Source organism: Mirounga leonina, unplaced genomic scaffold, assembly GCF_011800145.1.
Source record: "Mirounga leonina isolate KUSES-001 unplaced genomic scaffold, KU_Mleo_1.0 Mir_413, whole genome shotgun sequence".
NCBI classification, from domain to species: Eukaryota; Metazoa; Chordata; class Mammalia; order Carnivora; family Phocidae; genus Mirounga; species Mirounga leonina.
The window spans coordinates 4,074,453-4,146,541 of record NW_023270734.1 but is presented as its reverse complement, the minus strand read 5'-3'; the positions used below and the strand labels follow the sequence as shown (position 1 = coordinate 4,146,541).

Below are 72,089 nucleotides of genomic sequence, written 5' to 3'. Positions count from 1 at the left end.
AATGGAATTGGATGAATTATAGCTACATACAATATAGATGCAGGTTATAAACAAATTAAGAAAATAAACAGGACAAACCAATCATTCCACCTAAGAAATTTAAAAACAGGCAACACTAAACACATTATTTATGGATGGAGGCTTACATGGTAAAAATATAAAGGAGAATAGGGAATGATTAGCATAAAAGTCAAGTAGGAAGTGATTAGCATAACGGTCAGGATAAGCCAAGCCCTCTTTGGGGGAAGCAAGGTTTTGGGAGTAGCAAGGACTGCTCGATGGGTGGCTGCTATGCTAGGAAATTTCTATTTTGTGACCTACAGGATGGCTGCATTGGCATACGTTTTTTAAGCTATTTGTTCAACTATGCACATACATTTTACATGTGGTAAAAAAATAAAGTGTGTGTGTGTGTGTGTGAGAGAGAGAAAGAGAGAGAGGGAGGGAGAGAGGGAGAGAGAGAGAAGATAGAGGGAGGGACAGATTGATTCTTGGTTTGATTTAATGTGGTCCCAATAAACTTATTGTTCACTGAAGCAGGCATTTGCCAACCATAATAAAATTTTTGCTATCTTAAAAAAATGGATTGAGGATGAGAAAATAACCATGTAGTTACAAGAAGAGAAGTCATTATTGTATAGTTCAAAGATAGGATTGAAATGTTACAGAGTTGGTGAGCTAAAGCAAATTGGTTTCATCCAATGACATTCTTGCCCCTCTTGATCTGTGAAGTTTTGTGCGTTCATGGTGACTCCTAAAATAACTGTCTCCCTGTTTTCTCCTAGAAGTAAATGATACCAGAACAGAATAGTTTTGTCCAGTTGCAGCTCCTCTCATTTGGAGGAAGTGAATGAATCACATCTACTCATTCAGAGTTTTGTTCTGTCTTTGAAGTTATGAATTTTCAAAGTATCATAGCAAAAAGCAGTAACAACATAACTGAATTGTGCTTGTCGAGGTTAAAAGGTGTATCTACTTAATTCAGGTGTATCTACTTAATTATTGCTGTGGGAACACTGCATTCTTGGTTTTGCCCTTCACAGTTAGAAAGACAAGCTATAATTGTGTAGCTCTATATAAAAAATTTCTATCTTTTGATAGTACTGAGAGTTGTGAAACTTCTAGCTTCCCTGAAAACAAACAAACAAAATGAAATCAGAATGACCTCGGTACACAAAAACACACAAAACCCTCATCGAAATGACTTCCTATAACTGGAACAAGTGGGGCTCCACATTCTCAGAAATAAAAAAAAAAAAAAAAAGATCTGTATGTTCTGAATGCAAACAATTACATGCGTATTCAAGTAACAGGAAGTTAAGGGAACTCAAAGATCCTTTCAAGGGAGAACGAATAGTTAAGAGAGTCAATGCAGGGAATTAGTATATGCATTCAGGTCATGACCTTGCTCCTTTGGAACTAGCTGTTTTCATATGTTTTTAAAATAATCATCCCGAAGAAAAGCACATTAAATCGCAATAATATGGTTTAAATTAGAGTGCCGGAGTAAAATTAGGCAAGAACAAAATTGTTTATTATTTTATTTAATGACTAATTTTGAAAAATCCTCCCAGGATGATTGATTATGGTATGGAAATGACTTTTTAGGAAACAAATGGTTTCCCCAAACATTTTTGTAGGGCTGGTCCTTTTTGGTACGGAGAATACCAGCCAGTTCAGATGTTCTTCTGCAGAAAGATTTCTGCCCCTTTTCTGCAGACTGCAGGCCCCGCTACAACCAGGTTGTATCCCCCAGTTTTCCTTTGAGCTCCTGCAACTAAGACAAGCCAAGGCAACTGGAAGGAAAGGACCTTAAGATAGTGTTGATATTTTTGTGTACTTACAGGGTACAGAACTCTAGATTAAGAGCTAGACGATCTGGATCCCAAACATTTAATAGTTGAATGATTTAGAGCAAGGCACTCAAATTTTATTGGTCTGAGTTTTTTTTGTTTTGGGGGGGGGTTGGGGGGGTTTCGTTATTTATTTTTTTCATCTGTAACCTAGGGATAAAATTATGTATCTTGCCTACATCACTGGGTTGTGAAAAGGATCAAATAAATATCATGTTTTGAAAGATACAAGTGAAATCTAGAATCATTTTGACGGCACTCTAGAACAATTCTGTGCTGCTTGTTCCCCGGCCCTGTGCCAGCATCCTTTGCCCTTGCCCTGGCTCTGACCTTGCTCTTGGACCTCCAGAATTTATCATGGAGCCAGTGATGGGATAGCAACAGTAGAGGCACAAACAACGGGAGAGGAGGAACCTGAACAGAGCAGTCCCAACAGCTCAGTTGCTCCAGTTTATTAGCTACACTCTTAGCCCCGAAGAATACCGAGAATAATTTTATGAAAATTATTGCACAATGTCAGCAATGTGTTTCTGAACAATTGTTTTTTTCTAGCTCTGAGTTCTTTCACTCTGATCTCTAAAATTAAGATTTAAGACCCTGTGGAGGAGGGTATCTTACTCTGGGGCAATCACTGGCTCCGCCAGAAGGAGCTCCATCCACATTATGGAATCATGAAATGAGTTGAATATGGTGGAATTTGGTTTACTAAGCATTGCTTGAGACAGGAGGGACTGTACCGGTTTCAAAATGGTTACCCTTGACAGAATGTAATACATGTTTTAATGGGGTATGGTGAAGAATGTGTAGTGACAGTGTTTTCTAGGCTTTTCTGGGGTGGATCACAAGCTTTGCATTGATATTACAAGTGCATGGGTTATATGCCTGAACATATAATCATAAGGGTCACTTTAGAGGGGAATTTTCTTATTCTTTATGAGGGTTCACAGGCTAAGGAAGGACTACTTTAAGGTTAGAGAATGTTAATACGTGCGTAGGCCATCAATAAAGTTGAAACCAAGACTAACCAGAATAACTTGCCTTACCACCATAATGGAGTTTCGCAACAATGGTGCTATTGACATTTTGAGCTGGATTGTTGTTGCAGGAAGCTGCCTTGTGCATTGAAGGGTATTTTGCAGGATCCTTGGCCTCTACTCACTAGATGTTGATAATACTTCTCTAGACATTGCCAAGTGACCTGTGGGGGGCAAAAATCACTCTGGCTGAAAATCTCTGCACTTTAATTTGATTCACTGCACAAAAATATTCTTTTGCTTCTGGAAATTTGCTCTTATGAAGGAACATACTTTTCTTTTCTTTTTTTTTTTTTAAGATTTTATTTATTTATTTGACAGAGAGAGAGAGATAGCAAGAGCAGGAACACAAGCAGGGGGAGCGGGAGAGGGAGAAGCAGGCTTCCTGCCAAGCAGGGAGCCCGATGTGGGACTTGATCCCAGGACCCTGGGATCATGACCTGAGCCCAAGGCAGACGCTTAACGACTGAGCCACTCAGGCGCCCCGGAACATACTTTTCAAACAATCAACAAATTTTAGTTCTCACTAATTTTACAAATAATTTTTATGGATTTATAATTTACAAAATATTTCTATATACAATATTATAAAATTGAAAGAAGGAAAGGAGTCAACATTTATTAGTTACCATATGCCATCCGCTGAAGGACTTACTTCAAATACATTCTTCCATTTAGATCATGGAGTATTTCTACATGAGAGTCATTGCCTCCAGATTATAGATGATCAAACAAGCTTAGAGATGGTAAGTGGCTTTCCCAAGAAATGTAGTCAGTCTCCTGTTTTCAAGTTTTACTACTCTTAATCCCACATCACAGCTGTTAGGGAGGCACTGATCTTTTACACCCCAAGGTGAAATAGCAATTATGATCTGTGTGTCAGAATTAGCTATCTCATAAGGGGCCCCAGTCTTTTTTTACAGGAGTGTTACACTTAGCTATTTTGAGTTTGACGGGCCCCCAATCCACCATGTATCACCATTAAAAGAAAATTCAGTTCCGTGTTTTGCATTGGGCCAGTTAAAATAACCAAATCACTCATGCTTTCTCTGGGCCAGTAAGTTACATTAGCCTTCCATCTGGCTGGTCTGGATTACAGGGCATGTGGGTAGCAGAGTAAGTAGGGTAACAGATATTACTGGGGATTTGGAACAAAGGAGGGCGATTTCCTTGCAGCTGATAAACAATTTGGAATTAAGTATTAGATACCCCTTTTCTTAAAAGTCCTTCAGCCCCTGCATTTCTGGAATGCACCGCATTCTTTCTGGCTATCTTTTTCCCTGGCTTCAGTCTGCCATCACACACAGCTTCATCAGTCTTTTCCCTCAAGTATCCCCTCCTATTCCTGGACTCTCTAGATACCTTCATCTTTAGTTCTCCCCTAAATTAGATTCCCTTCATTTACAGGACAGAGTGATTAGCTCTCCACCCCCTCCTCAGGTTGGGGTCTACCCCCACCTGTTGGAAGATGCATTCATCACTCTGCTAAAAGGCCATCTCCTCAAACGCTCACCCTTGTGCAGCACTGAAGGACTGGCAGGCTTTGCAATTTCTGCCTTCCCTTTGTCCCCACCCCACCCCCATTCTCCTCCTCCCAAGCTCTGTAAGTGGAAGAGATCAATATAACATTTACTTTCCCATTGATAAGAATTGTCTAGCCATCCCCAAACACACCTTGGAAGGAAGCAGTAGTCAGTTTTTTTGTTTTAAAATGCTTTTCATTGAAGTATCAAATACATACTGAAAAGTACACAATTCCTAAGCGTACATCTCTATTAATTTTTATAAACTGAACACACCTATATAACCAGCGTCCAGAACAAGACGCAGAACATTACAAGCATTCCAGAAGCCTCTTTGTTCCCTCTACCAACCAGTGTAGGATTTTCTAATAACAAAGAGTCTGTGCATACCCACATATGCTCTCCAACCAAGAACATTGCGGTGAGTAACTTAGTTTTAATACTGTGTTGGCATACAATCAGAAGTTCACCACATGAGGCATGATTGCTTATATTATTTGTACAGAAGTCATTGAGTTTGTAGTGATTGTGTTAATATTGCGGTTTAGGGGCTCAAGAAGGGGGAGAAACCTCCCATAACCTGGTCCTGGGATATCTCAGAGCTGTGGGCCTTTCCTAGATGGGGTTCTCTCCTAGTCACCCAAGAAACCCCAATCTTCTTTGGGTTCTACAAGTATTACCTATTCTGATAAGTGATTACAGCTCTCCCAGCAGAGTTCACACTACGGCAGGTGAAAATATTGCTTCTAGAATCACCAACACCACCACTTTCTACTGTAATGTGTCAGCACATAGGAGACCCTGAAGTCGTAGAATTCTCTACCTCCAGTGGATCTCATCTCTGGCAGCACATTAGTATTGAAGAATTAAAAAAAAAACCCAAACCCAAAACCAACCCGAAAAACTCCACCAACCAGCCCAAACCACAAACACGCCCCAACTCACTTGCACCAATTACATCAGGATCTCTTGAGGGGTAGGGTCCCGCACTGATACTTTTCAAGGTCCAGATGTTTCTGAAGGGTTGAACTTCTCAACCTCTCCTTGCAGCACCACTCCGTTTGATTTTAGGCCCATCAACAACTGTAATTACATTCTCAAGGTGACTGAAGGTTTACCCCAGACTTGATTCCCTAACTACCTTTCAAACATAGGGTAGGGCATTTTTTCTTTCCCCCCCCCTTTTTTTTTCAACCAATGGACTATCCTTTAGTTATCAGAAACTGGCAAAAAACCTCCACTATCTCCCAGTTTCCTTCCATTGGCCAGAGCCACTGGGTTCCCTGTGATGAAGACCTGACCAGGAGAAGTCCCTGCCCGGGGAAGCCGAGTCTACTCCAGCATGGGAGGTGCCTTCGTCTGGTCGTGTTCAGTTCGGGACACGCGGTCTCCCTTCACAGAGCCACGTGGACGAGTGGCTCCCGTGTCTCCGAAGGCAGGGTTACTGTCAACAGTCACCAGCCAGTCACTCACCAGTGACCTTCTGATGGCTTGTGAGCCGCACTGGTAACGTGAGGGGGTCGGAGAGTGGAGAAGATAGTCCCATCTGGCGGGGAGGGGCGCACCCCAGAAATTCAGTTCAGGAGAGGTGTGTGTGGCAGGGGAGGTGTTGGCCGGGCCGTGGAGGATTTCTCTTACAGGAAAGAAGTCAGTCCCTGTCTCCTTTCACGTCATCATGTGCCTGCTTTTTCTGGCTCTTTCTCTCCCCCTAGGAAGTATTATGTCCACACCATCCTTGGAATTGCATCCGGCTTCCACCACCAGAACGATGCAACAAGTAAAGGATGTGCAGTGACTTGAGAAGACATCCCACAGGCGACCTGTCACCGAGCCTGGGGGACGGGGGTGGGAGTCACACGCAGGTATGGAATTAGCCCCAAACGTCTCTGAGTCCTATTACCCCCTTCTCCATGAGTTTTAAGTAATTGGAAATTCCACCTTTTCTTTCTACCCCCTTCTCTTCATACAGACTTAGAAATTTTTTTAAAAATTTATTCCTCTTTTTCAGTAGTTCTTCATGTTCTTTTCTTGGGGGGGGGGGTGCTAAAAGGTGCTTTAATTAAAGCACGGGGTCGGCACCTGTGGGCAAAAAGAGCTGCCTCCTCGTGTTCCTTCTAACCCAATATTTGAAGGGCAGGAGGATGGATGTTATACTGGAGAGTTTGCTCCAAACTCTAGGCTTCCAAGAGATGTCTTTGCTGGAAAACAAAGTGTACCCCTTGGTACACTTGAAGTCCCAACTTTGAAACTGGGCCCCAGGCAAATAGTCCTCTACTTATCCTTCCACAGTAAAACCTCTGGGCAGTGACCAACTCTGATGGCAGTCCTGACAGATGGGACTGGCTGGATTCATAATAATAATAACAATGGCCATCATTATTGAGGATCTGCTGTTCACTAGTCACTATATATTCGTCATGTTATATGATTAACCCTTAAGGGTGGTGTAACTCATGTCATTTTACAAATGAAGAAATCAGGGCTTAAAAACTTGAACGGCGGGCGTCTGGGTCGCTCAGTCGGTTAAACATCTGCCTTCGGCTCAGGTCATGATCTCAGGGTCCTGGGATCGAGCCCCACATCGGGGTCCCTGCTCAGTGGGGCGTCTCCATCCCCCTCTCCCTCTGCCTGCTTCTCTGCCTACTTGTGCTATCTCCCTGTCAAATAAATAAATAAAAAATAAAAATCTTAAAAAAAAAACAAAACACAACTTGAATGGCTTGCGTCTGGTCACACAGAGAGTGACTGAATGAAGCTTTGAAACCAGGTCTGGCTGATTAGACCCTTGTGGCCTTTCATAGACAACATCAGTCTTCCACATTTCCCCCTCTAAGGCAAAGCTGCTAAACCCTCTCAGGTGCCTGGTGCTCTTAGGCCAAATCTGAATTCAGAATTCCCCCCAGTTATGACCCACTTTAGGCCCGCCCTCTTCAGTCCCACATGAAGAGAGCTATGTACTGTTCTCCACTTAAGGCTCTTTTTTTTTTTTTTTAGAGATAGCTTCCAAAGTAGGAACAGTTCCATGTTCTATGCAAAATGTCATGAGTTCATCTTTGGTTCTTCTTGGAAAATACCTTTAGTTTATGAGAGTTTTCCAAAAGCAATGCCTTAACCAAGATTGATGCTGATAGTTGGGATTTTAGGCACCTTGGAGAGAGAGATGTCTATGGGGTACTTTTAGAGGTTTCTTGAATGGGTCAGTCAGGGCCCTTTGGTTGGCAAGTAAGGGAAATGCATACTCAGCCTAGCTTAAGGGGAAAGAAGGTATACTAGCCAAATACTGGAAACATCAGAGAGAGAATGGTGAATACATAGTTTTATGGAATTTAGAATATTGCACTTTAAATGAACTATAGTGATGTCTCACAACATAGGTAAATATCTAAAACAACACTGAATGAAATGCCAGTTGCATCGAGTACCTGTGTAATTTGATAAAGTATAAAGTTAAAAAATCTGTAAACCAGGTTTAAGGATACATAACTAGGTAGTAAAAATATAATGTCATGTTGGGCATGATAAACACTAAATTTATGACAGTAATTATCTCTGGGTTGGAATTGGGATCTGGTGGGAGCACACAGGTTGTCTCAAATCTGCAATGTTTAATGCTTTACATGGAGAACACCTAAATTATGATGCTTAACATATTTGATAAAACTGATGTTCATTATATTATTCTCTACTCTCATCTGTGCGTTTAAAATAATTCATAATTGGGACACCTGGGTGGCTCAGTCAGTTAAGTGCCTGACTCTTGATTTCTGCTCAGGTCGTGATCTCAGGGTCATGAGATCAACCCCCGTGTCAGGCTCCGTGCTAGGTGTGGAACCTGCTTGAGATTCTCTCTCTCCCTCTCCCTGTGCCCCTCGCCCATGCTCGCTCTCTCTTTCTCTCTCAAAAAAATTAATAAAAAAAATAAAATAATTCATAACTTTCTTTAAAAAGGGAATCTACTGGCTCATATAAGAGAAAGATTTGTGAGCATTTGTGAGTCTGGCTTAATTCAGAGGCTCAAGTGGTGGTGTTAGGAGCTCTCTGTCCCTGTATCATGGCTCTACCTTCTTCCCTCTGGGCTCTGTTCAAGTTCTTATTCATGATAGTTAGAGAGCTCCCAGGAGCTTCAGGCCCATGTCCTAACTTTTCAGCATCTCTTGTAAAATGGACTTCTCTCTCCTGACAGTTTTAGTAAGAGTCCTAGAATTTCATCCCATTGAATCATGTGCCCATCCATGAATTAAATCATTTTGACTAGGGAGTGTAGTCCCTAAAGTGAGCTAGAGAACTAGGCCTCAGTTATGAGCCACCCCCTAAGACTGATGAGACAAGAGATCAGCTTCTCTCAAATGATATTAAAAGATGAGTTTCCCAAGGAAATTAGGAGAATGTCTGACAAGAAGGGGAGTTAGATTTAGGGTAAAAAGAAACATATATACCACAATAAGCCCTTCCACAAAGAATGGTATATCTATGATTATCTTAGAACGATGTCTGCTGTGCTTGCCCATTTCTAAGTAAAAGTGACTTATAGGAAAATATATCTCAGTCTCACTGAGGAATATATTTATATATGCAAACTCATAAATAATATGCCAGAAAATATAACTGAACAGCATATAAAGGAATAATTTGCTAAAATCAATCAAGATTTATCTTAGCATGGAATAATATAATAAAATTCATTAATATAATACATTGCATTGATAAGTTGTGAGAAATAACAAACAATAGGTGAAACTCTATAGGTATTCCCATTAAAATTAGGAACAAGAAAAAATGGTGTTCATTATCACTATTACTTAATTTTTTTATGAAATGCTAGTCAATGCATAAAGGGAGAAAGCAGATATAAAAAGTATCATAGATAGAAGGTGGGGGAAATGTTCTACCCATAAAAAACCAAAACTAACAAAAGTGGACAGATCCAGTCCAGTTCATGAGCAAAGAGAACCTGATCTAAAGGACGAGGGCACGAGCTTGCTCTGGAATGGGGACAATGGGAGTAGTAGATAACAGAGGCGGGTCGTTCTAAGAATTACCTCAGAACTAGAGAAAAAGAACAAGATCCAGCACCCAGGAAATGAGGCTGGCAGGAATGAAGCCGGAAGCAGGTTCCAGCCAGCTGGCTTGACACCCATAGGGTACTGATACTGTAGCACCAAGAATAGGGAAGCCTTGAGTCCTCCAGGTAGTAGAGAGTCAGGTAGGGGCCCAGATTGCCATGTTGTATATCTGTCAACGCTTCTTGGTATTCTGGAGCTATAGACATACTTAACATAAGCATACTTAGATGAGAGCAACAGGGCGAGAGATTTTGAGGTGGTGCAGGGCTGGCTCATCATTGGTGGGTGAGGGCAGGCAGCCTATTCCTAAGTGGATACTCCTTTAACAGACAATATAACTTGGCTGAAAACAGTATGGGACAAGCCCTGACAATGCTTTCTATGTGTATCAAGGATTATGAATGGCATATCCTAAAATAAATCATTATGTTTTAAATATACTAATGAAAGATATCTGTTGAAGTTTGAGCCCTTGACATATCCTTTGTTACTCAATGGATCTAGCCCTCTGAGTAGACTAGAGGGCCAGAAATTCCAAAGCTCAAAAGGCACTGGTCAAAGTGTCTGCTTTCAGGTATATATATATAAAACTGTATGTATATGGTTATATATATATAATTATTCAAAATAATTAATTCTCAGTTAAAATTCTTTTGAAAATCTCTAACCTCAAACAGTTTTACTGGTAAATTCTACCAGATAAGTAAAGAAGAAGTAACACTAATTCTACCCAATATCTAAATAAATTAAGTCAATAATAAATAATCTTCTCAAAAATAAACCACCAGGCCTAGAGGGTTTCACTGGTGAAGTCTACCAAATATTTAAGGAAGACGTAAGTTTAAATTGAATTTAGGTTGGGGTGCCTGGGTGGCTCAGTTAAGTGTCTCCCTTCGGCTCAGGTCATGATGTTGGGGTCCTGGGATTGAGCCCCATGTCGGGCTCCCTGCTCAGTGCTCTCTCTCTCACTCTCTCTTAAATAAATAACTAAAATCTTAAAAAAAAAAATAAATTGAATTTAGGTCAATTCTCCACACTCTTCTAGATATTAAAATATAGGCCATTCTCTAACTCATTTTAGGAAGCCAGCAAACCCAAACTTGACAAAGATAGTACAAAGAAAACTATAGACTTTCAGGTATATCCATACCAGGTTTATCTAGGTTTTAGATCCTCAGACTACATTGATTAATAGCTCACAACTAACTTTATAATAAAACACCATACCTCTAACACTATATTTTCTTTTGAGGTCCGTTGTTAGCTTATCTCTTCCTGGCTTTTGGTAATTTAAGTTGTTGGCTATTGACATCATGGTCCTTTTATCATTCACTCTAAATATTAGCTATTCACTTAATATGGCTTCACGAAAATCTACAGCCCACCTTGAATTGTTGTTTATCCACTCCACCCCATGTTCAAATATCAGAATGCTCACTTGGAGTTTTGAACTGAAAATGTCATCATCAACATGAAATATCTAAAACATTCTAGTCAGTAGTGAAAATGAGCTTCATGCAAATACTTGAATAGCACAGAACTCCTATCCATTTAATCAGTGTTCCCAAAAGTAAATTTCTCTTCTTTTGGCTAAGAGACAAAACTGTAAATAACTGGACGAGTTAGGGCTTCCTTTCCTATACCACTGGGTACTGGTGGTTGAGGAAATAAACCTGTCCAGGTTTAGCTAAACTGTACATGTTTATGGTGATTCTATGATATGGAGTAATGGAAGTATATTAGGAGATGTAATCCTGATTCAATTTTCATCCCCTGACTTATGACCTAGGGCAAATCACTTCAACTCTGTGACTCAATTTCTTTTCTTTCTTTTTAAAAAGATTTTAGTTATTTATTTGAGAGAGAGTGCAGGAGAGAGCGAGAGAGAGCGCGAGCAGGGGGAGGGCAGAGAGAGAGAGGGAGAGAGAGAAGCAGACACCCTGCTGAGCAGGGAGCCCAACACGGGGCTTGATCACAGGACCTGAGATCATGACATGAGCTGAAGGCAGCTGCTTAACCGACTGAGCCACCCAGGTGCCCTTGACTCAATTTCTTTAACTATAAAATGGGAATACCATTAAATGCTTACTTCAGTTAATTGGTGAAGAGAATGGCTACATCGGTCAAGATTCCAGCAAGGAACAGAATCTAACTCAGGTGTCTCAAGAAACTATCATCAAGGGACTATTTACAGTAACATGGTCACGTTAGGACAACCAACAATGGAGGAACTCGGAGATTAATGTAGTGGGAAGTCTTTTCTACTCTAGACCTGAAGGGTAAGAGGCAGGCGATAATGGTATTGGAGTCCAGTGAGAGCTGGGACTATCGCAGGTAATCTAGACCTGGGAAGTCAGATGCTCTCTGTGGATTATGAGTTCTATGAGAAAAACAGCATCCTTTATAGGTTGCAAGTTCCAAGTTTTTACTGTATCCTAAAGGACAGCACTCCAGCCCCACAGGATATTATCCTCATGCTTGCATCTCAACTGAGCCTGCCTTCAGCTATTCCATAGACCAGCTGCTTCTGGGTGGTAGGGTATGATGATAGCACCAGTGAAGTCCAAGGGCCTTCATGAGCCTGCTGCCAATGAATTCCTTGGTAGGAAGTGGTATTGTATAGGTTATAATGGGTCTGGGGTCCAATGGAGAATAACTGCACAATGGTCCTCTTCTCAGTCTCAGCTACCCTGTCTCCTGGGCCCTGAGACAGCCCTGCTTGTGTCTAGCTACAAAGCCTAATATACAACGACATGGATGGAACTACAGGGTGTTATGATAAGCAAAATAAGTCAATCAGAGAAAGCCAATTATCATATGATCTCACTGATATGTGGAATTTAAGAAACAAGGCAGAGGATCATAGGGGAAGAGAGGAAAAAAAATGAAACAAGATAAAACCAGAGAGGGAGACAAACCATAAGAGACTCCTAATCTTAGGAAACAAACTGAGGGTTGCTGGTGGGGATGGGGGTGGGAGGGATAGGGTAGCTGGGTGATGGACATTGGGGAGGGTATGTGTTGTACTGAGCACTGGGTATTATATAAGACTGATGAATCATATAGACCTGTACCCCTGAAACAAATAATACATCATATGTTAATTAACTGAATTTAAATTTAAAAAAATTTAAAAATTTAAAAAAAAAGAATGAGGGGGAAAGAAAGCCTAATATGGTTACTCCAGCTCTTGACCCTGACCCCTCTCATCCTAGGGCTGCAGACCAAAGCTCTGGTGCATATCAATGGAGACAGGAGATACCCAGAAGGTGGGGTTGTTTTCAGAAACTCTGCTCAGCCAGGGGCAAAGGGAACTTGGGGGCTGGGGGTGGGGGGAATGATCTGTGGCTCTGCACCAGTAGCACCTGAACTCCAGCCACAAAGGCCTGTTGTACTTGGATGCAGCAGCCTTGTACAAGCCATGAGTTACAATGCACATGTCGGTGCCTGTTAGAGTGTGCAAGTTCTGCAGGCGGCATTTCTATTCTTTTCACCCTGATGCTGAGAGGCATAGCAAAAAGATGCAGAAAAGTCAATGGCCTGAATGTGGTCTTTTTCCTCTCCCGTTGTCCCTTCCTGGGGCCACTGGTGGGGGCATGTTGTGATCAGCACAGACTCCGGAGGCCTTCCCCATCACACTTCCGAGTGGTTTCTTACTTACAGTCTCTTCCTCCATACTGGGCCTGCTCATAGGTCATCTCAAGCTTCAGGTCTTAAGCATCTTGCCTTTGATTGAACTGATTATATATTTTTTAATATGGCAGAAAGAATTAATACTAATGTATGGAACCAAATAAGGTATGTCTGAAGCCTAAGCAAGAAGGATTCTTTTTTCCAGGGATTTAAGCGTAATAGTGTATGTGTGGAACAGAGCACCCAGCCCAAATCATTGGTTAAGAATGTCATTGACCTGATCATTCTGTTTTGGTGTCTTGGTATCTGCCCTGAATTTCAGAACCACAGTTCTAAAGAGTTTGGAAAAGTTTTGTGTCCAAAGCCCACCTTCATATAAAATTCCACATGGTTGAAACCTAACTCATTTTCCTCCCCCTTTCTTTCAGGAATTTTCCTTCTTATGGGTGGTACTAAGGCTTAAAATATTAGAGAAATGCTTGATATTTTTCTCTTCCTTTTCTTCTCCTTGCCTTTCACCAATTGCCCCGTGCAATTATCCCTTGTGTCTTTTGTAGAGAGCTTTCCATTTCTAGGCCCCTTGCCACCACTATATTCCCACCCTTTCCTGAATACTTCCTATACATAGCCAGATTTATCCACCTAAAATATTATATTTACCTATCATCCCAATGCCTTTGTTTACATTGCATTCATTCTGCCTGAAGTGTTGCTCCCTTCCTTGTACTGGACATACTTTGTCATGTCCTGCTTTCTTTGTGAAGCCTTTTCTGGTTGTTCTAAGCTTCACTGTCCATTTGCTCTGGTCTGACTTTCTGGAGCATGTATTGTCTGTATCGATCATTTAGCACACACACAAAAATGCTACATTGCCTTATCTGTGCACGAATGCCTCCTTCCTTTCTAGCAGTACCTGGTAATGGTTGTGCATTAAGAGTTATTGAGGTTTCGCGGCGCCTGGGTGGCTCAGATGGTTAAGCATCTGCCTTCGGCTCAGGTCAGGATCCCAGAGTCCTGGGATCGAGCCCCACATTGGGCTCCCGGTTCAGTGGGGAGCCTACTTCTCCTTCTCCCTCTGCCTCTCTCCCTACTCATGCTCTCTCTCTCTCTGTATCTCTGTGTCTCAAATGAATAAATGAAGTCTTTAAAAAAAAAAAAAGAAAAGAGTTACTGAGGTTTCCCCCTCATATTCAAGATAGAGATTTAAGAGACATCCCAACTTATATAAAAAAACAAGCAGATTTACATCATTCCAATTTCCTGAGGTTGACTTGGGGTTTTTATATTGATAATTTTTTTTGGGAGCAACTACTCGAGGCCTCTATGCTAGACATTACACTAGATGTTGGAGACGGAACAATGAAGGACAGCAGTCAGTTCCGCTTTCCAGAAGCGCACATTCTGACTGGGGAACAAGTAGTTCAACACAATTATAATACTGTGGAGTACACATCGTGATAAATGCATAGGTACTATCAGAACACGTAAGAAGAACATGTAACGCTGACGTGGGAGGCCATGGAAGTCATCCCAGAGAAAGGGACCCCAAAACAGGAACACGGAGGATGAGTAGGAGTTGCCCACGTGACAGTGCGCGTGAGTGTATGTGCAGGGATGGGGTGGGGAATGGGGGACAGAAGATCACTCCAGGCAGAAGGAACGACATGTGCAGGGTCCTGGAGACAAGCAAAACTTGGTTCATTGAAAATATGGAGAGAGTTTAATTTGGCTGGAACACAGAGTACGAGGCATGGGAAAGCAAGAGATGAAGTTGGAGGGATAATCAGGGCTTATGATAAGATAATAAACACTTGTGAGGACAGTGAGCAGTGGACTGAAGACCGGGTGACTACATTAGATTCACATTTTGGGAATACCACGTTGCGTGCAGTGTAGAGAAGAGCCTGAGGGGACAGGAGAGTGGAGGCAGGCAGGCCAATTGGGCTGCTGAAAATGGTAGGTAATCCAGCAAAAAGTTGATGATGACCTAATCATAGCAGTGGTGGTAGAGATGAAAAAAGTGGATAAATTTCAGGGATGCTTAAGGTAGAACTGCGAGGACTAAGTGGGTGTAGGGAGTGAGAGAGAGAGAGTTAGACGGATGCTAATGCCATGCCATAAGAAGAAAATCAGGAGAAAAAGCTAGTATGGAGGAGAAGATAATGCGGTTGGTGTCAGGCATGTTTAGCTTGGCATTCTGCACCTGGGCATACCCATGTGGAGATGTCTTGGCAGTTATGTACCTTGACCTAAACCTCAGGAGACAAATCTCGGCCAGAGATATAACTTTGGGACTACTCCAAGCAGTGGGATAAGGAAGCCGTATAGGTCCTAGAAGACAGTGTGTGTGTAGAGTAGTGTAGAGTAGAAATGTGTGTAAAGTAAGTAGATAAAATCAGACTAAAACCCAAGGAACAAAAATGTTTAAAAGACGAGCAACAGGATGTTATTAAAAAAAAAAAACCCTGAAAAGTGGCCCAGAGGTAGGAGGATATCTAAGAAAACATGGTGTTGCCTAAGTAGGTCAACAATGTTACATACAATATCAGTAAATCCAGGCCTGTTATTTATGAGAAGGTTTTTTGTTTTTATCTTGGTGTGAATACTACAGGGCAGCAGTTCTCAACCTTTTTGGTTGTATAAATGATTGTATACTCTTACAAATTATTGAGGACTCAAAAGAGCTGGTTTTGTGGCTACATCTATTAACATTTACTCTATTAGAAATTAAAACAAAACTTTAAACAATTAATTAACAAATAATAAACCTATTTGGTACTAGTTAATATGTTTATAAAAGTAACTATTTTAAAACAAAAAACTTACAGAAGAGTGGCATTACTTTACATTTTGGCAAATCTCTTTAATGTCTGGCTTAATAGAAAACAGCTGGATTCTCATATCTGGTTCTACCTTCAATCTGTTTTGCTCTCACACATTATGTGTAGCCTCTGAAAAATTCCACTGTATTATCATGAGAGAACAAGAGTGAAAAAAAGTAAATAACATCTCAAATAATTATGAAAATAGTTTGACTATTTTGCAGACTCCCTGAGAGGGAACTCTAGGGATCTGGGGACTCTATGTGTAGAATCACTGCCCCAGAGCCGGAGAGCTTGACAATACTGTGAGCCTCAGAAATAAACTCTTGATACCATAGTCAAAAGTAGGCAGGATAGAGTCGACTGAGGTTTCAAGGGCTATTTTATGAGAGGTTGAGGTTGCCTGGTTGATACTATCTTCCAAAGTTAGGAATGGGCTCAAGAATGTTCATTCAGTTAATTCATTCAACAAGTATATTTAGGGGCACCTGGGTGGCTCAGTCAGTCGACTGTGGGACTCTTGGTTTTGGCTCATGAGGGTCATGATCTCGTGGTCGTGAGACTGAGCCTTGTGTCGGGCTCGGTGCTCAGCACAGAGTCTGCTTGGGATTCTCTCTCTCCCTCCCCTCCTGTCCCTCTACACCACCCCCACTCACTCATGCATATGCTCTTCTCTCTCAAATAAATAAATAAACCTTTTAAAAAAAAACAAATATTTATTTAGCACATATTCTATGCCAGTAACTGCTTTAGAGGCAGAGGATATAACAATGAACAAAACAGACAAAAATTGCCTTCATGGAGCTTCCCTTCTGTTGGGGAAGATTACACAGTCAACAAAATAGTAAAATATATAGTATACAGGAGCATGGTAAGTACTATGTAGAAGAATAATGCAAAGAGGTATAGGGATTGTTGAAAGGATTTGCAAATTTCAGTAGTAGGGACAGAGAAGGGATCATTTGAGCAAAGGCAACATTCCAGCAAAGACCTGAAGGACATGAGGGAGCCATTTGGTTGTCTGGCAGAAAAGCTTTTCTAGGTATTTGAAAAAATGAGTTTTTAAAATTTATTCTAAATTCTATTAATATATATTCTTTAATCAGATATCTATTGTATCTGGCATTAGCTGCAAGTATAAGAAAATAAGATCTGAGAGCTAATATTCATTTAGTGTCTGCCATGTACCAGGAACTCTGCTAAACATTATATATGAGGTTTGGTACCTTCACTAATATTTGCAGTTTAGTGAAGAAGACAAAGCATGTACATAAAATTCCTGCAGTTACGGTGTAGCAGTTCTTACGAGGAGCAGTAGTCGGTTTGAAGTTGCACCAACAGAGGTTTGCATGCACCTGATCCACCTGACATTTACATCTCTCTTTCACAGTGAACTGGCGTGTGAAGGGTACAACTCTTGAACCTAACAGAAGCTAATCCAGGGAGTTAATAATACCCGATCGCACCTTTTATAGAGCGCTTGAGTTTAGTCGGTATTATTCTAAGAAGTATTATTGCCTTTTACTGTGAGTTGGGAAATAGGCTCAGAAGGCTAGGTAATGTAAAGCAGTTATATGGTATGGTGTGGGGTCCCTGAGCACAACAGTCAAGAGAGAATTCTTGAGGAGTTGTATGGTGCAACTTAATAAGTTTATTTAGGTAGCACGGGGACAGGACCCCTGAGCAGAAAGGGCTGTACTTTTTGTTGTACGATGCTGGTGGTTATATGCTTAGTGCTTAAGGGGGAGGAGAGATGTGCAGAGAGTATTAGATCATAAATCTTTTCTACCTATTTCTACTCCTAAAACTACTTTCACAAGATTTCTCTGGTGTTTATTATTCGGTTCAATATTAACTATCAGTGAGATATACAGGCAGTCATGAGACTACAGCAAGCAGCACATATTTGAACCTTATTAAAACTATGCAGGCTGCAGGTCTGCCTTTTGGGCTAAAGAACATTTTTCTGCTTCTATCCCTCATCAGGTGGGGTTGGGACCTAAATTTAAGATACCTGCCTTCGAGCACAAGCTTTTCCTATTGCAATGCAGCTGTTACGAGCAGCTGCTGAAATAAAAGAGCCTCATGCCCTGCCAACTCAGCCCTTTCCCAAGTACACCACTGAAGGAGGGGTAGGTTAGGGCAGAGGAGGAGCAACAGTCTACAAAAGGGTGAAATCACACGCGGTTCTTCCCATCTGCGCTTGCGCAGAGGATGAATAAGCGCTCCGGAAAGACGCCTGGGATTCTGAGTTTGCGCAGACGCAGTTTCCTCAAGGCGGAACTGGGGCGACCGAGGCTTCTGCAACCTAAACACCCGGGGAGAAAGGAAGGTGGCAGACGCGCAGCGCTGCGCATGCGCGGGCGCCTCCTCCGGGGAAGGGTTGAGAACCGGACTGGGGTGGTCAGTTGGGCTCAGAGCGGAGCGGGGTCAGGATGGACGAGGACGTGCTGACCACCCTGAAGATCCTCATCATCGGCGAGAGTGGCGTGGGCAAGTCCAGGTGAGACGGGTCTGCCGGCGGTGACGACGGCGGCGGGGCCCTTTCTGCCTCCGTGGCCGCTGTCTGCTGGGCCGCGTCGGGAACGGTAAAGGCGGCGGCTGGTGCGGGCCGGGCTGGGGCCGGGCCCCGCTCGTTCTCCCCGGCCTCTCGGCCGCGCGGTCCTGCAGCCCCTGCCTCCCCCCACCCCCGCCGTGTTGTGGGTCCGTGGCAGGCCCGCCTTGTCTGGATACGTTTCCCCTCTGTCCCAAATAAAAACCAATTCTGAGGGCCGCCGCTCGGCGGGCGGGTTTGCTGCCGAGGAGCCTAGGGCGTGGCGGGCGGGTTTGGGCCCGAGTCTGGCCGAGAGCGAAGCCCGGACTCGGCCCCTGGGGTTCAGGCTCACTGTCACCCCGCGAGTTGAGTTGTAACTTCAGCACTTTGGTTTTTCTGTCAGGCTTTCTCTGAATACGTCGCGTTCCACACGGGAAGTTTCGTGACGCCTTGGGTCACATTCCTGGCCTATTTTGGTGCACCCCTTTGCCGCTTCTCTGTTTTCTTCTGAGTCAGCTGTGAAAGAACTCTTTGGTCTTCTGACTACTTGAGTAATTCACTTGAGTCTGAGATGCTGGTGTTTAAGCTGTGGACTTTATTCTTTGAGAATCGAGTGTAATTGTTCCTTCGCATGCTGCCACATCATATAGAGGTGAAAGAACAAATTAGTATTTTGTGTTTTCTTTCTTGACCTTTTTTGAGGGAAAATGATAGTTGACAGTGGTTCGAGTTGAGTTTCGGGTAAGAACAGTGATGCTCAGTGGGTGTTGCAAGCGGGTTGTGATTTCCTCCAAGCCTTAGAACAGAGTTCTCCAGGTCAAGTTATTCTTGCCATCTCATTATTATTATTATTATTATCACTAGGTTATATTCTAGGCTGTCTTGATTTTTAAACAATATTCCAGTTCCAGGAGCTGTAAGTAATTTCATATTTTAGCTATGCCTGCTGATAAACTTATCTCCAGATCACTTCATCAAGTTATACTTTTTTAGATGCTTAAGGATTTGAAATTTTATTCTGTAATACGTTCTGCAGTTTTATATATTTTTAAAGTATGACAATATATTTTCTAGTTTTTCTCACTTAGTGTACTCAGTATATATTGGAGTGAGGGATTTGCACATAACAAGGAATAAATTAATGAAACACTGTGGGCTAGCAAAATAGTATGGGTGGTGTGGATGTGTGTATATGTATGCATTATTTAAAGGACTGAATAGGGCGCCTGGATGGCTTAGTTGGTCAAGCATCTGCCGTCTGCTCAGTCCATGATCCTGGCGTTTCATGATCGCAGAGGCCTGCATTTGGCCCTGCGTTGGGCTCCCTGCTCAGCGGGGAGTCTGCTTCTCTGCCCCTCCCCTGGCTTGAGCTCTCTCTCTCTCAAAGAAATAAATAAAACCTTAAAAAAATAAAGGACTGAATAAAGTACTTTTCATGATCACTATTATATTTGAGGGTTAAAAAGTTAATATATTGAACATTGTCTTAATAGGACTTCTATAGCCTTGTGGTCTTTTTTTCTTGAGATGTGACCCTCACTTAGGTTAAGGCATATGAAATTGCTGATTTTGAAGTCAAAAATGGTTGAATGTCATTTCATGTGGTTCAACCCAATACAAGTTTGGTTGGCAACATTTTCCTAAAGGTAGTGGATGGATGACCAGTTAAGCTGTGTTAAAATTTTCTGGAAGGTTAACTAGAGTGTTTATGTAATTGAGGTTCTTCCTCTAGTGTAAAATCAGTTAGGTGGATTTATTGGTTTCCTTAGTTCCCTCCCTTCAGACAAACTTGTTTGGATTTAATTTGATCCAAACTTTTCTCAGTACTTAATGGTGAATTTTCAGCTGCTCACTGCAAAATTTTAACACATTTAACTACCTCTTTCAAGAAAGGATTGTGTTTAGGGAGAAAGTTGGCTTATTTTTCTAGCTAGACATACGTTATTGGTGCATGTTCTTTGCTATGGAAAACAACCTTGAACACTTATTCTTTCTGGATACGATGAGAATTAAATGACTCTACTAAGATAGAAGCCTATTCTTTTAAAGCTGAGTTAGTACAAAAACATTTGTCATGGATATAATCTTTAAGGGTTGTTCTGACCAATAAGTTTGTTTCTTTACAGATCTAGAGTTAATGGAAGTGAAATACCACTTGTATTGTTGCATGACAAAGGACATCTTTTTTTTTTTTTTTTTAAGATTTTTATGTATTTGACAGAGAGACAGCGAGAGAGGGAATACAAGTGGGGGAGAGGGAGAAGCAGGCTTCCCACTGAGCAGAGAGCCCGATGCGGGGCTTGATCTCAGGACCCTGAGATCATGACCTGAGCCGAAGGCAGACGCTTAACGACTGAGCCACCCAGGCGTCCCGACAAAGGACATCTTAAGTAATTCAAATTAGTGGGTTATTTTTCCAGTTTATTTCAGACTGTTGGAGTGTGATGAGCATGTGTGGTAGCAGCCAGGAGATCAGGATTATGAAACTGGTGCTGCCACTCTGTGACCTTGTGTGTGATACTTGAACACTCTAGGTCTTCATTTCTTATTTGAAAAATGAGGTTGGAATAGAAATCCCTCAAACCCTATCTAATGTTAAGTGTATGAGATGCTTTGATTCTGTGGCTAGCCATAGTGAAGTAAAGAAGTAGCAAAGTGTTTCAGAAACTGGGAGGGATTATAGAGATCTTCTGTTACCTAAATTGCTGTCCCTCCTGTGTCTCTGTGTCCCCATCCTTTTTAGCCAATTTCATTTGTAAATTAAGAAATGCAGACTATTTATGATCACACTGTTTATTATAAATTTGCTTTCCTTTAAATGATATGGTGGTAGTTACTCCTTCCATCTATAGCTCTGCATGGAGAGTATTTTGTTGCTTTGGCTTTGAAAATACGAACGCTTAAATATACATCCTTTAGAGCATTGGTTCTTAATCATTTTCTGGTTGTGGAGTCTTTAAAAGGTCTAAGTCTTTAAAAGTCTAAAAGTCTCTCTGCCTAGAAAAAAGCATAACATAGAGTTGAGAATACATTTCCAGCTAACGGTGTACCCCTGGCTAAGATCTGCTTATATTCAGAGCCCGTATTAAAATTTGTTGCTTTGTACTTTATCAGTTCCCTGGCTTTCCTGACAAAGTACCTTTAATGACAAGGATTATCGTAAGGATTAGCAATTATGTAAGAAGAACCGCTGGCTCAAGTGTCTGGCAAATTGTTGATGTTCAATAAATAATAGCCAATACCATTGTTATTATTTGTATTATTCTGGTATTATTATTACTACTGCCACTACTACTCTACAAGTTTCTTTTATGTAATAATATTTAGTGTGGTGACCAAGTATGGATACATACCTTTTCCATTCTTAAAATATGAGTAACTAAATTTTTAGTGAAATTTTTACTTTTATTAATTTAAAAACCTACTGTTGGGGAGAGAAGAAAATTTTTATAAGTGCAGTCTTTCAAGATTCTTGTTAGTGCTGTCACCTGACTCACGTTGGAATAAGCAAAGTTATAGTCAAGAGGGTACAGTGTTACGTGGAAAATCTACTGTTTATTTCACTTTTGTGGTGCTGGTTTCATGGTAAACACAAGAAAGCAAAACCAAGAAAGGGAGAGTTAATCCTTCAAATACAGTTAATGACGCCGGATTTTGAATACCAAAAGGCCGTTATGTGTTGCAGTATACTCTGGGGGAAAAAAATCTCTAGCAACAGTAATTACAACCTACAGAAATATTTGTAAATTTTTTTTGCATTTCAGACATCTGATAGCTATTTCCTTGATTTTATTTATTTATTTATTTATTTTTAAAGATTTTATTTATTTGACAGAGAGAGACACAGCGAGAGAGGGAACACAAGCAGGGGGAGTGGGAGAGGGAGAAGCAGGCTTCCCGCAAGCAGGGAGCCCGATGCGGGGCTCGATCCCAGGACCCTGGGATCATGACCTGAGCTGAAGGCAGCCGCTTAACGACTGAGCCACCCAGGCGCCCTTCTTTGATTTTATTAATGCATACAGGTTGATCGATAGAACAGTCTTATCCTATTGTAGGAGATAATGTGAAGGAAGATTGATTAATTTTATAAATCTAGGGCTTTAACAAAAGCTTAGATTATATTTTTGAAGAGTTTCTAATAATTGACACTTCTGCCTTATATTAAATAAATAATTCGGGGAGATATAAAATCTTAGATTATTCATATGGTGTCTTTTTTTAAAAAATTCAAATTCAGTTAATTAACATATAATGTATTATTTGTTTCAGGGGTACAGGTCTGTGATTCATCAGTCTTCTATAACACCCAGTGCTCTTTACAACACATACCTTCCCCAGTGTCCATCACCCAGTCACCCCATCCCTCTACCCCACTTCTGTCAGCAACCCTCATTCAGTTTGTTTCCTATGATTGAGTCTCTTATGGTTTGTCTCCCTCTCTGGTTTCTTGTTTCATTTTTTCCTCTCCTCCCCTATGATCCTCTGCCTTGTTTCTTAAATTCCTACTCATGTGGTATCTTTTGCTATTATTTCATCTCTTTCTAGTTTCTTTACTATTTCTTAGGTTTAGTCCTCCTTATCTCTCACCATAACCATGGCAGTTGTCTTCGGTTAATTTTCTTGCATTTTTTTTGCTGGCATTAACTTTTCAAAATGTAGAGCAGTTCTTGCCATTCTTTTTAAAAAAAGCTTTCAGTAACTCCCTATTGCCTACTTGATTTCATACACCCTACCTAGCATTTGCTAGAGTATACCTATTCTGGCTATCATGTGATCTACCTTCACTTTTTACTATATGTTTTCTTCCTGCTTAGGTAGTAGTCCTACTACTTACTACTTGTTACCAAATGATAGATTTTCACAGCTTTCTGTTTTACTTGAATTCAGAGTGTAGTACACATCAGATTTAAACAAAAAATTAATTTGTTGCATTCCAAGAGACTTATTCGCCCCTTTTTGTCCACATCACAGTATGACATGTTGCTGATACTATTTTCTCACAAGGACGTACCTTTATGGTTACCAAAACCATAACCAAGCCCAAATCTTTTCACACTTGGGAATTGTGTAGGGGAGCATGGGGAATATATTAAGTAAACTGCTTTGCTCTTGGGGTTCTTTTATTGCCTTTCCAATAATTTAATTCCTCCATATATACCTGCAGTGGGGCAATATTTGTGGGAGCAGACCTACATCAGCTATTCTTACCTGTGTCTAATTTTTTTTTTAAAGTAGGCTCTTTTTTTTTAGATTTTATTTGAGAGAGAGAGCGAGAGAACAAGCACGAACAGGGTGAGGGGCAGAGGGAGAAGTAGACTCCCTGCCTAGCAGGGAGCCCGAGATGGGGCTCGATCCCAGAACTCTGGGATCACGACTGAGCCACTCAGGCGCCCATTATCTGTGTCTACTTTGTGACAAAATATAATAATCCTGAACATTTGCCAAATGGTTAGGAAAAAAGACAAATTTCTAATCTGTCTTTTTAACATTTCTTTTAGCCTGCTCTTGAGGTTCACAGATGATACTTTTGATCCAGAACTTGCAGCAACGATAGGTAAGCCTATGTTTAAAAATTCAATAGAAATGCCACGTATTTTCTTGCCTTCAGTCTGTTTTATCTAGTTCCTTCTACCCTCCATCTACCACCCCATTGTTTCCATGTCTGTTGAATTCTTTTTCTTTCAAGGCTTAACTTTGGCTTCATTAAATTTCTGGAGCCTTTGTAGATCTCACCAAGCAAAAATAACTTACTTGTTGTTTCATGGCACTTGGTTAACACTGTGGATATTATGATTATCTGTACATACATTTCTTTCTTGTACTATGGATTGTCTTTTATTTAGCAGCATACAATTATCTGAATATTTATTGTATGTCAGGCACTCTCCTAAGGGTGGGGCTATAATGATGAATTATATAGACTTAGTGTCTATCATCATGGACCTAACAGTATCACCTAATAGTAGAGTGTGTTAATTTTGCATTTTTAGCATTTGCTACAGTATCCTGCATATATTCTGAACTCACATGTTTATTGATATTAGTTATTAAAGATTATTAGCAGTAATGCCTAAATGCCTCTTTAAAATGAAATTTAGTTTGCCTAAAAGTGGTTTGCCACATTAGCTTACTAGAATATATGAGAAGATTGAGCTATTTAGCGTGTGTATCACATGTTTAGGGAGTAGATGACAATACAAAGGTATCAAGAGACAGCTTGCATTGTGAAAGAGCTGAGTCAGAGCAGGATAGTAGTCTTGACTCTGCCTTGAACCAGTTGTCTAGATCTTCAGGAAGTCCTTTAACTTCACTGTTTTCACCTATAAATGGAGGAGTTTTGGTGAGAGATAATCTGTTTTCCTTACAGCTCTAAAATTTCATGATCTGTTGAGTAGAATGTAGTAAATATGATCCTAGCATTATTATTAGGGAAAATAAAGAGTTTCTCTTAACTGGGTTTGTTTTCGCATTTATTGTGTGTGTGATTTGTTTTTTGTTTTTTTCTTTTTTTCAAATGTTAAATAATTTCATACTTAGAGAAAAGTTGTAAAAATAGTACAAGAATTCTTGTATGTCCCCAAATGTTAATATTTATCATATACGCTTTATCATGCTCTCTATATACACACACACACACACACACACACACAGTGTTCTTGTTTTTTTGAATTGATAGTAAAATTGCAGAGATTAACCTCTAAATACTTTAATGTGTATTTCCTGAATGTACATGGATACAATTCTACTGTATACAGATAGATTTCATTAATTGTCCCCCTAATGTCTTATTTAGTGAAAGAAAAAAAAATTGTTTCTGGTCCAGGATGCAGTCCAGGATCACAACTGAGTTTAGTTGTCATTTCTCTTCAGTGTCTTAATATGGGCAGTTCTTCGTCTTTCATGGCCTTGACATTTTTGAAGAGTACATACCAGGTCAGTTATAGTATAGAATATCCTTCAGTTGCATCTGTCTAATGTGTCTTAGTGGTTAGATTCAGGTTATGCATTTTTGGCAGGAATTCCACAAAATGCTTCTCAAGAGCATGGTGTGTATTTTGTACCATATATTTGTACCATTATTGGTGATGGAACTTTGGTTACTTAAGGTGATATATGCCAAATTTCTTTAAAGTGTCATCCTATCATTCTAACTTTGGTGGTTGTCAAACAGTGATTTTTCAAATTCCATCTACATTTCTTACTTAGAATTCTGCAAGGAATTCAATATGAATTCATAGTGCCTCTAAATGTTTAATAAGTTATACCAGGCATTACTTAACATTTGTGTGGCCTATTAACATTTACAGATTTACATTTATGTGTGTGAAAAGGAGTCATTTAAAACACTAGTAATTTAAAATCCATTTTAATTTGGCTTTGATATATTATTTGTTCTTTAAAAAATTAGTAGTAAAACTTCATTTCACTCAGTACATGCCTAGCAATGGATAGCAAGGGGTAGAAGAGTAGTAACTGGAAGGAAAATGAATTTGTCTAGAGTTAAAAATTTTTTTTTTAAAGATTTTATTTATTTATTTGAGAGAGAGAGAATGAGAGAGACAGAGAGCACATGAGAGGGGGGAGGGTCAGAGGGAGAAGCAGACTCCCTGCCGAGCAGGGAGCCCGATGCGGGACTCGATCCTGGGACTCCAGGATCATGACCTGAGCCGAAGGCAGTCGCTTAACCAACTGAGCCACCCAGGCGCCCTAGAGTTAAAATTTTACTAAGGGAATGATCAATATATAATATAAAGCTATTTGTCTTCATTTCAAGCCCAAATGGAATCTGGAGAGTTGGACAATGACAAATTATATATTGTCTTCATTATTAAAAAGGCTTTGTCCACTTTAAGAATAAATACTAAGATTGTGGCATACTGTTGATGTACATAATTTGTTCCCCAAATGGGCTCTGGGTCTTGAAAAGTATCTTTTACATTTAGGTATCAGATTATTTTCTGCCTTAGGTTATAACTAATATAAACACGAACTTTTAAAATAAAACAATTAGTTCAGTTGCTAATGACCTTGTAATAATTAGTGTTTTGTGGAAAATTAGGTATTTTACCGGTAGGATAGTAAGGAAAGCACACTTTTATCTTTTCAGTAATATAGTGAGACACTCAAGTTTCTATCTTATATAAAATATTCTTTTAACGTAACTGTTGGATTTTGAACCTGAGGATGGTACAATAAAGTTGGGTTTTCTTCTTTTGCTTTCTGGCAGTTAGCCAGAATGACAACAAAGGGGGGAGGGAAAAACTAAAACACAAACCCCATATTCCACTAAACTAGAAGAAAGCTAAAAACCCCAGGCCACAGAATAGGTGGAATGGCTGCCAAGAGCAGTGAGTCTAAGCAGACTGTATGTGGGAAGAAATAGAGTGAGAATGCCATAGCTGCAGAGCTTGGAGCCAGCAAGGGAAGCTTCATGAACCTGAGCGGCCCACCCTGAGATGCAAAGCCTAAATCCCTTGTTTGCGAAAGTAAAATGGGTTTTTTTTAAGCTAATGGCAGAAGTTTCCCTGCACCTGGGTTTGATACTAAGAAGTTGGGAAGGTGAAGCCAAACAAAGAATCACACAAACAAGCCATTTTTTTTTTTTTTAAAGATTTTATTTATTTATTCATGAGAGACAGACAGAGAGAGAAGCAGAGGGAGAAGCAGGCTCCCAAGGAGCAGGGAGCCCGATGCGGGACTCGATCCCAGGACCCTGGGATCATGACCTGAGCCGAAGGCAGACGCTTAACCGTCTGAGCCACCCAGGCGCCCCAAACAAGCCATTTTTACATTTGTCTTTCTCTGTATCAGTAGGGGAAGAGATGTCTTTGCATTGTGAAAACCTCAAGGCTGCCTATCTCCATTGGCTGTTGAAAAGTAAACAAACAAACAAAAAACCTAAATGATTCTCATATAAAACCTTGAATCAAGACAAAGTTTTGCTGGTCAGGAACTGGAACCACTATAGCCTTCTGCACGAATCTCTTACAGATAGCTTGTCCAAAAAAACCTCACCTCCTTTAAAGATGAATTATCAAAAGGATTTCAGTTAAGCACTACTTCCTACCACTCAAGAATCAAAAAGGAAGAAAGTAGCAGAAAAACAAAGGACAGATGAATACTCAACAGAAAAAGTACTTCTATAAAGTAGATGAAAATCATGCCCAGCTGTTTTGCTATGAATTTAAAACACATTTTGGAAATATTTACCACTGAGAGCACAAAGCAGTGATAAAAGAGGTCAGGAAGAGATAGTGTGACTGCATGAGAAAATGCAGTGTCAGCTAATTGAGCAGAAAGAAAAATAAGGTTAAGAAAATAAAACCGTCACTGAAATAAGGGCGAAATTAGAAGGATCACAAGGGACAGTAGAGACTGTGGAAAACAAAATGAAGGACAATAGAAGCTAGAAAAAAAAGTGGGTAAAATTTGCCAAAATGAATAAAAATGTTTAAAACACATTAGAAAAAATGATGTGGGGGGTGCCTGGGTGGCTCAGTCCTTAAGCGTCTGCCTTTGGCTCAGGTCATGGTCCCAGGGTCCTGGAATCAAGCCTCTCATTGGGCTCCCTGCTTGGCGGGAAGCCTGCTCCCCCTTTCCCACTCCCCCTGCTTGTTGTGTTCCCTCTCTCGCTGTCTCTGTCAAATAGATAAAATCTTAAAAAAAATTAAAAAATGATGTGGAAAACAGAAAAGGAGATTCAGCATATGTATATTTGAATCTCAGAATTAGAATGAGAAAACAAATATTTAATATTTCTGACATAAAAATAAATACACACAAAATTTTAAGAATATTTTGACCAGGTTTTTTGTTTGTTTGCTGCAAGGGGGTGTTTGGATTATGGCAAGGCCTTATGATGGTACTTATTAGCTGCATAGATAGAACTGATTGAAATTTAAGCATGGAGATTAGATCCTTGTAGAAATTAGTTACACTAATTTTATATAATCTAATTAAATAGGCAAAATTTGCTTCATGTTAAAGTTTTTATTTTTTATTTTTTAAAGTTTTTTATTTTTTAATTTACCTTGTTTTAGGTGACCTTTGAATGTAAAGAGTGCTTTGAGTAAAACTTTTTCAAATAAAAAATTAGAAAATTTATTTAAATTAAAATTTAAAATGAGTTCTCTGCTTTTTTTAAAAAAAAATTTTATTTATTTATTCCAGAGAGAGAGAGAGTGCGCACGTGCAAGTGGAGGGAGGAGCAGAGGGAGAGGGAGAGAATCTCAGGCAGGCTCCATGCTCAGTGCAGAGCCTGACACAGGGCTTTATCTCACAACCCTGAATCAATGACCTGAGTTGAAATCAAGAGTTGGACACTTAACCCACTGAGCCACTCTGACGTCCTGAGGAATATATTTATTTAATTGTTTGAGAAATTGCTTCATTTTTTCCTTCTCTCCTTCCTACTTTTCTTTTAGTTTATTTTGTTAGTTTTTTAAGAGTAGTATTAAGTTCCCTTCTTTTTAGTCCTTACTCTTTAATAAAGATGTCCTCTAAGAACAAGTTTACTGTGCCCCATAGGTTTTGGTAGGGTGTGTTTCTTTTTCATTGCTCTCTGGATAGTTTGAATTTTCAGTTTAGCTTTCTTTGAACATTTGAAATTTTTGATTTAGGAATGTGTTTCTTAATTTCCAAGCTGTTTTGTTGTCATTTAATTTCTTATTTATTGATTAATGATATTAGTTTGGAATAAGACCATCCAACCCTTTGCCAGCCCCATGTCCATCAGCAGAAGCCAACTTGGGAGTCTTGGAATTCAGCCCGCTTCTGACAAGACCTTTCTCCACACCCCTCTTTCCTCTCCACACATTTTTTATCTTGCTATTACTTTCTGCCATAAAACCATCTTACTGTTTGTCTCCCTTTAAGTAGTCATCACAAAAAGCCCTGGCTTCCCAGGTTATTCTTCATCTCTGAGACTTTAATCTTCATAAGGTTTTGTACATCTTTTTTCACCCCCAGCTTCCCCTCCTTCTCAACTCTTAAAACATATTTACTCTATCCTCTGAGGTAGCAGAGCACTTACCTCATTTTATTGTTGATACTTTTAAAGTTTGTAAACTCAAATTTGGGGATCTAGGTCCTCATAATTGTTTCTCTGTTGGATCCTTAAAGCTTTTATAGTATCCCTCCTGATGTCCCCTTACCCCGATGTTTTCCACCCTCCCTCCCCCCAAAATAACTAGCAGGTAAAGCAGGAATTTTTATATTCCTTGATGAGAAGGGGGAGACTGACTTAAAGAGGTTAAGCTCCTGCCTAGCTAGACCTCAGGAAGAGACCTGAGACTAAACCCTGCCTCCTAACTTCTAACTTGGTATTCTTTCAATCACAACATAGTAATACAGAAATAAAAAGGATCAAACACAGATTTGAACACAATGTCAAAAATGTTAAACATAAGAAGGAAGTAACAGAATTAAAATATATCAGTTAATTAAATGTGAATAGGTCCAATTCTAATAACTCATATTGTCAGATGGAATTGAGGAGTACTTAAAAACAAATAATGAAAGGTTGAAAATAAAGGGATGGGCCAGGCAAATGCAAGCAAACAATATAAAAGCAGAGGTGGTAATATAATGTGATTTTAAGTAGAATTTAAGATTAACACACTGGATATAATGAAATAAGATAGTATGTAATAATGAAAGGCCCAACTAATTAATAAAGTAGCTCTAACAGTCATAACAAGTAGTCACCAAACATAGATGGTATATATAAGAGCAAAACCTGTTCAAAACGCAAGAGAATTTGATGAAAATACAGTTATATTAGGAGATTTGTTATATCTCTTTCATAATTAAATAGATCCAAAAATCACAAATGAGACCGTAGGGAAATAGAATAACACAATCAACAATTTTTTTTTTTTTTTAAAGATTTTAAATAATCCCTACACCCACCATGGGGCTTGAATTTACCATCCCAAGATCAGGAGTTGCATGCTCTACTGACAGAGCCAGCCAGGTGCCCCTCAATCAACAAATTTTTTTTTTTTTGGTAAGATTTATTTATTTAATTGAGAGAGATCCCGGGGGTGGGGTGGGGTAGGGGGGTGGGAGGGGCAGAGGGAGAGGGAGAGAGAGTCTTAAGTAGACTCTGTGCTGGGTGCAGAGTCTAACGCAAGGCTGGAATCCCATGACTCTGAGATCACGACCTGAGCCGAAACCAAGAGTTGGTAGCTTAACTGACTGGGCCATCGAGGCGCCCCAATCAATACATCTTTTGAGGGAAGAACTCATTACTTCAAAAGCCCATGGAACAATTTTACAAAATCAGTCTTGGACTTAGTAGCAACGTAAATCGTAAATCAGAAAGAAGCAGAAATTTTATAATACATGTTCTCTGGTAATTTATTCTTTTAGAAAATATTTTTGGTCTGTTATATTCCTAGCATATGAGTAGATAGTGTGGTTTTGTTTTTTTTTAATTACCAATTACAGTAAAATTGCCCTCATTTTGGTATTCAGTTTTTTGAATTTTAACATGTATTATACAAATGTATATAGTCATTTAATCATTACCACAGTAAGGATATTAAGCAGTTCCATCATTCTAAAAAACTAGTGTCTTTTTAGTCATACTTTTCCCCTGCCTCTAGCCTCTGGCAGCCACTGGTTAGTCTTCATCACTATAATTTTATCTTTTTGAGAATGTCCTATAAATGGAATATATTATGTAAACTTTTCAGACTTTTTTTTCACTTAGCATAATGCCTTTGAGCTGTATCCAAGCTCTTGCATGCCAGTAGTTTCTTTCTTTTTATTGCTGGGTTATATTCCATTGTGTGGATGTTTCAGAGTTGATTTATCCATCCACTTATTATAGGACATTGGATTGTTTTCAGTTTTTGGTGGTTATGAATAGACCTGTATAAACATTTAGGTACAGGATTTTATGTGAATATTAATTTTTATTTCTTTAGAGTAAATACCCAGTAATAGGATTACTGGATCATATGGAAAATGCATGTTTAAGTTTGGAAAATATTCCATCCATTTTTTAGTAAAGTGATTGTATCATTTTACATTTCCACTAATGGTATATAAAAGTTCCTGTTTCGAGAAAGACATGTATCATATGATCTCACTGATATGAGGAATTCTTAATCGCAGGAAACAAACTGAGTGTTGTTGGAGTGGGGGGAGGGGTGGGAGGGATGGGGTGACTGGGTGATGGACACTGGGGAGGGTGTGTGCTCTGGTAAGCGCTGTGAATTGTGCAAGACTGTTGAATCTCAGATCTGTACCTCTGAAACAAATAATGCAATATATGTTAAGAAAAAAAAAAAAAGAAGAAGAAGGTAGCGGGAGGGGAAGAATGAAGCGGGGGAAATCGGAGGGGTAGACGAACCATGAGAGACGATAGACTCTGAAAAACAAACTGAGGGTTCTAGAGGGGAGGGGGGTGGGAGGATGGGTTAGCCTGGTGGTGGGTATTGAGGAGGGCACATTCTGCATGGAGCACTGGGTGTTATGCACAAACAATGAATCATGGAACACTACATCAAAAACTAATGATGTAATGTATGGGGATTAACATAAGAATAAAAAAAAAAGTTCCTGTTTCCACATCCTCACCTGTTATACTTAGCACGATCAGACTTTAAAATTTTAACCATTCTAATAGGTATGTATGTGTTGGTAGTCTCATTGGTTTAATTTGCATTGTCTAATGACCAGTGATGTTGAGTGTCTTTAAAGTTCTTATTTGCTGTTTGTTGACTGTATTTTGAGTGTGTGTGTGTGAAGTGTATAAATCTTTTGTTCATTTTTTGTTTTTTCTTATTGTTGAATTTTGAGAGTTCTTTATATATTCTGCATATGAACCCCTTATTACATGATATATACTTTGCTGATATTTTCTTAGACTGTGGCTCCTCTTGTCATTCTCTTAACAGCTTATTTCTAAAAGCAGAAGTTTTTTATTTTGATGAAATCCAGTTTATCAATTTTTTCTTATTAATGATGGTTTCAGTGTTACATCTTTTGCTTAACAGAGGGTTGCAATGATTTTTCTTTATGTTTTTCTCTAGAAGTTGTATGGTTTCATGTGTTATATTAGGTCTGATTCATTTTTGGATACAGTATAAAGCATATGAATTGAAGTTCTGTTCTTTTCCTTTTTTTTTTCCTTATATATTCTAAAACTATTTGTTGAGAAGACTGTCCTTTCTGTACTGCATAGCTTTTGCACCTTTGTAAAAACTTAGTTGTTTATATATGGTGAGTCTATTTCTGGACTCTATTCTAGCCCATTAATCTATTTGTCTATGTCAGAATGCTTCACTGTCTTGATTTCTATAGCTTTATAGTAGGCCTGGAAGTCATATATTGTTAGTCTACCAATTTTGTTACCTTTTTCAAAATTATTTTGGCTCTAATTTTTTGTGTTTCCCCATGAATTTTAGAATCCATTCGTTGATTTAAAAATAAAAGCCTGCTAGGATTTTTATAGGGGTTGCATTGACTATATAGATCAATTTGGGGAGAACTGACCTTTTAACAATATTGAGTCTTAACAATCACAGAACAAATTATGTGTCTCCATTTATTTTGGTCTTTCAAAATTTCTTTCAGAGTGGTTACATGTCTTTTACATCTTTTGTCAGATTTAGCCCTAAATATTTAATAGATTTTTATTTAAAAATGTTATTTAAATAGAAGAATCCTTTGTTCATTGCTGATATATAGAAATATAATAGATTTTTTTAAACGTTTAGTTTGTATCCTCCAACCTTGCTAAACTTGCTAATTAGTTCCGGGAGCTTTTTTTTTTTTAAATTCTGTAGATTCCATTGAATTTCTACATTTTTTCTTTCCAATCTGGGTTCTTTTTATTTCTTGTCTTATTGCCCTGGCTTTAAAAAAAAAAAAAAAAAAAAAAGTCTTAAAAAAAGTGAAGAGGGCTGATATATCCATCTTTTGTTCCTGATATGAAGGGGAAAAATACTCAGTTTTTTACCATTAAGCGTGATGTTAGCTGTATGTTTTTCATAGATGCCCTTTATCAGGTTGAGAAATTTCCCTTCTGTTTCTAATTTGCTGAGAGGTTTTATCAGGAATGCATGTTGGATTTTGTTAAGTGCATTTCCTGCATTTGTTGATGATCATATGAAGTTTCTTTTTTAGTCTAATAAAGTCCCATTGATTTTTTCATTATTTAGGATAACCCCAACAATGAATGTTGTGATGTGTTGTTCTCTTATACATATTTGTATTAGTTATGATAAAATTTTGTTTAGGATTTTCATATGTAATCATGAAGGATATTAGTCTATAGCTTTTAATTATAATGTCTTTGGTTTTGGTATCAGGGTAATGTATAACTCATAGAGTGACTAAGAAAGTATTCACTCGTCTTCACGTTCCTGGAGGAGTTTGTTTAGAATGGATTATTATTTAAATGTTCAGTAGAATTCACTCTGGGCCTGGAATTTTTTTCATGGAAAGGTTTTTAACCATAGATTCAATTTCTTTAATAGACGCAGGACTCTCCAGTTATCTATTTATTTTTTATTGTGGTAAAATAAACATAAAATTTACCATTTTAATCATTTTTAAGTTAACAGTTCAGTGGCAATAAGTACATTTGCATTGTTTTGCAACAATCACCACTATCTGTTTTCAGAACTTTCTCATCACCTCACACAGGAACTCTGTACCAATTAAGCAATAGCTTTCACTCCACTTTCCCCTCAGCCTGTGGTAACCTTTATTCTATCTTCTGTTTTTATGAATTTGCCTGTTTTAGATACCTCATAGGTGGAATCATACAGTATATTTGCCCTTTTGTGAGTATCTTATTTCACTTAGCTTAATGTGATCAAGGTTCATACATGTTGTAGCATATCTCAGAATTTCATTCCATTTTATGACTGAATAATGTTCCATGATATGTATAAACCACATTTTGTTTATCTGTTCATCTGAGCACTTAAGTTGCTTCAGCCTTCTATTGTAATACTGCTATCAACATTGTTGTCCAAGTATCTGTTTGAGTTTCTGCTGTCACTTCTTTTGGGTATATACATAAGAGTGGAATTGCTGCATGATATGGTAATTGTATTTTTAGCTTTTTGAGGAAACATCAAATTTTCTTCTGTTCCTAGTTTGTTGAGTGTTTTTTATCATAAAAGGATGCTGAGTTTTGTCAAATACTTTTTCTGCATGAATTGAGATGATCATGTGTTTTTTCCCCCCATTCATTCTTTAATGGGATATATTATTTTGATTGATTTGCTCATATTCCACCAATCTTGTATTATGGAGGTAAAACTCACTTTATCGTGGTGTATAATCCTTTTAAGAGGATGCTGAATTACCTTTGCTAGTATTTTGCTGGGGATTTTTGCATCAGTATTCCTCTGGGATTGTACCATCTTTGTCTGGCTCTGGTATCAGAATAGTGCTAGCCTCCTAGAATGAGCTTGGAAGTGTTCCTTTCTCTTCCGTTTTTTGAAAAGTGAGGAGGGTTGGTGTTAACTCTTTAAATTTTGGTGGAATTTACCAATGAAGCTATCTGGTCCTGGGCTTTTCTTTGTTGGGATGATTTTGATTACTTATGGTCTCTTCAGATTTTCTTTTTCTTTTTAATTTTATTTATTTGAGAGAGAGACAGAGTGAGAGTGAGCACAAGCAGGGTGAGGGGTAGAGAGAGAAGCAGACACCCTGCTGAGCGGGGAGCCCCATGTGGGGCTCTGTCCTTGTCCTGGAACTCTGGGATCATGACCTGAGCTGAAGGCAGACGCTTAACCGACTGAGCCACCCAGGGGCCCCAGATTTTCTTTTTCTTGATAGGTCGATTTTGTCAATTGTGTGTTTTCAGGAATTTGTTCATTTCATCTAGGTTATCCAGCTTGTTGGTGTATAATTGTCCATAATATTATCTTATAATCTTTTTTTGTCTGTAAAATTAGTAATGTCCCCACTTTCATATCTGAGTTTTGTAATTGGTCTTTTCTTTTTCCTTAGTCTAGTTAAAAGCTTGTCCATTTTGTTGATCTTTAAAATAAACAAACAGACAAACAAACAAACAAACCAGGCATAAATAAACCAGGCCTTGGGCATGGATTTTTCTCTGTTGTGTATCAATTCCTTTTGTCCTTTATCTTGGTTCTGATCTTCATTATTTCCTTCCTTTTATAGCCCTTAGTTTGCTCTTCTTTTCTAGTTCCTTAAGGTGTAAAATTAGGTTATTGATTTGAGATATTTCTTCTCTTATAATGTGTTTATAGCTATAAATTTCGCTCAGCACTGCTTTTGCTACATCTCAAATTTTGGTGTACTGTGTTTTCATTTGTCTCAAAGTATTCTCTAATTTTTCTTATGATTTCTTCTTTGGTCTATTAGTTGTTTAAAAGGGTGTTATTTAATTTGCACATGTTTGTGAATTCTCCAGTTTTCTTTCTATTACCGATTTCTAGTTTCATTAGATTATGATAAAAAATACTTCATATGAGTTTAGTCTTTTAAAATTTATTAGTACTTGTTTTGTAGACAACATATGGTCTGTCCTGGAGAATGTTTCATATGCGCTTGAGAGAACTTTATTTAAAAAACTGAATTAAATATTGTATTAAAAGTGCAAGCCCAAATGAACAATAAGAAAAAGCCAAAATGACAGTTCTTCTGTGGATATTGTGATTTATAAGAAATACATATTTGGTTCCTGGCAGAGAGTTTTTAAAACCCTTTGATTTTCTTAACTGATCAAAGCAGTGAAGATGTCTTTTGTTTTTCATAACTAGCCCCTTCCAACCGTACCTGAATTTATGTTAGTACTATGACTTCTGGAAAGCCTCTAAGGATGGAGGCTGGTTGCCTGGAGAACCAACCATGTGATAGAGGGTTGGGATTTTCAGTCCTACTCTTTCCTCTCCTACCTCGGGAGAGGGGAGAGGGAAGAGGGAAGAGGGATGGGAGATTTTGTTCAGTCACTGAAGGACAGTGATTTAATCAATCATGCCTAAATAATGAAACCGTCATAAAAATGCTAAATTTACTGGTTCTGAGAGTTCTGTTTTGGCAAACACGTGGAAGTTCTGGGAAGATGGCATACTCGGAGAGGGCATGGGAGCTTTGTGCCCCTTCCTCATACTTTTCCTTATTTGTCTCCTCCATCTGGCTGTTCCTGGGTTATATCCTTTTATAATAAGATGATACTCTAGTAAGCAACTTTTCCTGAGTTCTGTGAGCCACAAATTAATCCAATTAAGGGAGGAGATTGTGGGAACCTTTGATTAATAGCCAGGTGGTCGGAAGCACAGGTAACAACCTGGATTTGGGATGGCATCTGAAATGGGAGTGCAGCAGTCTTATAGGACTTATTATTAGTTAGCCCTTACCCTGTGGGATCTGACTGTATCAGACTGAATTGAATTGTAGGACACTGATGTCCCTGGAGAGTCAGAGAATATCTGGTCACAGAAGTGTTCAGTGTTGTAGGAGAGTAGAGGAGATACACAGGAGTGTTTTTTTCTAGATGTTCAGCTTCAAACTGTTAGGAGCTCCTTGTCATCCACATGAAGAGGTTGAAAAGATAGTTTAATCAAATCTAGTAAGAAGTTGGCAAAGTCAGATTTATTAAAAAGATTCCTACTGTGGCCACCTTTAAAAGCAAATTAAGAGCCACTTGCAAAACAGAAGAACCAGACTTGGTGAAGAAGCAATTTGAGCAGATGAAAGCTAAAAAGCTCAGTGTCTGCATAGGAGATTCACCAGAGGGACAAAGGAAAGATGAAATGGGGGACTTGCAGGGTCTGGATCCAGATGGGGTGCCCTTTTAGGCTGCCTGTGTGTATTGACTTTGATGGTAGGATGCCAGTGGGCATTGTTACCTGAGGATGTGCTCTGTCACTTTCAGATCTAATATCTCAGAAGAGTAACTTAATGATACATATGACAGAGACCGTCATTAGACCGTCAAGAAATATATGAAAAACAGGAAATTGTAAAAGAGAAGAAGGAGATTGGGAGAGGGAGATAAACAAAAACATTTTGGGAACCGTGAGTTTCTTTTCTTGGATAGCTAGCAAAAAGCCAGTCTGCCCTTGAGCATGTTGTCTGGAGTAATTAGGGAAAAAAAAAGTTCTTTATGCTCTGAAAAACTTTGAGAATTTAACTGGAGAGTGTGTATGACAGGTTTTCTCTATGTAATGTCTACAGTGGCCTTAATTTAGTACCTGCACCAAGTCAGAACCATTTCCCTCATCTGAATTTTCTCAGGCTTTGTTTTGTTTTTAAAGTATTATGAATAAAATGTAAATAATTTCATACTTTTTAAAAAAGATTTTATTTTTATTTTATTCATGAGAGAGAGAGAGAGGCAGAGGGAGAAGCAGGCTCCCCACGGAGCAGGGAGCCCGATGTGGGACTCCATCCCTGGACCCTGGCATCATGACCTGAACCAAAGGCAGATGCTTAACTGACTGAGCCATCCAGGCACCCTTCATACTTTTTATATAAATGGTGTGGCATAATATTTATTTATCTAGACCTGGTGAATACAAGATTATTTAATAGGAGGTTTTTGTTTGTTTAGCGGCATAGAAACTTTAACTTAAATTTTCCTTGGACTATGTTATTAGCACTGTCATAATTGCCCATGATTCTAGGTATGGCTTTATCAGCTCCTTTATCACTCTAGCCCAAAACACAAACTTTTTTTTTTTTTTAATCTTTGGCATACAGAAAGACGTGGTATAATGCATATTTTAAAGTGCATTTTTATTATGTAATTTGTGTTTGTAGTGGATCACCAGAAATCATCCAAGAATTACTCATGTATTTCCATATTGGTGACAGGTGTTCTCGTAAGCATTTAGTGTATGAGGGTGCTGTTCATCTTACTTGTGACTGTTCTGAATTAATTGTGACAAGCTAATAAGGGCTTTTGAAAGTTTCTTTCCAGGCTTCTTGAGCTAATGTTTTGCCTCTGGCCAGTGGAGTAGACAGCACATTAATTTTGATACTCTTTAAAGACATGTGGGCAGTTACTGTTCATTTAAGCCAGATGGCATGTGTCAACTCCTGTTCCTGGAAAGGGAGAGGGTTTTTTTGGAGGGGGAGGGGGGCTTGTAGTAAAACCTTACATGTCTTCTTATGGAGCTCTTCTCTTTACATAAATTAGTACTTACAGAAGATTTTCATAGCACTTTAAGCACTCCTCCTTTCACTTATGAAGAAGATTCTTAGAGGATTGGGCACAGATGTTTTTGTGTGTAAATTCTTTTGCAATTGTGCAGTAGCAAGGGATCATTGATAAAGTTATATAGAATGAATACTGTTTTTTAGGATAAAAACAAAGAATTCATAAGACAAGGAGTAAGTGGCCCTTTAATGTTTTTACCAAGCTGCTTACAGTCAGAATCTGGGTTAGGGGTTTGGCTGGCTGTGGGCAGAACTCTTAATGATGGAGTGTAGTTGCATTTGGAGCCCCTTAGAGAATTGCCTTGATCCAGAGTCAGCCATAGATAGTCTTCTCTACATGAGCACTGTGAATTCCAGCACTTGGCTTTTAATGTGCATCCTTAATCACCTTACACTGAAGTTTATTTTTCCATTAAAATTTTTATTTTTTTCAGGCAAGTACAGGTAGGTAAGTGTTTTGAATTCTGCAAGCATTTGGTTTTCATTTATCCTAACTAAATCCTAAGCTGCTGAACTTTACTGACACTTTTTTTTAATTTTCACATCCATAACTCCAAGAATTTAGGGTGTGGAATTCGGGTATTTGATAAAGTGGCTTTTCTGTGTTCTTGTTTTCTTGGTAATTGATTTTAAAAGTATTATTTTACTGGGATGCTTATCAACATTTTCATTTTTTTCAAGGTGTTGACTTTAAGGTGAAAACAATTTCAGTGGATGGAAATAAGGCTAAACTTGCAATTTGGGTAAGAGTTTTAAAAATGTATTTTATATAAATATTCATCTTGTATTTTTTAAAGAAGCAGAAGTTGATGTGTGTAGAGTTCTAGAGGTAAACAATTTGTATTAAATAACTTCTGGACAATTTGTTGGTTAATGGATAAACAATAAATGGCTATGTCTTATAATTGGGTAATGAGGCAGAGACTTGTTTCACTTACTCAAAATTTTAAAATATATAATCCCTTAAGAATACTTTTTTTTTTTTAAAGATTTTATTTATTTTTTTGCGAGACAGAGAATGAGAGACAGAGAGCACGAGAGGGAAGAGGGTAGAGGGAGAAGCAGGCCCCCTGCTGAGCAGGGAGCCCGATGCGGGACTCGATCCCGGGACTCCAGGATCACGACCTGAGCCGAAGGCAGTCGCTTAACCAACTGAGCCACCCAGGCGCCCTATAATCCCTTAAGAATACTTAAAAGCAGAATAAAGTATAGAAAAATCATCTTATCTGCCAGAAAGGATTATTGTTATTGAATAGTTTCTTTAAAGTTTTAAGAAGACAGTGTATACTCAGCTAACACTGAAGGCAGTTGTTGGGGAGAAGGGGATGAAGTGATGCTCAGGAAAAAAAGTATTTTTCATGTTAGTATGTTAGTATATTCAAGAAATTTGAGTTTGCCAACTTTGGACTTATTTTCTAATATCAGTGCCTAGTCTTTACTTACTGTCCTTTCATTTGACTGTGAACCCAAACATTCTGATACATGTTGCTTTCCTAAGACCTTTTCATGATAGTGCTGACTGAATAAAATAGCAATAACTGTCAGAAACGTCCAAGATGCTCAGTGTCTGTCTCTGTCTGCCCGTTTCTCTCCCACTCCTACCTACCTACCTACTTCTCTCTATATACCTAAATGATTGTAATATATTACATTACATATATAATTTATAAAAATATGCTCTTATATATCTGATTCCCACATATACTATGATAAGTAAATATATAAATACATTTTTGTTACATGTGATAATTAGAACTGGTTAGCAGTCATCACATTGAGGTGTACTTCAACATGGTGATTAAATAGTAAGTGTTTGGGTATCAGTTACAGATTGAAACAGGAAGTGTTCATGTATTGTATGATCTGATTCATTTTCCTGGCATTCTCTGAATGGCATATTATTTCTAATACACATTTTAACCCAAATAACAAGTAACTGTGTAAGTGTGTCTCATGTTTTTCTGTTAATTTTTTTCTAACATTCAATACTTTACATGATTGGTAGCCTATTTGCCCCCTCCCCAAAATATAATTATGATATTAATAAGAATAGTAATGTCTAACAGAAAACAATTTGGAAAATGTTGGACTAGGCCATAATAAAATATATTGAACAGTTTAAGAATGCTGGCTCCTTCCTGTACAAAAGTGGGAGCCTGATTTTCCATATGCTTTTCATGGTTGAATTTATCACTTTTTTATGCCCTTGCTACTGTTTTGTGAGATATACATGTTAGAATAGGATCTAAGGCTTGGTGGTTTCCGTGAGATCTTTCTTTTATGCAAGAGGTTTTTTAAATTTACTTTTTAGTTCCTGTATAATAAAAAGGTTGGCAGGTATTACTGAGGTGACATCTTTATCATAGGCGTATAAATATTTTTTAAATAAGAGGCTCAATCTCAGAACCCTGAGGTCATGACCTGAGCTTAAATCAAGAGTCAAGCTCAACTGACTGAGCCACTCAGGTGCCCCAAATGTTAATGTTCGTGTGTGTGTGTGTGTGTGTGTGTGTGTTTGTAATACTAACTCTGTCATATGCTGCAAATATTTTTTTCCTGTTTGTCATTTGCCTTCAAATCTTGTTTAGGATGAGTGAGTGTGTGTATGGGGTATGGATGGTGTGGGGAGAGATGTTTTTGCTATACTAAGGTTTTAGTATTTTTGTGGTCAGACCAGTTTTTTTTTTTTCCATGAATTTGGGTGTTATGTCATATTTAGGAAGCCTCCTCACTCATAAATAGAAATACATGAATCCACTGTTTCCTCTAATTCTTCTTCTTTTTTTTTTAATATATATATATATATATATATGTATAAATCAGTTCCTCTCCTGCTTGGACGCTCCTCCTAGGATCAGTCAAATAGAATAATCAAGTACAGCCCTGTCCTCACTGCTCCCAAAAGTGCCACTCACACATCACGGCCTGCTTGGCACCTCTAAAGCTATTTTTCTCTAGATCCTGCCCTCACTTCCCCTCCCACATTTTAATATTTAGCCTTTCCAGATCCTTCCTTGTCCTTTATCCATTTCTGTCTTTAATAATCTCTTTTCTCCTCTCCCGTCAGAGAAGAAAACGACAGATAATAAGCTCTTCTTTTCTTATCTTACAAGGATGCTATTACAGTTGTTGCAAATTCCTATCTTGAAAACAAAAACAAGCAAAAATCTTAACTTTTGACTATTTAAGCTTATAAATTTTATAGGTGTAATATATCCTTATCCAATATTGTGGCAGAGGGTTTTTGCTCAAATTATCATACCTACTTAAACATTTTTATAAGTGGATCCAAAAAATCAAGACTCTAAATAGCTGGACTAATTTAAATATTTATGTGTAAAGTGTCAATCGTGTAGTATTTTAACATTAAACATACTTTTTTTTTTTGCCCTACTCTTTTTTTTGTTTTTAAGATTTTATTTATGAGAAAGAGCAAGAGAGCCTGAGCAGGGGGAGGGGTAAAGGCGGAGAAACAGACTCAACACTGAGCATGGAGCCTGACATGGGGCTCAATCCCAAGATCCTGAGATCATGACCTGAGCTGAAGTCAGACGCTTAACCAACTGAACCACCCAGGCGCCCTGCTCTAGTCTTTATTTTTAAAACACTGGGCTTCATGGATATTTTAACTAGAATCACAGTTCTGATTTTTAAAAGATTTATTTATTTATTTTAGGGGGGAGGGGCAGAGGGAGAGAGAGAATCCCCAAGCAGACTCCCCACTGAGCGCAGAGCCCCACATCCCAGGCCCTGTCCCAGGCCCCTGAGATCATGACTTGCGCTGAAATCAGGAGTCGGATGCCCAGGGCACTCCGCAGTTCTGATTTTTATGTTGTGTCTCATCAGAGCAGTTACTGAAGTTGATCTCAGTGAATATCAAGGGAAACAAAATTCATACTCAAATGCTTCCGCTGTTTCTGGAAATTAATTTATTATAGTGTGGATACGGTTTTGTTATGAAAACAGAATTTTTCTGTTATAACAAAAAATCTTGTGACTAAAATATTTCTTGCTTGGTCCTTGCCCTAACCTATATCAAATTATCCAAATTATAATCTGCTTTAGATAGTAAGTACACTTCACTTTATGCACCTTTAATTTATATTACTGTTTTTTGAAAAGTTGAGTCAACATGCAAATTGAGTAATTTTACATATCAGAGGTTTTGTAAGAAACTTTGAAGCAAAGGGAATTTTTGTAAAGAGAGAAATCATTTTTATCATAAATTTATCTGTTTAGAAAGTTTAATTTTGTTAATTTTTTCACTTCAAGATGGCAGGGGTAGGGGCTGTTTCTGTAGTGGTGAGAATCTGGAAGCAAGGACATTCTGCATTTATGTAAAGCGTAGCTGGGGAAGAGTAGTAGATTTGCAAAGTGGTTTACTTTGAAAGTTATTTTCCTCTTAAGTTTCTCTTCTGGGGCCATAAATTACTCATATATTCTCTACCTATTGCTCTTTTATTAAAGCAGTCTCTATTTTGGCCAGGGAAAGAAAGTACGTAAGTAGGAAAATAAGTAGCTGGAGCCTGTCACTGCTGGTTTAAAATGCCTCTCCAATCTTATAAACCTCTTAGAGGTTATTAACATGTTTTATGTCTGAAGGAGCTTCTGCTTGCCCCATAGCTAAGCTCGAATTTATAGCTATGAGACTGGCAGCTAAGTTGATGTTTGACATATGTCTTCACTTTTCTTCAGGTTATTTGATATTAGCAGACTGGAAACTTTTTCTTAAAGGGCAGATAGTAAATATTTAGTCTAATCCAAAGGCAGGCCATGTGGCAGTGCATCGTCGAACGGGCCTGGCTGTGTTCCAGTAAAACTTTATTTAATAAGACAGGTGGTGGGCTGAGGGAGCCGTTTGTCAGCTGCTGCTTTGCATAATCTTAGGTATCTTGAAGCCACAGTCCAAGGATGGTAGAAAGAAGACAGAAGGAACCCGGTCCAGAAGTACAGACTTGTTAATTAGTTTGGGTTGGTTGGCTGGTTGGTTTCCAAGGAAAGTTGAGCAACTGTCCTGTGGCAAGAATCGCTCTAGGCACTGGGGTTAAACTGATGATTAAGCAGATGAAGTCTCTTTCCTCATAAAACTTGCACTTCCTAGCTGGTGTACATCTTAATGTTCCTCTCCCCCAATTATGTGTCAGAAACATGTGATAGCAAGTGGTTTGGTTTTAGGCATTTTCCTAAAAGAAGATACAGAGAAAATACTTTTAAGACTCCAACCTAAAAATTGCTTACCTAAAATAAGACACTCCTGTCATTCTCTTTTAAAAAAAATAAGTGGTTCTCAACCTTGATTCTACATTAGAATCACCCGGGAAGACTTTGAAAACTTCTGTCTTACCATAGACCAATTAAACCAGAATCAGTGGGGGTTGGACCCAGGCATTGGAATTTTTCATTTCCCAGGAAATTTCACTGTGCTTCTGAAGTTGAGAACCATGGCTTTCAAGGAAATGGGTTTCACGTGTGATAAAAATCTTAAAAAAATACCCTTTTACTTAAATGCATTTTTCTAGAGATGAGTCAGTATTTATTAATTTTATTTTATGTAACACTTTTCAGTAAGAGAACGCATCTAATTTAAATTTCAAGTTTTAAATGAGCTTGTGCATGGATATTTTTAATAATGCTGTTTGACTCTCTACTCTTAATATTATTTATACTTTTTAAATTTAGTAATAATTGGTTGTCACCTTTAGGATACTGCTGGTCAAGAGAGGTTCAGAACATTAACTCCCAGCTATTATAGAGGTGCACAAGGTGTTATATTAGGTAAGGTTTTACTTTACAATACTGCTTTAAAAATATTGTTGTTTTATTATTGCAATTTCTGATTTTCCTTATCTGTGAAGGTCAGTAAGTTTTTATTTTTCTTCAGGGGTACCTTTATGTAACTTGAAGTTATATTAGCTTCATTTAATATTAATGAATATTTAAACTTTCAAAATTTCTTTTCAGGCCTTTGTCTAGCCATTAAAAGATAAAGATCAGATCAATTTATTTGGTTTAAAAGCACATGTTGATGAAGACGTAATTGAGGATTAATCCACATGTAGTTGGTCTGTCTGAGGAGTGTTACCAGAAACTGATCTTCAGTCAGCAGTGCATTAACATTTGCTGTGCGTTTATAAAGGAAGAAGCATGCTAGTTGCTTAGTTGAATCTGTTTTATTAGTCCTAAAAAGTATAACAAAGCACTTAGCATTGTTGATTCATAATCATACAGAATTTAAAAACCAAATGTGGATTCTCATTGTAAGTTGTTGAAAAGTACTTGTTACTAATATTCCTGGAAAACTTTTAAAAATAAATATTGGACAATTTTAGGGAAAATTGTCTTTTTATATTATGTCATAAATAGTGAGGTTTTAGGTTCATTTCATTAATTTAACAGCAACTCTTATTTTGGTTTAGCATCTTTAAGTTTAGAAAACACCTTTTTTTTTTTTAAAGATTTTATTTATTTATTTGACAGAGAGCAGGAGAGCACGGGCCGGGGAGCAGCAGAGGGAGAGGGAGAAGCAGGCTCCCCGCTGAGCAGGGAGTCAGAGGTGGGGCTCGATCCCAGGACCCTGGGACCATGACCTGCCCTGAAGGCAGTTGCTTAGCCAACTGAGCCACCCAGGCGCCCCTAGAAAGCACTTTAAGTTAATAAGGTCTTTATATTAATAAGCTCTTAATATATTTTAATGCAGTGGGATGGAAGATGAAAGTGATAACAGGGAGACAATCAGGATCTTATCCGTTAAGTTTACATATTTTTTCAAAGTTGAAATTCTGGTCCTTGTAAGAAACAAATTAACAAGGTCATAGATGTTTAAATCCATGGAAAAAAGTTTGGTATTTTGCCACAGATTTGTATCTGAATGTTTTAGTTTTTGGATGTCTTTTATTGTTAAGAATGGGAACAGCTGTTGTTTTGCTTAAATTAATTTTCAGTTATCACACAGGATATAATTCCATTTCTCTCACAGTGTGTCTTAATAAAATTGAAGTGTGTGTATGTATATGTTTATTATTATTTTTAATACACTTGTTTCTTCCATCTGGCTGAGTAGATACTGATTGTTAAGCATTTGAAGGCTTAGAAACAGACTTGCCTATCTAGAAAGATTAGCTTGTAGTGACATATCAGAAATATAATGCCATTGCTTCTTACTTTTAATGCTTATTTAATAAGTGACCCTTTTTATTTCAGTTTATGATGTCACAAGAAGAGATACCTTTGTGAAATTGGATAATTGGTTAAATGAATTGGAAACGTACTGCACGAGAAATGACATAGTAAACATGCTAGTTGGAAATAAAATTGATAAGGTAAGAAATCAGACACTTGGCATTTTGACTGTATTTTGGTAGCTTTTCTTAATCTTTATATTTACCTTTTAGGAAAATCGTGAAGTCGATAGAAACGAAGGCCTGAAATTTGCACGAAAGCATTCCATGTTATTTATAGGTAGGTGTGTGAACATTTATCCTTTCATTATTAATGAGGAATTTTAAAATGGAGTTTTTGCTACATTTTTCTCTTTATGAACAGTAAAATGTATGTACTTAGTTCATCATTTTCTTGTGCTAACTGTAGAGCCAGGTTCATTTTTCCTTCTGTAAAAAAAAAAAAAATCGGATCTCATTATGTGAATTTGTATAGGACACAGATCATTCCTCTCAGGATACAGTGGCATTCAGTAAAGCCGGGCACCCAGTGTTAGTTGTACCTTGCTGGTCCTTGAGCTGACAGCAGTGGTACCACCTGGGAGTTTGTTAGAAATGCTTCATTTCAGTCCCAACCCAGCTTTTCGGAATTAGAATCTGTATTTTTTTTTTTTTTAAGATTTTATTTATTTACCTGTCAGAGCACAAGCAGGGGGAGCAGCAGGCAGAGGGAGAAGCAGGCTTCCCGCCTAGCAGGGAGCCCGATGCGGGACTGGATCCCAGGACCCTGGGATCATGACCTGAGCCGAAGGCAGATGCTTAACGACTGAGCCACCCAGGCATCCCTAGAATCTGTATTTTAACAAGATCTTCATGTGATTTGAATACACATTAATACTTGAGAAGCATGGTAAAATGAGGTTTGGCAAACTACAGCATGGAGCCAAATGTGGTTCTACCATTTGTATTGGAACACAACCTTACCTGTGCAGTCATCTACATGCTGTGTGTGGCTGCTTTTATGCTTCATGGCAGAGTTCAGTGGTTACAGCAGAAACCATATGGCATTCAAAGCCTAAGATATTTATCATCTGGTCCTTTACAGGAAAAGTTTGTTGACCCCCTGTCTAGAAAAGTGGACAAGCTCTATCACTGTGGAGATTTTTTAACGTTACAGGTTCCCTGGGCCTTGTCACAGGTCTGAAACTGGGCCTGGAAGACAGTTTCTAAAAATATCCTAGTTGATTCTGATGTGAAGCCAGCTTTAGGAATTACTGATTTAGCTATTCCACTGTTAGGATCTTTTAGGAATTAGGAAATGGAAATAAAAGAACATCATCTATAGATAGAAGCAGGGTGCTATAAGTGGAAGGTAATAGGCAATTTTAGAAAGGAATTGAGTACTACCTTTTCTGTTTACTTGCTGGGTGTCCTTCATTTTGATACATTAGTTCAGTAAACGTTTATTGAACACTGAGAATATAACAAACAGATGAACAAAATGGACAAAGTCCCTGCCCTCATGAAGCTTACATTCTAGTAGAGGAAACAGACTTAAATAAGTAAGTAGTGCTATGAAGGAGAGAGAGTATGATGGGGATGGGAGGTAATTAGGGGAAGTTCTTTGAGGTAGTGCCATTTGAACAAGAATCCATAAAATGAAGATCTAGAGGGAGAACATCTCAGGCTGAGAGAATAGCAAATATTTCCTGAGGTAGGAACAAGTTTAGTGTGTTTAAGGGATAGGAAGAAAGCCTGTGGGCTGGAGCATAGTGTATGTTGGGGGCAAAGGTGGTGATGGCGGGAGGTGAAATTTAAAAGGTCATGTTGGGCCTTGTAGGGTATGGTAAAGAAATGGATTTTATTCTAAGTGTGGAAAGCAGGGGAGTAGTGCTGTGATCTGATATTCTTTTAAAAAGACCTGTTTGTACAGAAAATGGTCCATGAGAAGCAGAAGCAAGAGGCTTGTTATGGCCCAGATGAATAATGCTGTGCCTTTGACTATGGGAGTGGTTGTGGGTGGCTTCTGGAAGGTTGGCAGATCCAGGAGATATTTGGATGGTAAAGGTGACAGGCTCTGCTGATAGATTGGGTATTTTTTTTTAAAGATTTTATTTTTTTCATTTGACAGAGAGAACTCAAGCAGGGGGAGTGGGAGAGGGAGAAGCAGGCTTCCTGCCAAGCAGAGAGCCCGATGCGGGGCTCGATCCCAGGACTCTGGGTATTGAGGATAAGGGAAGAGAGCAATCAGGGGTAACTCTGAGTCTCTGGCATTTAGGATGAAGACATTGGGTTTGACAAGATGGAGAATGCTAGTATTTTTTAATTTTTTTTTTAAAGGTTTTTTTTATTTATTCATTCGAGACAGAGAGAGAGAGAGAGAATATGAGCAGGGGGAGAAGCAGAGGGAGGGGGAGAAGCAGGCCCCCCGCTGAGCAGGAAGCCCGATGTGGGGCTCGATCCCAGGACCCTGGGATCATGACCTGAGCCGAATGCAGATGCTTAACCAACTGAGCCACCCAGGCGCCCCGCTAGTATTTTTTAAAAGAAAAGTTTCAACCAAGGGCGCTGGGGTGGCTCAGTCATTAAGCGTCTGCCTTTGGCTCAGGTCATGATCCCAGGGTCCTGGAATCAAGCCTCTCATCGGGCTCCCTGCTTGGCAGGAAGCCTGCTTCTCCCTCTCCCACTCCCCCTGCTTGTGTTCCCTCTCTCGCTGTGTCTCTCTCTGTTAAATAAATAAATAAAATCTTGAAAAAAAAAAAAGTTTCAACGGAGTGGTGAGAACAAAAGTGTAGTTAGAGTACAGTTGACCCTTGAACAATGTGGGGTTAGGGGTCCTGACACACCCCCTGCAGTCAGAAATCTGCGTATAATTTTGGACTCCCCCAAAACTGAACTGCTAAATTGCCTGTTGACCTGAAGTCTTAACTGATAAAGTCAGTTAACACGTGTTCTGTATGTTGTGTGTATTACATGCTGTATTCTTACAGTAAAGCTAGAGAAAAGAAAATGTTATTAAAATCATAAGGAGGAGAAAGTACCTTTACAGCACTGTCCTGTGTTTATTGAAAAAAATCCATGTGTAAGTGGAACTGCACAGTTCACACTGGTGTTGTTCAAGGGTCAGTTAGAGTCTGAAGAAAAAATGTGAAATAAGAAAGTGGAAACAGCTTACATAGGTAACTCTTGATGACAATTTTGCTTTGAAAGAGAGTAGAGAACCTGGGTGGCTTCTAGAAGAGTGTGTGGGCTGGAAGGCAGGGTAGTTGGTTACTTGGTTGGTTAGTAAGATGGACAGTAATTTTGGCAGGCTTTTTAAAGCTGACTGATGTGATCCCGTAGTGAGGACACATGATTGTTCAGTGAATGAGAAGGGATGGGATCCGAGAAGTAGAAAAGGGAATGCTCCTAGATAGCAGCAGGGACAGTTCATCCACTGTCACAGGAGCGAAGGCAGAGCCTAAGGTTACAAATGCAGACAGGTTGGTGACTCTCTTGGTGGGATGATCAGTGCTCCTGTCAGATCATTTCTGTTTTTCTCAACATAAAGTTAGGTCATGAGCTGAGATAGAGGAGTTTTACAATAAAGGAATGAGAGTCATCTCAGATAGTGAAAAAGGTAATTACTAGGGAAAGGTAGGATTGGGGAGCAGGGCTCAATGTCCACATGAGTTTCATGGGGAGCATAAATGCAAAAGGAGACCAGTGTCCATGGTTGTATATCATTTATCCAGTCACCTATAGCTGCTTGGTTGCAGGCACAGAAGAGCCAGATTGTTCAGCTTGGAGCCTGAATTTCCTTACTCTGAAATGGGGATAATCTGTTTTGGGGTTTGATTTTAAGAACTAACTGAAAAATTAAGAAGGAACTTTGGCATAATATTTGAGTAGGTCTTTACAGTGTACAAGTCTATCACAAAATCCTGGGCTTATATACCACTCTTCTTGTGGATAGAATTTGAATAGCTCAGCTTTGAGAGTTGGGGCAAATTCACGAATATTAAACCTCTGGGGAGAAACTGCTCATTTGCCTCTGCATATACTGCTGGCTGATATTTATGCCATAATAATTTCCCAGGAAAACATCGGATATGACCAGAAAAGAATAGACTCTGACATTTTTTCTTCAATTTTAGAGGCAAGTGCAAAAACCTGTGATGGTGTACAGTGTGCCTTTGAGGAACTTGTTGAAAAGATCATTCAGACGCCTGGACTGTGGGAAAGTGAGAACCAGAATAAAGGAGTCAAACTGACACACAGGGAAGAAGGCCCTGGAGGAGGAGCCTGTGGTGGTTACTGTTCTATGTTATAAACTCTGGGAAACTCCATCTCTTGCATATTTGATCAGATAGTGACATCTTTCTGTATATAAACTTTAACTGCTATTTTAGGGACCTTGCAGTTTGCACATATTTGTTTTGTATCATGGCAGTAAATATTTGCAAGAAATCCCACTCATCGGCTTTCCCAGGTACAATGTTATGGTAAGCATGCACAGTTTGCAGTCTACAGTTTTTTTATGTAACATAAAATAGGTGTACTTTTTAAAGTACATTTGATTTTATGATTTACATTTATCATGTGATTAAAAAAATCCACCTATCTAGTCTATGTTGATACAAGGTCTACTTTTGGTCTCTTCTTTGCTTAAATACTCCTCTATCAATTACTGAATTAATTGGTATGTAGAACTCCCAGAACCACTGGGAGATATTCAGGTATCATCGAACCTGGCAAATTTCCTTTCAGGAATAACACAGAGCATGATTCCATAGCTTTTGTAGGATGTTTGCCGACAGATTCTCTTTTAGTACTAAGCGAAATTCTCTACAGGACGCAGTCCAGGCCAATTTATAATTAAATCTTTGTTTGTTCTGATGATGCTTCTAAAATAGCATTGATGTGTTAAGAAGTTTGGTCTTGCTTTTAAATTTTCTTTAATGAGTAGCTCAGTTGCTTAACTGGAGTTTTAACTCTGTGATATGTACATTGGATTCTAACCCTTTGTGCAGCATTTTTAGTTATGTGGTGTTTGGCAGGATGACAATAAGGTTTTCCCCCATTTTGGTTTTGGAAGGACGAGAATAGTGTGTTTATGTAACTCATGTAGTACTTACCTTACCACTTTAAAAACCAACACCTTTTTCCATAAATGTTGGTGGTGTTTGTCCAGGTACCTCAATTGTAGCTTGTGTCATGTTTATGAACATCTGTATCTTATGACTTCCGTAAATGGCTAATTGATATTCAGAAACCTATATCTGTGTTTTGAGGGTTGGGAAAAATAGAACACTAAATGACAATACGAGAGACATACTGCTTCCAGATTTTGATGTGTGTGGGAAAATACTGTTGCAATGAAAATCTTGGTAATTTACTGTAACAAGTAGCCAATAGTTTATCAAAACCAACTTGTACAGACTAATAAATCTTTTCCACAGTATTCAGTTTTCTAACCTCTTGCTATTATACATTGCCTATTTTTTTCACTCGTGTGTTATTTAATTTAACATTGTTATCTGCTATATTAAGCCCCCAAGTAAGTTATTTGTCCTTTCAAGCAGGTTACCATGATACCCCTCAGTAAGATTTCTGATATTAATTTCTGGGCAGTTTGTTCTTTGTATACAGTTGCAAATGATAGATTTTTTTCCTGGGTCACCTTTGCAATAACTTGTGATAGTGGATTTACTTCAGGTTGGATTCTTTCTGAACTGTACATCTTCACATAAGAAAACCTTACATTCTACTTGGTTCACACTTGTGAGACCACATTACATGTGATTAAAGGTTTTATACATTATATATGTATTTACTAAATATAAAACATTTACTCCTTTACTGTTGGAGAAAGGTAGCTAACACATGTACTCACGATTTGTTTGTGTTACATTAAAGCTGTAGATTTGTATATTTATGTAGTGTCTGTATTGACAAGACATTTATTTCTGTTTATTGCTTTTTGCTCCTTGAGCTATATAATAATCTTGTGCATTGGATTGTTGTGTTGATTTGGTCAAAATTTGGATACATATGAGTCACTTTTAAAAACTAATTTTGTTTGATAGATTTATATTGTAACCTTTTATAGTTTTTGAAATAAATATAGCCTGCTTTCCCTAGATGCATTTGTGGAGGAGGTATTCTACATTTCCCTATCACTCTCATGGGCTGAGGAACATCTGAATATAGTGTTCAGTTTCTCATATATGGCTTTCACTTTACTATTTTGTTGCAAGTTTATTTCCTAGTGGAGGTTTCCTAAGTGAAGTAGTTATGATACCTGAAATTAGTCACTTAAATAGCTGAGGATTTTGTTAATTCTTCATTTCCAAATCATTTGAAATAGTTTAAAAGTGCCTTTTGCAGATGGTGCAAATTAGAAATATTAGAATATAGTGCTTTGAATTCTAGGCGTACTGACACAGACCTAAACAAATAAATAAATACTCAATTTATATTAAGAGTAATAGTTAACATTTATTGAAAGCTTCCTTGGTACCAGATGTTCTAAGAGCTGGTTTATTTATTTCATTAAACCTCATTAAACAGCAACCTTAAGAAACTGCTTGGTAAACCTATTATGCCCATTTTAAAGATGAGGATAATGAAATACAGGTTTTCTAGGTAACTCCCCAAAGATTACAAACTTTCATCAGTGATGGAGCTGGATTCCAGTGAAGGCATTTTTCATTTAGTCTATTGTCAACGTCTAGTGCGTTGGGGTCCCTGGGTAAGGGTCTACGAAATCACCAGGACACAGGGGATGCAGAGCAAAGGCAGCACTTGCAACTGCATACTGCCGTTTATTTCTCACATAGCTATATACTCGCAGAGATCAGATAAACATAACAATGTATACTTAAAGTATCAAGCCAACATCTGTGAAGTGAAATATACACGAAATGCAATAAGAACAACATCCTGTTTATGCTTGCAGAATAAAGAATTCTCTTAGCCATCCTTCCTTTGGAGACAACATGTTCTTTGTCTTTAGAAAGAACACTTCTGTTTAGAAAGACACAATTTAAGCTAGGCAAGAGCCACTTCCTGCTGATCCAGGCATTTAGGCCTTGCAACATGAGGTAAGGGGAAGAGAACATTTTCTCCTCCTGGCCTAGGCCTGCCTGGCCGTCCTTAACCTCAATGCAGTCCTCAAATGATCTGGGCCTGCAAGGGGCTTACAAGCCTATACCATCTCAGTCTATGGTCTCCACCACCACTCCTTTGTTACTAGCTCTTTTGTTTTAACACAGCAGGATTAAAGGCATTCCCTCATGTTTTTTAAATCACTTTTTTGTTATGTGTAATAGAAGTAAGTCAGATTTCTTGGTTATAAAGTAAATTCCATTGATGTAAACTAACCAGGTAAGTCATTTGATCTAAAAGTTAAGGTAGTAGAGTGGTTGGTCTCTTAGTCCTTTTCCTTCTTTGGATGGAATGAAAATCTCTGATTTAGGAAAGATACAAGATCAGGAGATGTATGGGACCTTAACTTTGTAATTGGACCTGAGAAAAATTAAATCTGGGAATAGTCTTTTGCTCAGAATTGAAATCTGGGGGAATGTTCTCGTTTCAAGTACTTAATTGCCCTGTCTACAGATTCACACTTGGAGTTGACTTTATAATTGAACACAGTGGAATTGAACTTGATTTTGATTCATTGTACTTAGCATACTCAAGAAATATATGTGACTCTGTACAAGTGTGGAACTGACCCCATAGCTCATAAAAGAATCCTTATACCACTACCTTTTCTCTCTGTGGGATGGCACAGACCTACCTCATATCCATAATATCTTTAAACACAGTTTAGTGTATAGTTTTTCATATTTTCAAGGGAACTGGGATAATCCTCTAGGTACTCTGGATTGTAGTTCTTCTCAATATTTAAGTATTATGTTTCTGTATCTTGGGTTCCATTTCACTAGTCATACTTTGAAAGTTTTTTGTCTGTTTAGATAGAGGGAAAAAACCTTTATTTAATTAATTAATTTATTTAAAGATTTTATTTATTTATTTGACAGACACAGCGAGAGAGGGAACACAAGCAGGGGGAGCGGGAGAGGGAGAAGCAGGCTCCCCGCGGAGCAGGGAGCCCGATGTGGGGCTCGATTCCAGGACCCTGGGATCATGACCTGAGCCGGAGGCAGACGCTTAATGACTGAGCCACCCAGGAGTCCTGGGAAACAGCCTTTAATCAGTTTCTGGAAGACATTACCCTAGTTCTGACCCCAGCTATTGCTTGGGTAATTAACTAGAGACTCCATCTTGGGTTTTGTCTAAGAATGTTGAAAGAAGTAAATAGAAAGAAACAGATAGGCTAAGTCAAGACTTGGAGCTAAGGAATATAAATGCAGATTTACCGAGGAATATCTGATCCCCCCCCCCCAAAAATGGGAGCATTTTACCAGTTTGAACAACAACAACAAAAAAGGAGTCAATTTCTGTTGGGGCTTTAAATTTTACTATTTGTTGTTAGCTTTTTGTTTCATATTTAGGAATCCATGTTGTTTCTGATTGTGGTATAAAGTTTGCTTAAGTGCCTCTTAGAGCTGTTGTGTTAACACATACATTTCCAGTTGTGTGTGCACCTGTTCTCAGTCCTGCACCCCCGCATCTCTCACACATAATACTTTTTTTAATTAACCTGGTAAGCGACAAATTATGTAATTTTATTTGTATTTCTTTAATTACTAGTGAGATTGGCAGTTTTAATATTTTATTGGATATTTGTATTGTTTTCTTTAATAATTCCTTGCTCATGTATGTTGTGGTTGCCCATACAGCATTCACTTCCACCCGTATTTTCTTTGGATAACCAGCTTCCTCCCTTCACATATGTGGTTTAGATGGGGTTGTCACACCCCCAGCTCTACATAGGGTTGGCCTGGTTACCTCTAACCATTGCTACTAACTCTTCCTCTTCCCCCATCCCCCAAAATAAATGGTTCAAGGATAGTCACCTGACCCAGCTCAGGCTGCTTAGATACAAGATGTTTGGTGAGGCTTGCTTAGGAATGCTGAAAGAAGACACCATCTTGGAGATAGTGTGGTGTGAAGATTCACGTTCTGAACTTGCTGCAACTAGTTTTTCTAATATAAAGGAGCCAGCCTTGGGTCTGTACCAAAAAAAATGAGAGGGAGTCTAAGTTGGAGCCCTGATGCAATCTGGAACATTTGGATCAAGTTGGACCTGAAATCAGCCCTACTTATGGACTTTCTACTGATGTGAGCCAATAAATTCCACTTTTGTTTAAGCCAGAGTTGGATTTTCTTTTTTCTTGCAACCAAATGTATGCCACATGAGTATATATGTTCTTACTTTGTAAGGGTTCTTTGTGCATCAAGTTCAATATGTTGATTTTTATTTGCATAGGGAAGAAAAAAGGAAAACTATCACTTGAAAAGCCATTACTCTTAAATAACTTAATATTTTAGTGAGGTTACTTTCATATATTTCTTTATAGACGTATACATGTAAATGAGTTGAATTCATACATGTGATTTTAAGGACCTCTTGGCTTATGGGGTCTCATGTTTTTTGGTTTAGTTTCCTTTGTCACATGAATACTCAGCTCTTACTGCTCTCCTCCCTGAGGTAATCAGTGTTACAACCTGGCATGTATCTCCTTTTGCATTTCTCCATGCTTCCATAGTCACCTCCAAAATCATATGCAATATATATATATACATTGTTATACAACAAATGGGATCATCCTGTTTCCTTTCTTACCTGAAAATAGATTGTGAAAATCCCTCCAAACCAATTTATATGCATCTAACATCTATTTTAGTGATTGTGTAGTATTAATATTCCATGGTATGGGGTATTACCACAGTTTAACTATTTCTATAGTGATGGGCACTCATATTGTTTCCATTTTTTGCTTTTGCAGAAGGTACTGCAATAAATATTCTGTACACAGATCCTTTTGTTTTTGTGGGATATGTATCTAAGAGTTGGATCCATGGGTCAATCCGAATGTGTATTTTTTAGTTTTGATATATTTTATAGATGGCTTTCCAAAAATGTGTAATAATGGGGGCACCTGGGTGGCTCAGTCATTAAGCGTCTGCCTTCGGCTCGGGTCATGATCCCAGGGTCCTGGGATCGAGCCCCACATCGGGCTCCTTGCTCAGCGGGAAGCCTGCTTCTCCCTCTCCCACTCCCCCTGCTTGTGTTCCCTCTCTCGCTGTCTCTCTCTCTTTAAAAAAATAAATAAAATCTTTAAAAAAAAAATACGTAATAATGAACATATCCACCAGCATTCCCTATCAGCTGCAGGAAGTGTTCTCAAATTTTAATTTTTGTCACCTCATATTTGCAAGGTGTAACTTATTTTAGTTCACATTTTCGGTAGAGCATTTTTTTGTGTTTGTGGGCCATTTGGAGTTGCTCTTTTTTGAAATGATTATTCATATTCTTGCCAGTTTTTCTGTCAGTTTTTGTGGTTTTATCTTATATAAGCTCTTTGTATAGTACAGATACTAATCCATATGTGTATGTTTTAAGCATTTTTTTCTGACCTTTGTTTTTTCACTCTGATGATACTGTGGTTTTTCATACAAGTTATTTTTTTTATATTTTATACCTTCTGGGTTCTCCAACTCTCAGGTTGCACATGCAGTCTCCTTAGCCTCTTCTGAGATCATTGTTTTCTTTTTTTCTTTCTGTTCCACTAATAACTTGGAATTACTTTTGCTTATGTCACAAGATAGGGAGCCATCTTACTCTTCTCCATATGGATATCCAGTGTGCCTGCACTACACATTAAATACATTTTTTCCCCCGCTGAGCTGAAATACCATTTTTGTCCTAGATTAAATTCCGCTAAGTACTGGAATCTTCTTTGGCCTTCTATTTTAGGGTCTCTTAACCTTGGAAGGTAATGTATTTCAGTTTTATGTAATGTAAACCAGTTTCAATTGGTTTTCTTTAATCCTTTGTATATTGTTTTATGCTTTAAAAATTCTTAGAAGGGCTTTGCAGCTTTCATCAGACTGTCTCAGGGGCCTGGTGAACAATAGTTTTGATGTTAGTGGCTCTATAATATGTTTTTCGCTGGTAAGGTGAGTCCTTTCTCACTCTTTTTCAATTTGTTTTTTACATATGATTCTTAAAGGTCACTTTATTCTTTGCCCATTTTTCCTTTTTATAGTTCCTTTTTTTTTTAAATGAGTTTTTCCTAAAATATGATATGGATACTAATCCTTTACCATTAAGTCTTCTCCCAGTTAGTGATTTCTCTTTTGGATTTGTTTGAAATATTGCATAATTAAAACATTTTAAACCAAAAATTTAGTCATTTTCATCAGTGTTTTAAAACTGGGAATCTAATTGGAATCACATATTTTTACTTGCCATTAGGAAACATAGGATATCTTTCTGTCTGTCCAGATTTTTTACCGTTTTAAAAACGGATAGTTTTCTTTGCATAGGTCCTGAATTTTCTTAAAAGTTATTCTCAGGGGCGCCTGGGTGGCTCAGTTGGTTAAGCGACTGCCTTCGGCTCAGGTCATGATCCCAGGGTCCTGGGATCGAGTCCCACATCGGGCTCCCGGCTCAGCGGGGAGCCTGCTTCTCCCTCTGACCCTCTCCTCTCTCATGCTGTTTCTCTCTCGCTCACTCTCCAATAAATAAATAAATAAAATCTTAAAAAAAAAAGTTATTCTCAGGAATCCTTTTTTCATTAGTGTGAATAGAATTGGTTTTCTCATTTCAGAATCTATGTAGTTGCTTTTCTGTCTATCCAGGTGCCAAATCAGCTTGATACTTTGGTTTAAACTAGAGCTTCTATGTTTTTTAGGTAAAATAACAAAAATTAATTTATTTTAAAATGTGTATTATTTAGAGGAAGCTGCAGGCATTTTTTGATACTTTGAGTCTGTGCCCTGACAAAGTGATTATAGGAACCCTCCCGTTTCACACCAGCTGTTAACACCTGCGTCCCCCAGCCTTCTGTGGAAGCCACTCCCGTGCTGTCTCCAGGCCATAGTACCTCTTAGATTTCCATGGGCCAAGCTGTCCCTGGGATCCACCAGTTTCCGACTTTTTTCTAATGTATTAATAGTGAAACTGGGCTATTATTTCTGTTGTTGATTACTTTGTGTCTTGTGGGATTCGTAAAATTGGGAAGATTCTTTTTGCTGAAATACTTAGTTTTGAAAAGGGAGATTGTTCATTGCAGGTTTCCTAAAAGTCAGTATAGCATACCAGCTAAGAGTGTGGCCACTTGGCATCAGAGTATGCTCATATTCCAGCTCAGTTATTTTACTGCTGTATGATCTTGGGCCAGTTACTTAACCTTTTTGGGTCTCAGTTTCTTCATACTGAAAATGGGATAGGGGCACCTGGGTGGCTCAGTTGGTTAAGCATCTGACTCTTGATTTCTGCTCAGGTCATGATCTTAGGGTTGTGAGATCGAGCCCCACATCGGGCTCTGCACTGGGTGTGGAGTCTGCTTGGGATTCTCTCTCCCTTTGCCCCGCCTCCCCAGCATGTGCGGGCTGTCTCTGAAAAAAAAAAAAAAAGGGATAATAGTCTCCACAACTCTGTCAGGTTGTGAGCGTTAAATGCATAAGGGAGTGTAAAGCTTGACACAGTGCTTCAATAAGTGTTAGCTGTTACTATTAGCATATCCTGGTTATTAGCTGCCTCAGTCTTTCTATTGTTCCTTAAATCAGTTTTTATAATTCCCAGAGAGAAAACAATACATTTTTTTTTCTTTTGAGGCTTAAAAGATTTTCTGGAACAAAATTGGACATACTCATTTAAAAATTATTTTTCTGAAGTTATAGTTTCTCATTTGTGTGTATTTTCCTTTTTTGTTTTGCATGCATTTTATCTCTCTATGATCTTTTTTTTAAAAAGATTTTATTTATTTGAGAGAGGGCAAAAGTGAGCGAGATCACAGAGGGAGAGGGAGAAGCAGACTCACCACTGAGCAGAGAGCCCGATGCGGGGCTTGATCCCAGGGCCCTGGGATCATGACCTGATGAGCCAAAGGCAGATGGCTAACTGACTGAGGCACCCACGTGCCCCCGCCATGGTCTTTTAAACAGGCAAAAGGGTAGTCTAGAACCGTGAACTGGAAATAAATACTATGAGGATTTCTAGATAGAGTAGATAAATTCAGATAAGTTACCTGTTCAAAATACTACCGAGTTCCTTCTATTGCCAAGGCCTATCCAGGCCTTCTATTGACAGCAGGCCTCACCTCAGGCTACATGACATCGCATGTGTCTTGGGGCTCTGAAGTCTACACACACCACAGGAGCTCCAGGCATTCAGCTTGCCGAGTCAGGAAATAGTACAGCCTCCTGCCACAAGACATTTGTTCTTTCTAGATTCATGTTCCTTCAGCCATATTTTCCTCACTAGGAATTTTAAGTTAGTTAAATATTCCCACATGTCACATTTACACCACCTATTTTCGGTTAAACGCAACTGACATCCAAGTTTTCTGTAACGCAACTCTAATAAATCTTGTACCAGATAACATAACCATGTACATTTATAAACTTGTCAGTTTACACTTACCTCTTGCACAGCTCACTTTATAGTAATAGAAATACGATTAAATCACTCTTACAAAATGATTGTAGTTACAATACCAATAGAACTACCAATCACAAACGGCTAAGAGATAGAGCTTCATTAGCTTTCTTTTTGTCCTTAGGTGTAATTTCACCATGGACATACAATCAAGTGTTCACATTACTTGAATACTTTTTCTCTGTGGTTTATTAGGTTTGTTATCTATATGAGTTCCTTTGCTCCTATTTGTATTCAATTTTAGGGCTTACTTTTTCATCCCTTTTATTTGATTTTTCCCATTCCTATGGATGCCATCCTGATCTCATGCCCTCCCCATATGTAGTCATTATCACTAAGTTCTGGTTTATTCCGCTCTTATCTCTTTTGCAAAAATTATGCAATATTCTTTTTTTTCCCATTTCTTATAGAAAGGGTAGCATACTATATACACTCTTTTGAATCTTCCTTTTTTACTTAATGTAAGCTGAAGAAATCATTCCACATATCATTGGTCCATGGAGCTCTTCCTCATTTTTTTTTTTCTTTTAATGGTTGCAAGTCCTCTATTGTGGATTACACAGCTTGTTTAACCAGTGGCGCATGAATGGACAGTGAATAACTGTATGTGTTTCATTTCTCTGGATGATAAGGTCCTAAGTCAATTTCAAAAATCTTTATTGAAGTATATTTTACATAATATGGAAAGCATTCATTTTAGGATCATGTTTTGATGAGTTTTAATAGATATATACACTTGTATAATCACTATCACAATAAAGTTATATGGAACATGCCTATTGCCAAAAGGGCCCCTTGTGTATAATGTCTGGTTTCCTTCTTCCTGCCACCTCCACTATACCCAAAGCTGCTTGGGGCTTTCTCTGTGGACTCCCAGGCAGATGGGCTCTGGCCTCTAATGCAATCTTTACCTGGATATTCTAGACTTCCTTTTTCTTTTATCCATGAAAGGCATCCATCTTTTCTCCATTTTGCATAGATTTGTAGAAATATAATGTTCTTCACTGCCTTCACTATTAAGATTTGTTCTTTAATTCCTTTATTTTTAAGATGTTCTTGGGAGGGCATAGAAACGTGCTTGGGTGTATCTCCTAAGCTAGAGCAGTCATTGGTCTTTTAACTAGGGGGGAAAAAAGGTAGAATCAAAGGATGGTCAATATTTTGCAATAGATATACCAAGGCAAGTGAGCTGGAAAGATAGGCAATGTCAGAGAAATGCTTGAGTTTGAGATTTGGGGAGTAAATCAAGATTATAACCATGTATGGGTACCTGAGGGAGTGGAAGAAGAGATGGTTCGAAGTGAGGAGACCAAGGTGCTAGATGGATCACGGATGTTTTTTCAGTCAATAGATACACAGTTGTATCTATCTCTAGATTTGATCCTGTTCCAACGATGTAGTGGTGTGCCAAAATCAACCATTTAGATTTACAGAATATTTATAAATCAAGTTCCCCCCCTCACTGCCTTTTTTAACAACTTATTTTGCCAATCATTATATCCAGTTACAAAATAAAATCCTTTGGAATTCTGACGGGAGCTGCATTAAATATATGTATTAATTTATAAACTGACATTTTAAAGTCTTCCTACCCAGACACATGGCATATCTTTCCATTGTTTCAGTCATTAATTTACATCCTTCAGTAAAATTTTAGAATCTCCTTTGTATATATCCTCTAGCTACATTTGTTAATATATTCCTGGGCATTTTATCATTTTTTTTTACTACAGTGTATCAAGGGTTTTTATTTTTTTTAAGATTTTATTTATTTATTTGACAGAGAGATAGAGAGCACAGATAGGCAGAGTGGCAGGCAGAGGGAGAAGCAGGCTCTCCGCTGAGCAGAGAGCTCAATGCGGGACTCGATTCCAGGGCCCTGGGATCATGACCTGAGCTGAAGACTCTTAACCGACTGAGCCACTCAGGCGCCCCGATTAAGGGTTTTTAATATTTTTCATTTTTAATTAATCATTCTCAATAAATAAAAATTAGTGCATATATTTCTTATAAATAGCATCTTACCAAATTTGTTATTAATACTCATCTCTTTAGTGTTTTTTTATTTCTAGGTTCATAATTATATGTGTGAGTAAAGATAATTTTGTTTGTTCCTGATTTTATGACAATAGCTTTACTGTTTTGCCTTTTAATGTACTATTTGCTTTTTTTACTTCAAGAAACAGTCTTTCTATTTTAGAATGTTGATGTGGCTTCATTCTTTTAATATTTTACTTCAGTCTCATTTGGAATGGCAGCTGAATTTTTTCAAATTCTTTTTATTGTTCTTTTCACCACCTATTAATATAAGTAAATATTTTGTTGCTTGGTTTAATATAATGAATTATGTTGAAGATTTCCTGTTGCAAAACCATCCTTATAGTCTTGGAATATATATTACTTGTCTGAAGTGTATTGTTAAATAATATTCTACTGGATTCAACTTATGATTACTTATAAATTTGCATCTATAAGTTACATGAAGGCATGGGCAAAGCTTGTGAATTTATCTTTCTTTAGAAAATTGAAAATGTATGTTGGTACATACAATTATGCTTCTCCCCTCTGTCCTGTAGACCTCTAGGTGTTCCATTGTGTTTTATGGGAATGGATTCAGGGAACACAAACTCTGTGGCCACCCAGGGACACCCTCTGTAGAAAAGTGACTCATGGGCGCCTGGGTGGCTCAGTTGGTTAAGCGACTGCCTTCGGCTCAGGTCATGATCCTGGAGTCCCAGGATCGAGTCCCGCATCGGGCTCCCTGCTCGGCAGGGAGCCTGCTTCTCCCTCTGCCCCTCCCCCCTCTCATGTGCCCTCTCTCATTCTCTCTCTCTGAAATAAATAAATAAAATCTTTAAAAAAAAAAAAGTGACTCATAGTAGATCATTTTACCCTAAATTTTCAAATTAATCGCTAATTAAGATTCTTAATTTCTTCTGTAGTTGGGGGTATACCTTATTTCTTTTTTCTTATTTCTTATTCCTAATTGCATATTTTTATTTACTTCCTTTTTCCCCCTTGGTCAGACTTGAGTATTTAATCTATTTTATTTGTATTTTCAAAGAACAAGAATTTATTTTATTCTTACTTTCTATTTTAAAATTTCATCTTTTTTTTTTTTGTTACACTTTTTGTTTTGGAATAATTACAGATTTGCAAGTAGTTGCAAAGATAGTGCAGACGGGCCCTTATACCTTCACCTAGTTTCCCCCCAATGGTTACATCTCACATAACTATAATACAATATCAGAACCAGGAGATCTACATTGGTGCAATGCATGTGTACATATTTCTATGCTACATTATCATGTGTGAATTGGTGTAACCACCATATCCAAGATATGGACAATTCCATCACTACAAACATCTCTCTTGTTCTATCCCTTTATGTCACAGTTGTCCCCTTTCCCCCACCATCCCTGACCCCTCGCAACCAGTACTTTGTTCTCCATCTACATAATTTTGTCATTTCAAGAATGTTATATAAATGGACTCATGTAGTATGTGACCTTTTAAGATTAGCTTTTTTTTCACTCTGCAGATGTCCTTCATCCATCTAACTTGTTATGGATATGAGCAGTTCTTTCATTTTTCTTGCTGAGTAGTAATAGTATGGGTACACACAGTTTCTTTATCTATTAACCTATAGTAGGCATTTTAATTGTTTTCGGTTTCGGGCTATGCTGCTGTGAACAACTGTTTACACTCTGTGTGGATGGAAGTGTCAAGGAGTGTGGGTGCTTTGTCATTGTCCTTGATTCGTAATCCTCTGTGACTGTTTTATTATAATATTTAAAATTTTTCTTTAGTTGTATGCTTATTTATTGGCAATCTCTAAGTAATAGAAACATTTAAGCCCTTTTCTACTGTAGATGGTTTATTTTGATATCAGGTATTCTTTTTATTTGTAATATCAGTTTTAATTATGTCTTTGGGTAAGAGCTATTTCAAAGCATGTGACTTAATTTCATATTTAAGGACTTTGTTTTATTTCTTTCCCTGTAGGTTATTTTTTCACCTTCTTGTAAACTTCTAGTTTACCATTCAGTTATGGTTAGAGAATGTGGAACATAAAATCTCTCTACTTTTTGGGATTCATTAGGGTTTTCTCGATGGCCAAGAATTTGATTTCTTTTTTCTGCTTTGTTTATATCTTATCAGTACTATTTTAAACTTGCAGTTGGATAGGCCAGAGCAGCCAAGGGCACGAGCAATTAGCTCATCTGGCAGGCTGGAAGTTGGGGTTGTTCAGTTTGGGGCATCTGAAGTTTTTCTAAGTAGAGGAGAGCTGTCCTAGGAAGAGGACCAAAAGGTACTTAGTACTCAAGTCAGGGAAGATGGAGACCAAGAAGAAACATAATTACAGAAAGAAAAAACACTACTATATACTGTCTCGTAGATACCAGCTCCTGTGCTTGGCTTTCACTCATATTGATCATTAAACCTTTAAACGTGTTCACCACACTGTACTATATGGAATACATTATGTTAAAGTACATGTATTAAAGATGTTTATAAGAGCACTAGAAAAACAAATCCTTACACTCTTAAAATCTGGTGAGTAGGTGTGAAAATTTTTATTTTACAGAGAGAGAAATGGAAACTCAGATTAAGTAACTTCCAAGGTCACAAAGCTAATAAGAGAGTTGGGATTTTGATTGATTTTTAAACATATTTCATGGATATAAGAAATTCAGTATAATTTATAGAAAACAAAGTTTTATACATATGCATCTATTAAGTAAAACATGTATCATTCACATCTTCTGTGGCATTGTTGTTATTTTGTCTACTTGAGCTGTCAGATTCCAAAAGAGTTGTATTATGTGTATTATCGTGGTAGATGATTTTATCAAGTTCCTATAACTCTAGAAGTTTTAGCTTTTTGTGTAGTCCATAAGGAAACACAGTGTATTTATTCTTTATGATTCTATCTTTTATCATTGCATAATACTCCCTCTTTGTCTTGTTTAGTTAGTTGGGGTCTTGAATTTTAGCTAATCTGATGATACTATTGCAACCATATATTATTCTTATATGTTTATTTCATTAGATTTTTTCCCATCTTTAAAATAAAGAATCTAGATAATGTAGATACGTTACAAAGAATTATATGATGAATGCACATTGAAGTCCTATTTGTGTGTGGGAGTATGTATATGGTATAATTTAATTTTGGAAATTCCAGTTTCTTTATAAATCAGCCTTGGTGATACAATCAAAAGCAGAAATTTACCTTTGGATTTCTGCTTCCAAGTGTGGAAAAACTTGAAGAACATGCAAAATACAGGAATTCAGATTTGTTTTCAAACTGTTTTCAGGTCTAAATGAGCTCAAAAGAGTGTGGGGCAGGGGGTGAGGTCAAAGATAGGTGAACAAAATTATAAAAACCTTACTTTTATATATAGATTTAATAGGGAAAAGGAACTGGTTAAAACATTCAAAGGGAAGGACATGGAGATACGAAAACTCACTTAGTTCCAAATGATTAAGATGCAACTGTTGGAAATCCCATTTCATTCTCCACAGATGAATATGATTTGTATAAATTATATCTTAGATGTGTCAATTAACTAGATGAGGAATACTTACACAATGTATATGTATACCAACTCATCATGATGTATGCTTTAAATATCTTACAATTTTATTTGCCAATTATACCTCAATAAAATGGGGTAAAAAAAAAAGCTTTTCTTTTTTTCAAGAATGGGTCTTGACTTAAAAAGGATAAGTATTACAGTTCCTAGGTTAGTATTTGAAAACAGTTGAAGTAAATTCAGTAGATTCTAAAGCTATCTTGAATTCTAGATTCTTTTTGAATTTAAAAGACAGCCAATCTTATATTTTGGATGGGTAGAGAAATTTCCATCCACATAGCATGAAATGTTTTGATAAACATGGGAATGCAATGAAGATACAGTTGCTGGTGGAAAAAATAATGGCTGTTCTTGTGTAAACCAGTTTTAATTTTCTCACTCATATAAGAAATATTTTTTATTTTTTATTTAAAAAAAATTTTTTAAGAAATATTTTTTTTTAAAGATTTTATTTATTTATTTGACAGAGAGAGCCAATTGCCTACAACCAAAACAAGACAGACAAGTTCCCTACATTTGTGGAATTTATATCCTTGTGGGACAAGATAAACAATAAAAAAACTACATTCAGACTTTGATGTCATGTTTTTCTATATCAAAATCCACACTATAGCATGTTCTCCTGCAAAAAAGGGCACATTGTTTTGCTCTGCCACTAAAACTTGAAAGTTTCTTGGAAATGAATTTATTATTGTATGTTAACTCTTGAGCCTGACCATTTCTATTGCTAGGATCACATGGCTTGAGATAAGACCAAAATTGGAGAGACAGAATACAAAAAATAAGGAAAGATGGTAGATTTTCAGTGAGGATGTTGCAGGGAGGGTGGGCATGGAGCACCAATTACTATTCTCTAAATTTTGAAATTTAGCTATTAAGATTTGTAAAGTGTATGTGCAGGGCAAAATTGTAGCCTGTCATGTCAGACAATTTTTCTGCATAGTCATGTTTGAAGAACAGAATTTGACTGATGATACATCTAAATCCAAGTAACAATAACTTAAAGTGAGATTCAGCATTTTATTCCTTTCATATGTATATACTATAACTATGGTCATCAAAAATTGAACCAGTTATTTTTATTTTTAAAAAAATTTAAAAAAGATTTTATTTATTAGAGTATGAGCCGGGGGAGGGTCAGAGAGGGAGAGGGAGAAGCAGACTCCTTGCTGAGCAGGGGGCTGGACCCCAGGACCCCAAGACCATGATCTGAGCCAAAGTCAGACTCGTAACCAACTGAGCCTCCGTTTGTTTATTTTTATTTAAGATTTTATTTATTTATTAGAGAGAGCACAAGCAGGGGGAGTGGAGAAGGAGAAGCAGACTCCCCGCTGAACAGGGAGCCCGATGTGGGACTCAATCCCTGGACCCTGGGATCATGACCTGAGCCGAACGCAGACGCCCAACTGACTGAGCCACCCAGGCGCCCCTGGAACCCGTTATTTTTAAAGGATAGTTATATATCAAGAAGAATGGGCATTTTCTATAAGAAATGTTTGTGGTGGTTGCTTTTTTAAAAAATAGCTCATCGAAAGAGAAGAGGCAAGGTATAAATGTGATGGCAGCATCAAGATCTCTACATGAGATCTCCCCGTTCTCCATGAGGTGGCAGCAGTCCTTCAGGTACCTGAGAAATCCTGCTGTGAAGGTCACCTTCAAACCCTTAAGAGACTGTCCAACTGAGCATTTTTACAGGTTGTGCTTTTTTGTTGTTGCCAGATTTCTTTTCTTGTCCTTTCTTTGCTCTGTCTCTCTTTCTCATTCTGTCTTTTTTTTTTTTTTTTTTTTTTTTTTTGGCAAAGTTCAGCCATGGATCACCTTTTTATTAGATCTGAGCCTTCCTTTTCTGAAATGGCCTACTTACGCTGAAGTCAACAGGCCGACTTCACAACAGTCCTCAGGACCAAATTACAGTTCAGCATCCACAGAGGTTGACTTGGCTGGAGACAGAAAATGGAAACATAACTGATCTCGCATTTTAGAGAAGAGGATTGCTTCCTTCCTAGGATACGTATTTATCTTTTTAAAGAGAACTTTCAGGGGATCGAATAGAGGCATCACAGATAAAAAGTGGATGCCACCAAAGTTTTGTAAAACAGTTAATTTAAGGCTTTAAAATGATTTATTTACTTTTATATTTGCTTTAAAATCATTTTAGAGATTAAAGATGAGATTATATTAGTCTTCTTTTTGTGAGGAGGGAACTGTTTTCTGGAAACACTCAAGTTAAAATAAAGGATTTAAAATTGCACTTCATTTTCCACCAAACTTTTAAAACTAAATTGTTCGATGATTTCGACTACAGTATATTGAATACATTTAATTCTAATAGGCTTCCTTCCCCAAATGTTTCAAATTATAAGACAATTCTGTCATTGTATTCTTCATCAGAATCTGGCACTACCTCTCTTTCTCTGCTTACTTTGCTTAAATGACAACTATTTCTGGTCTGAGTAATGACAGACATGCTTGATATAAATATGTGTTCATAATGATAGAGTCATTTTTAGAAGATGCAGAAGTCTTTTTTCCCCTAATGTTCTTGATCACACTTGCCACTTTAAAGGTGTTGGTTTTATTGATAACGTCTACATTTTTATTAGTAACATTTCTATTTCTTTAATTTTTGCTTCTATATTAATTCTTCCCTCTACTTTTTTTTTTTTAAGATTTTTATTTATTTATTTGACAGAGAGCGAGAGCAGGAACACAAGCAGGGGGAGTGGGAGAGGAAGAAGCAGGCTTCCCACAGAGCAGGGAGCCCGATGTGGGACTCGATCCCAGAACCCTGGGATCATGACCTGAGCCAAAGGCAGACGCTTAACGACTGAGCCACCCGGGCGCCCCTTCCCTCTACTTTTAAAAAATAGATTCTGTTTTTTATAGCACTTGTAGGTTCAGAGCAAAATTTAGCAAAAGAACAACGTTCCCATACAGGCCCTGTCGTACATATAGACAGCCGCCCCCACTATCAACATCTCACACCAGCTATTTTCCCATTATTGAGTTCTTTTTTTTTTTAAGATTTTATTTATTTGACAGCATGAGTGAGCACAAGCAGGGGGAGCAGCAGAGGCAGAAGGAGAAGCAGGCTTCCCGCTGAGCAGAGAGGATGCGGGGCTTGATCCCAGGACCCCGGGGTCATAACCTGAGCCGAAGGCAGATGCTGAACCGACTGAGCCATGCTGGTGCCCTTCCCATTATTGATTTCTAGTTTAGTTCCAGTGTCATCTGAGAGCATATATGATTTCTATTCTCTCAAATTTGTTATGGTCTCTTTTTGTGGGTCAGAATATCTATTTTGGTGAATGCTCCAAATAAGTTTTAGAATTTATATTCTGTTGTTGGGTAAAGTGGTCTATTGTCAATTATAACCAGTTGACTGATGGTTCTGTTGAGTTCAACTGTGTTTTTTGTTATGTTCTGCCTGCTGGATCTGTCCATTTCTGATACAGGGATGTTGAAGGCTCCAACTATAATTGTGGGTTCATCTATTTCTCCTTGCAAATCTATCAGTTTTTGCCTTATGCATTTCAATGCTGTGTTGTTAGGTACATACACATTAAGAATTGTTATGCCTTCTTAGCGAATTGACTCCTTTGTTATTATTTAATGCCCATATTTATCCATAATAACTTTCCTTACTCTGGGAAGACTGATCTGTCTGAAATTAAGATAGCTACTCCCATTTTCTTTTTGATTAGTATTAGTGTGGTATATCTTTTTCTATCCTTTTTAACCTATGTCTCTCTTTTTTTTAAGATTTTATTTTTAAGTAATCTCTACACCCAACATGGGGCTCAAACTCAACCCCAAGATAAAGAGTCACATGCTCTACCAACTAAGTCAGCAGGCATCCCTGTGTCTTTATATTGAAAGAGGGTTACTTGTAGACAACATATAGTTGGGTCTTGTTTTTGATCCACTCTGACAATTTCTGTGTATTGATTGGTACATTTAGACTATTGGCATTCAAAGCAATTATTGATACAGTTTAATGTCTATTATATTTGTTCCTGTTTTCTATTTGTTGCCCTTGCTCTTTGTTATTTTTCTTTTGCTCTTTTTCTGCCTTTTGTGGGCTTAATTGAGCATTTTATATGATTCCATTTTCTCTCCTTTCTTAACCTTTCAATTATACTTTTTTTAATTTTTTAATTTTTTTAAAGATTTTATTTATTTATTTATTTGAGAGAGAGAGAGAAAAACAGCATGAGAGGGGAGAGGGTCAGAGGGAGAAGCAGGCTCCCTGCTGAGCCGGGAGCCCGATGTGGGACTCGATCCCAGGACTCTGGGACCATGACCTGAGCCGAAGGCAGTCGCCCAACCAACTGAGCCACCCAGGCGCCCTCAATTATACTTTTTTTTAAAGATTATTTTATTTTAGGGGCACCTGGGTGGCTCAGTTGTTAAGCGTCTGCCTTCGGCTCAGGTCATGATCCCAGGGTCCTGGGATCGAGCCCCGCATCAGGCTCCCTGCTTGGAGGGAAGCCTGATTCTCCCTCTCCCACTCGCCCTGCTTGTGTTCCCTCTCTGGCTGTGTCTCTCTCTGTCAAATAAATAAATAAAATCTTTAAAAAAAAGAGATTATTTTAAATTCCAGTCTAATTAACATACAGTGTTATGTTAGTTTCAGGTGTACAATATCGTGATTCAGCAATTCTATACATTACTCTGTGCTCCTCATGATAAGTGTACTCTTTTTGATGTTGTTATTGTTTTTAGGTGAGCTCCATGCCCAGCATTTGGCTCAAACTCACAATCCTGAGATCAAGAGTCACATGCTCTACTGACTGATCCAGGTGCCCCAATTATGCTTTTTTTTAAAAAATTGTTTTAGTGCTCGCTTCGGCAGCACATATACTAAAAAAAATTGTTTTAGTGTTTGCCCTAGAGTTTGTAATACACACTTAAAACAAATCCAAGTCCACCTTCGAATAATACTATACCACTTACGAGTAGTACAAGTATTTTATAAAAACAAAATATTCCTAATTCTTTGCTCTCATCCCTGTGTCATTGCTGTCATCCATTTCACTTAAACACAAGTATACACAGACGCATACGTAATCAAATAGATTGTTGCTATTATTATTTTGAACAAACGTTTCTATTAGAACAAATAAGAATAAAAAAATAAAAGCTTTTATTTTACCTGCACTTATTCATTCTCTGATGCTCTTCCTTTCTTGATGTAGATCTTAATTAGTTAGTTAGTTAATCTTATTTAAGCTCTATGCTCAACGTGGGGCTTGAACTCACAACCCCAAGATCGAGAGTGGCATGCTCTACTGACTGAGCCAGCCAGGCATTCCTGTAGATCTGTTTTCAACACATATTTTCTTTCTTTCTAAAGAACTGCTTTTAACATTTCTGGCAAGGCAGGTCTACTGGCAATAGAGTCTCTCAATTTTTGTTTGAAAAAGTTTCTATTTTCCCATCACTTTTAAAGGATAATTTTGCAGGATACACAATTCTGTGTGGTGTTTTTTTCTTTCAACACTTTAAACATTTCACTCTATTATCTTCTTGCTTGCATGGTTTGTGAGGAGAAGTTGATATAATTCTTATCTTTGCTCCTTTATAGGTAAGGTTTTTTCCTCTGATTTCTTTCAAGATTTTGTCTTTCTTTTTTATTTTCTGCAGGTTGAAAATGATATGCTTATGTATAGTTAGCTTTTGTTGTTATTGTTGTTTTGTTTTGTTTTTGCATTTATTCTGCCTGGTGTTCCTGAGTTTCCTGGATCTGTGGTTTGGTGTCTGACTTTAATTTGGGAAAAATTTCTGTCATTATTGTTTCATATATTTCTTCTGTACCTTTTTCTTTCTCTTCTCCTACAGTGTTTCCACTATGTGTATCTTATACTTATTTGTCCCACAGTTCTTGGATATTCTGTCCCACTTTTTTTCATTCTTTTTTCTCTTTGTTTTTGTGTTTTGGAAGTTTCTATTGACATATGCTCAAGCTCAGTGATTCTTTTTTTTTTTTTTTTTTAAGATTTTATTTATTTGACAGAGAGAGACACAGAGAGAGAGGGAACACAAGCAGGGGGAGTGGGAGAGGGAAAAGCAGGCTTCCTGCGGAGCAGGGAGCCCGACGTGGGGCTCGATCCCAGGACCCTGGGATTATGACCTGAGCTGAAGGCAGACGCTTAACGACTGAGCCACCCAGGCGCCCCAAGCTCAGTGATTCTTTTCTCAGAATCTAGTCTTACTGTCTAGTCTACTAATGAGCACATCAAAGGCATTATTTATCTCTATTACAGTGTTTTTGATCTCTACTTTTTTGTTTTTGTTATTCAATTTTTATTTGATTAATTTTTTTTAGATTATTTATTTATTTATTTGATAGAGAGACAGATAGCGAGAGCAGGAACACAAGCAGGGGGAGTGGGAGAGGGAGAAGCAGGCCCTTCGTGGAGCAGGGAGCCTAATGCAGGGCTCGATCTCAGGACCCTGGGATCATGCCCTGAGCCGAAGGCAGACGCTTAACGACTGAGCCACCCAGGTGCCCCTTGATTAACTATAAAGGAAATTGAGCATCTTTTAAAAAATTTTTTCAGTTTCATTGTGGTAAAATGTACATAACATAAAATTTACTACCTTAACCATTTTTAATATAGAGTTTAGTGATATTAAGTACATTCATGAAGTGTAATTATCACCACCATTTATTCCCATAACACTTTTCATCTTGTAATACATTAAACAATAACTCCCCATTCCTGCAACCACCATTCTAATTTCTGTCTCCATGATGTTGACTATTTTAAGTAATTAACATAAGTGGTTTCATACCAGTATTTGTCTTTTTTTGACTGGGTTATTTTACTTAGCATAATGTCCTCAAGGTTCATTCATGTTGGAGCACATTGCAGAATTTCCTTCCTTGTTAAGTCTCAATAATATTCAATCATGTGGATATACCACATTATACTTATTCATTTATTTGCCAATGAACACATGGGTTGCTTCCAAGTTTTAGGTTATTGTAAGTAATGTTGCTATTAACATGAGTGTACAAATATCTCTTAAGGACCCTACTTTCAATTCTTTTAGGTATATACCAAGAACTGGAATTGCTAGAAAATATGGTAATTCTATTTTTAATTTTTGAGGGACCACCCTATTGTTTTCTACCGTGGCTGTTCTCCAT

The 72,089-nt window shown here is 38.1% G+C and overlaps 1 protein-coding gene across 1 annotated transcript; it reads left to right on the top strand.

Annotated features, from left to right (window-relative positions):
* Positions 1 to 18,256: 18,256 nt before the first annotated feature.
* Positions 18,257 to 51,692, top strand: RAB18 (RAB18, member RAS oncogene family). The gene is made up of 7 exons (XM_034987225.1): positions 18,257 to 18,431; positions 23,960 to 24,015; positions 39,300 to 39,361; positions 44,321 to 44,393; positions 45,819 to 45,937; positions 46,010 to 46,076; positions 49,912 to 51,692. The coding sequence occupies exons 1-7, from the start codon at positions 18,364 to 18,366 to the stop codon at positions 50,085 to 50,087; spliced, it is 621 nt and encodes a 206-aa protein (XP_034843116.1). The 5' UTR covers positions 18,257 to 18,363; the 3' UTR covers positions 50,088 to 51,692.
* The last annotated feature ends 20,397 nt before the right edge of the window (positions 51,693 to 72,089 follow it).

Coding starts and splice junctions, on each gene's coding strand:
- RAB18 (XM_034987225.1), top strand. CDS start 18,364: ATGGACGAGGACGTGCTGACCACCCTGAAGATCCTCATCATCGGCGAG. Junction 24,016..39,299: donor AGAACTTGCAGCAACGATAG/GTAAGCCTATGT, acceptor ATTTTTTTCAAG/GTGTTGACTTTAAGGTGAAA. Junction 44,394..45,818: donor TGCACAAGGTGTTATATTAG/GTAAGGTTTTAC, acceptor TTTTTATTTCAG/TTTATGATGTCACAAGAAGA.